We start from the raw sequence: 51,500 nt of genomic DNA, 5'->3' as shown, positions 1-51,500 counted from the left end.
CTGATGATAGACCCATTGCTCTATCCACTAAGCCTCTCCAAAAACAAAAATGAAGCAGTCTCCACTCTCAAGGAGTTTGCAGTCCTCTCCACCCATTCCAAGTCTTCTAACTCCAAATACAGTCCTTTATCTGCCAGAAACCACAAATTAATATTATTTACATTGTTTTATATTTTATTTCTTTTGTTAGACACTTTCCCATTACATTTGAATCTGTTGGAGGGCACGCAGGAGTTTCTTCAGCAGCTGACCAGTGATTTTTATGCCTCCGGCTACACAGTGATCTCTCAAAAATGAGGGGGAAATTTAACCCAGAAATGGAATTAATGAGGAAAAATGGCAACTCTTAGGAAGGGAAGGTGGTCAATAGACACTTTGGCCCTTTGAAACAAGAAAGAGAAGAAAAACTAGAAATTTATACTCAGCAATATTTATTGTCAAACTAGCTTCCACTAAAGCCCTCCAATAGTCCTTGGTTTTCAAAGATGTCTGCCAATGAAATCCAAATTCCACTGGACTTCCCAGTGGTAGAGCTTCAGAGGGTCATAGATCTGGAGTTGGAAGGAACCTCAGAAGTAACCAAGTGCAACCTTCTCCTCTTAAAGAAGAGAAAACAGACCCAGCAACATGGCGGGACCTACCTCAGGTCACACAGGTTATAAGTGGCCAAGGCAGGATTTGAACCAAGAAAGTCAGGGAGACCTTGGTGTTCCCAATAATGGCAGGTGTTCTTTCTTATTTCCTTTGCTCCTGCTGCTCCCTAAAGGCCCAACTAAAGCGCCCCTTCCACTGGACCCCATAGTCTAACATGGACTCATTCTGCATGTTTCCTTGTGTACTGCACATCTCATCTCTCCCCAACTGGATGGGGAGTGCCTTGAGAGAGAGACAGGCAGGTGTTCCCTGTTCCTCTTCCCTTGGAGAACTGAACTTGAGGTCAAGCCTAGAGTGGGCTCCGGTTAATACTTGGAGAACCGTTATGGTAAGTAGTTTGACAGAATTGAGAAGATAGATAAAACTCTTCTGGTAGAGAGAAGAGGAATGAATTCCTTATTTCTATTGATTAAAGGTCCTTCCTTCCTTCAGGATCTGGTTTAGATGCTGCCACCATGGAGCCTTCTCTGATCTCCCTGGGAGAAATGGATTTTTCCTTCCTCCAGGCTCTCCAATTTCTCGTAGCAGTTTCCCTAGACGTCGCCTTTGAACTGACTTCATTTTGCCTTGTATCATTTCTTTGGGCATTCTTGCATATTTATCCTATCCCCCTCTTCTACTTCAGACTCCCATATTAAAACGTTAGCTCCTGGAGAGCCTGTGCTGTCTCTATTCTTTATGCCTACAATTCCTAAAAGAGAACCTTGCACAGAGTACGGCCATCGCGAGAGCCAAATGGAACTGAAATGGTAGTGGTGAGATGGTAGGCAACCTCATACAGAATGAGCAATCTCGACTCTTTATCCCACAAACATTTATCAATGTATCAAATGATGGACCGTGTACAGACCAAGTCCTGGCTCCCAAAGAAGGAAACAGAGTGGTAGAGCTGGGACGAAGCATTCGTGGCTCCTAAGCAAATGGTTGTAATGCATGAAATGTGACCACATACACCCTTGTGGATTAGGGAGAGTAGGCTTTTCTAGCATTAAAAATATGTATGTCTCACATCAGAATGACTTGTATCCAATGAGATATTTAATATATAATTTTTATTATATACAAATATATAAATATAAATATATTTGATATATTTATAGTCATGTTTCTATATAAGAACAGATTCTATTTTAAGATTTGATTCATAACCTTAAAACCTTATTAAAATATTATTATTATCATCATCACTTCCTTTAGCTCATTACGCTCTAGGAAGCCTCCAACTTTTCCGTGTCCCTGATAATAGCTGTAGAGAAAAATAAACACTAGGTTTTGGAGGAAGTGAAAGCTGCTGTAGAGAGCATTCTTCTGCCTGTTGTTTAGTGTGTAACCTACATGGGTCCGTACAAGTGGTCCCATTTCCAAGATCATCCCTTTGTGTCAATAGCACCCATCCAATGTGCTAAGTACCTCCGGATTTGCTCAAGACTTGCTACGTGACTTTGAGCAAGTCACTCCCTCTGTGGCCCTCAGTTTTCCTCATCTGTTAAAAAGAAATAAGTAGAGGCTGAACTAACTAATGAGGTTCCTTCTGGCCTTAACATCCTGTGATCCAAGACCCTGTTCATCTCTAATATCCTGCATCCTAAGGTCCCTCCCACCTCTAACATGGAATATTAACTAACATTCTCAAGAGCCTTCTGAGTTCTGATATTCTGCATGGGTGGTGTTGAACTCAATGAGAAGAACCAGGGGCCACCAAACCATATATAAGGATCCTTTTGGGTAATATATTGACTTAGAGAACCACAAATTAATATTATCTATGTTTTATTGTATTTTTGTTTTGTTAAATATTCCCCATTTACCTCTTTTTGAGCAAGTCGATACAGGTATCGGCTCCAAGGCAGAAATGCCAACAGCTAGGCAATTGGGGTCAAGTGACTTGCCTAGGGTCAAACACTTAGGAAATGTCTGAGGCCAGATTTGAATCCCAACTCTTTATCCCCTGAGCCACCTAGCTGCCCTTCCCTATTGCATTTTAATCTGGGATGAGCCACATTTGAAAGTGCTGTGAGCCACCTGAGGTCTAAAGACCACACAGTTGACACCTTTTCATCCGAGACTTTCTATCAAGGTCCCTCCCAGCTTTGCCATTCTGTGACTATAGTAGAGATAATAGTGCCAGGAAAGGGCGAGATGGGTAGGGGATTTGGAGAAAGAAGCAGCAAGTGAGGTCTTTGGGGTGATAAGTTTGACAGCGATAGTTTGTATTCAAGGAGGCATTTTAGAGGAAAACTGACAATGACCTTCGTCAATGCATCTCCCTTTCTAAGAAGAGAAAGGTGTTCACTTGTCAAAATTTCTACTTTTAATGACTGCATCCAAATCAACCGCCTCGTCCTTGTTTGATTTCTCCCCTTCTGTAGCTCCTCAGCCCCTGCCTCCCATAGAGACAAACCCCCAAACACTGTCCTCTTCGACAATGCCAGCTGTCAAACCTTGAGTGGCACAGGCATTAGACCCCAGCCTCACCTTTGAGATGATGACTAGAAATCCTGCACCCACAAGCACGCGGGAACCTTTCCAACAGATGCCTGTTTTTAGTCTCTTGCATAATCACACATTTTTCTGCATGTGGGTTTGAATGGAGAGTGGGAGGCAGAGTCAGGAGACCTGGGTGCCACTTTGCCATTTAATAGCCCCATGAACTGGAATAATTCAACCCATCAGTTTCCTCATTGGCAAAATGAGGAGACTGAACTAAGTGACCTCTGTGAGTCCTTCTAGCTCTAAGTCTCTGATCCTATGACTTGACCACCTTTTCTCAGTCTTCATTCTTCTTGATTTTTCACAATGTCTTCCTCCTTCAGGGGTTCTTAACTTGGGGTCCGTGGGGTTTTTCCCAAACATTTTAGTTAATGTATTTTAAAATAATGTATCATCTGTTGTATGCATTGAAAAACAATTTGAACACATTCCATGCATTTCAAAATAATCTATGAATGGAGTACAAAGGTTTCATTAGACTCCCCATGGGCCAATGAATGCTACAGAAGAGATCAGATGCCTCTACTCCTTTGGCTTCTATGACCTTGCTTTTCCAGGTTTTCCTTTTATTCAACTGTTCTTTCTAGGTTTCATTGCTAGTCACCATCCACCCAGAGCTGTGCCCTGAATCTGCTTCTTTCTGTCTTTAGACCCTCCTTTGGTGATCTCATCCATTCCTGTTGGTTGACCCCATGCACATCAATACCAAAATTCTATAGCTTATCTCTCTCCTGAACACCAGTCCTGCATTACTATTTATTCGTATATATATATATATATATATATATGTATATTTATTTTGTATATATAGTATATATTTAATATACTATTATCTTCCTCTGAATACCTCCTCAAATCTCAAAATCACAATGCCCCAAACAGACCAAAACCACTTGAATACATCCACCTCTATTTTTGTTAAAGGCACCAGCATTTTTCAATTAACAATAATGCCTAGCATTTGTTGTGAATAAGCTTTAACAAGAAAGTCAACTGAGGCAATTATCTACTCAAGATAAAATCTATTAGCAGGGATGGGCTTCCTGCCAATAAAGGCTCTGTGATATACTATTTCTTCTAAAGTCCCAGAAGGGAGGATGCAACTCTTGTGTATTAGTGCTAAGGCAAAAGAGTGGTAAGGGCTGGGCAATGGGGGTTAAGTGACTTATCTAGGGTCACACAGTTAGGAAGTATTTGAGGCCAGATTTGAACTCAGGACCTTCCACCTCCCAAACCACTGGATAACCTCACTGCCCCCATGGCTCTTTTTATTTATTTATTTATTAAAAAAATTTTTCTAAAACATTATTTTATTTGGTCATTTTCATACATTGTTCATTGGAAACAGATCATTTTCTTTTCCTCCCCCCCAACTCTCCCCCACTCCTTCCCTAGCCAACGCACGATTCGTCTGGGTATCACATGTGTCCTTGCTCTGAACCCATTTCCTTGTTGTTGGTATTTGCATTAGGGCGCTCATTTAGCGTCTCTCCTCGATCATGTCCCCTCCACCTCTGTAGTCAAGCAGTTGCTTTTCCTGGGTGTTTTTACTCCCGCAGTTTGTCCTCTGCTTGAGGATAGGTTTTTTTTGTTTGTTTGTTTTCTCGTAGATCGCTGCAGGTTGTTCAGGGACATTGTAGAGCCATTACTGGAGAAGTCCATTACGTTCTCTTGTACCACAATGTGTCAGTCTCTGTGTACAATGTTCTCCTGGTTCTGCTCCTCTCACTCTGATCATGATTGCTACTCCTGCCTTCTTTTTATCATTTGATGCCCAATAGGTTTGGCCTCATCCTCTTACTTTCACCCTATGCGCATCTACCTTCCTCATTTGTGTTTCTTGCAGACAGCATATGGTAGGGTTTTGGATTCTAATCCACTCTGCTATTCGCTTGCGTTTTATGGGTGAGTTCATTCCATTCACATTCAGAGTTGTGATTACTAGCTGTGTATTTCCCAGCATTTTGATTTCTACTCCTGGTCCTGCCTTTTCTTCTTTCGCTATTTCCTTCTATACCAATGTTTGTTTATAGTCAGCCCCCCCCTTCCCTCCCTTATTTTACTTCCCTTTCTACCCCCCTCCCTTCTTATTCCCTCCCTTATTTTCCCCTCTAGTCTTTTAAAACTTTTCCCCACCCTCTCCCTCCCTTATACTGCTTCCCTCCCCACCAGTCCGTTTTTTACCCTTCTACTCCCCTATAGGGCGCAAATCTATTCTCTTCCCCAATGGATTGAGTTGTTCTTCCCTCTTTGGGTCAGTTTCAAAGTACGTAGGAGTTGAGTATTTCCTGTCTCCAACCTCTTTACCCTTCCAGTGTATGGATGTTCTCCCCCCTCCCGCCATGAGATTCTTTGTGACATATAAATTTACCCCCATTTGTTTCTTTTCCCATTTCTTTTAGACATAACCTCTTTTCTTTTTTAGCTCTAGTCATGTATATATATATACATACACATGTATATGTATTTATGTATGCATATATCTATATACCTATTTATGTCTTGTCCTTTCATCCTATAGAGTTTGTCACTGTTCCCTCTGAGTGTAATTCTTCTAGCTGCTCAGGTGATAGCAACAGTTTTTAAGAGTTACCAATGACCTCTTTTCTTATATGGATACATATCATTTTAACTTATTGAGTCTCTTATAAAATTTTTGTTGTTGTTTTGTTTGTTTTTTTCCCCTCTTTTTTAATTACCTTTTGATGATTCTCTTGAGTTCTGTGGTTGGACATCAAATTTTCTGTTCAGGTCTGATCTTTTCTTTATGAATGCCTGGAACTCTTCTGTTGTGTTGAATGACCATACTTTCCCCTGTAAGAATATAGACAGTTTTGATGGGTATTTTATTCTTGGTTGTAGACCTAGTTCCCTTGCTTTCCGGAATATCGTATTCCATGCCTTTCAGTCCTTCAGTGTGGATGCAGCCAGATCCTGTGTTAACCTCACTGTGTTTCCATGGTATCTGAATGGCTTCTTCTTGGCAGCTTGTAATATCTTTTCTTTCATCTAATTGTTTTTGAATTTGGCTATAACATTTCTTGGTGTTGTCAGTTGGGGATTAAATACAGGGGGTGATCTGTGGATTCTTTCAATCTCCACTTTCCCCTCTTGTTCTAGGATCTTGGGACAGTTTCCCTGGATAATTTCCTCTAGTATTATGTCCAGGCTTTTTCTTTTGTCGTGGTCTTCTGGTAGTCCAATTATTCTTAAATTGTCTCTTCTTGCACGATTTTCTAAATCGTCTGTTTTGTGAATGAGATGCTTCACATTTTCCTCAATTTTTTCATTCTTTTTGTTTTGTTTTATAGTGTCCTGCTGCCTTGTGAGGTCACTTGATTCTAGTTGTTGTATTCTGGTTCTTAAAGATTGGATTTCATCTCTGGCTTTTTGGTCATCTTTTTTCCTTCTGGTCTGATTTTCTTTGAAGATTGTCTTTCATCCTCTTTACCTCATCTTTCATCTCCTTTGCCTCATTTTCCAGCTGGTTGATTTTGGCTTTCAAGACACTATTTTCTTGTTTTAGTTCAAGTGCCTCTGTTTCCAGATGACTTATCTTAATTTTTAAGTTCTTTTCCCAATTGTCTTCAGCCTCTCTTAGTTGTGTTTTGAGTTCTTCCACAGCTTGTATCCAATTCGCTGGGATTTCTGGTTTATCGTTTGCTGATCTCTCCCCCTCTGATCCATTTGCTGAGTAGTAGCTGTCTATTGTAGTTTATTTCTTCTTTTTCTGTTGTTTGCTCAAATTCACCCCTTCTTTACTCCCCATATTTGTCTGTGTTCTTGTTTCTCTCATTTTCTTTGTTTTTTGGGGACTTCTATCAGTCTCCCCTCTTGGAGCTTTAACAGAAGATCTCTTGGTGTAATCTCTGGGGGAGGGTTGTTGGGGGTTTGAGCTTCCCTGTCCTCTGGAGGCTTTTGATTGGCTTAAAGTCCAGCAGTCAATGAGGATGGGTGGGGAGCCTGGGCTTCCCTGCATTCTGGAGACTTTTGATGGGATTAGATTCAGCTGGTTCTTTCAGAAGACTCTGCTTTCTAAGGGGGGAGGGGTCGTGGCCTCCCTGGGCTCTGAGGGCTTTTGATGGGATTAGGTTCAGCTTGTTTGTACTGAATGAGCCCTAAAGCAAAAAAACCTCCTCCTCCACAATCTGTGTTGAATGCCCGGAGACTGGCCCAGGTTGCTTTCAAGGTAAGCCTTTTGCTGGCCCTGCTTCTGTTCTTTCAGAAGCTCTGAGGGCTCCTGATGGGATTAGGATCAACTGGTGTGGGCCGAATGATCCTCGAGCCAAAAAAAAAGAAAAAAGAAAAAAAAAACAACCTCCTCCTCCACAATCTGTGTTGAATGCCTGGAGACTGGCCCAGGTTACTTTCAAGGTAAGCTCTTCGCAGCAACCCCTTTGCGGGCCCTAAGATTTCTCTCCTTTCAGTAGCTCTGAGGGCTCCTGATGGGATTGGGTTCAGCTGGTGCCCTGAAGCTGGGACCTCCCTTGAGACTCAGTTGGAAGGACCCAGCCAGGGGTCTACAGGCTTCCCCCTTCTCTCTATGTTTCCTTGCCGTCTGTGTTGGGCGTCCTGGAGACTGGCTCAGGTTGCTTTCAAAGTGAATCCTTCAAAATAGCCAGCCCTGGGGCCCTTTTGCCGACCCTGAAGTTCCTGCTGCTGCCATGGGCTGAGCACTCTGGGTTGGGGGGGATGAGTCCTGGGACCTTCCTTCTGCCTGCCCCTTAGATCTGAGTGATCTAGGGTTTTGGCTTTTGGGGGGCCGTACCTTTTGATCCAGGTCCGGGAGGAGGGTTCCCCAGGTCTGTCCTGTTGTTCAGCTTGAATTTCGGTGTCCTAGGAGTTCTCAGTTTGTGATCGGTAAGGAAGGGTTTCTGAGGTCTGAACTTTCACAGCTTCTAAGCCGCCATCTTGACTGGAAGTCCCTCAGAGCTTCTTTAAATCAGGGCCATCAATCTCTTCCCAATCTGAAGGAAAGTAGTCCGTGGGGCTTCTCCAACCCCAAGCACCAGCCTCAAACTCTCTTTTTATAAATATAGAACAGAACAGAACAGAACAGAACAGAACAGAACAGAACAGAACAGAAAACTTATAAGTGGTGATAGAATCAGCAACCTCATGAGATGGAAAGATCATGATTGGTTGAGTCAGATCTGGACCACCACTCTCTGTCTCTGAGGGATGCTTTTGTGAATCTATGACGCCCGGTGGAAAGAAAGAAGCCTCAGACTCAAAGGCAGCTGGGCAAAAGATAAGAAAGGTCACCTCAAGTTTACAAGGCTACGAGCCTTAAGATGGGGGCAAGGTCAGCTAGTTGGCTTCTCAAGGATGGTCCACTGATATCCTTCAGTTTCTTAAAGACTGAAGTTTGGTGAAATAAGACTTCTCTTGGCCAGAATAATTGGCAGGTCTTGTTGGGATAACTTCCCACAGAATTAAAGTGCTCTCTGAGAGGATTGTACTTCCAAGACCAAGCTCAAAGTTTCCCTTTTCTGAAAAATGACTCAGGGAAATCTTAACCTTTTGGCAACTGAGAGAAAGACTGAGCCTTTGGGTCCATGAATTTCTTCACTTAGAAACAGAGAAGTTTAGATTTTTGCATCAATACAAAATAGTTACAGAATTAGATATAAAATAAATAATTGAAATTTGAATCTCACACTTTACACAGTACTTTAAAGTTTAGAGTGATTTATATAAGTTCACTCAATTGGTCCTCACAATAATCCTGGGAGATAGATGTCATTACTATCCCCATTTTACAAATGAAGAAACTGAGGCACCAAGAGGTTACATGACTTGCCCAGACTCACAAATCTAATAAGTGAGGCAGAGGTCACCCCTCATGTTGTGCCATTTAGCTACTTTTAAATCAATGCTTTTTAGTCAACTTTTAATTCTTTCTTCCCTTTTCCATTTGCCAGATTGTCAATTTTATTTCCACAACTTCTTTTGCCTCCCCACCTTCTCCATTCTCACAGCTACCATCCTCAGACATTTACTAGTTGTGTGACCCTGGATAAGTCACTTAACCCCTGCCTCAGTTTCCTTATCTATAATAAGGGGGATAATAATAGCACCTATCTCATAAGATTTTTGTGAGAATCAAATGAGATCACAACTGTAAAGCACTTAAAACAATGCTTGGTGCATGGTAAGTAGTATATAAATGTTAGTTATTATTTTTAAATCACTTCATTTCTCTGGCACTCCTTCCCTATAAAATGAGGGGGCTGGACTCAACTGTTAATAAGGTTCTCTCTAATTCTAAATCTAGGATACTATGAAGTTCTCCACATTGCCGAAACTTCCCCTGGACCTATACAATGTTTCTGAGCCAGGCAACGTCCAACCCAGTGACCCTGAGATCCTCTTACTAGATATCTACTCCAAGGAAGTCTTCATATACACCAAAACTATTTACAGCATCACTTTTTATGGGGGCAAAGCACTGGAAACAAAGCACGCAGTCATCATTTGGGGGATGGCTACCAAAATTGTGGGACATCCCTATAATGAGATATTATTTGGGACTAACAAGCAACAAGTAAAATATATTCAGAGGAATCTGAAGAAACCTCCATGAATTAATACAAAGGGAATGGAGCAGAGCCAAGGAAACAATATATACAATGACCATTGTTACAATGTAGGTGAAAATAATAGCTGCCACAAATAATCAAAAGTAAATGCTATAAAATTACAAAATCCAAGAGTAGCCTCCTCCCCCTACTCCTCTGAAGAAGACGCGGAGAGTCTTTGGGCATGGAAAATTGACATTTTTGATGTATTGATTGGTTTTGCTGATTTTTTACTTCCTTTTTACTTTTTACTTTACTTTTTACTGATTACTTTTTTACTTACGCCCTCTGGGAGGGGTGAAAGAGGGATATATTGGGGAAATGTGAGTGATTTTAAAAAACAAAAGGCATCAATGGATTTGTGTATGTGTGTGTATGTCTATATATATATGTATGTATATATATATATATGTATGTATATATATCCCATATCATCTGTCTTAGAATCCATACTAAGCATTGGTTCCAAAGCAGAAGAGTAGTATGGGCTAGATAGTTGGGGTTAAGTAACTTGCCCAGAATCATACAACTAAGGAAGTGTATGAAGCCAAATTTGAACCTGGGACCTCCTGTCTCCAGGTCTGGTGCTTTATCCATTGAGCCACCTAGCTGCTCTGAATTTATATATATATGTGTGTGTGTGTGTGTGTGTGTGTGTATTTACACACACATATACACATACATATAGATGGGTGGATGGATGGATGGATAGATGGATGGATGAATAGTTAGATGGATGGATGGATGGATGGATGGATGGATGTAAAGAAAGTTAATGAGCCAGGAATGCCTGTTTCAGAAGTTACATGTGCAGGGTCTTGTCATAACTAGGAGGGGTTAGAACATCCTGCTTTGCTACGTCAGCTCTGCTCACTTTCCTTTTGTGGAAAACTGCATCACTCTACTGTTATATGTAGGCTGCCCTTTTTTTTTTTAACTGATGTAACTAAATTGTCTATTGCTGAAGAATAAACCACAACCTGTCTATATTTCAGGGTATTCCCCCCCCCCCCTTTTAAAGAAGTCCCTTACAAAGTATTCAGTGGGAGTAATTGATTTCCACTCTCCACACCGCTCTTGATCCTGCTCAACTCCTATGTATTAAAAATACAGGTGTTATTATCACTAAAATTTCACCAAAATAAATTATAGATTACAGTAAGGAGAGGAAAGGTCAGCACAGAAGAAAGGTGATCTAGTGGAACGGTTCCAGATTTAGAGTTGAAAGAGCCTCTGTTTGAGCACTTACATGCTGTGTGACACTGGACACTTCAGTGCCTCGGTTTCCTCTGCTGTAAATCAAGAATGCTTATGTTGCAATATACACCCAGCAAGGTTATTGTGAGGATGAAACAAGATTAAGTGTGTATGGTGCTTTGAAAAGTATAACCATAATAGCAGGCAGCTAGGTGGTATAGTGGGCAGAGCGCTGGGCCTGGAATCAGGAAGACCTGAGTTCAAATCCAGCCTCAGATGTTTCCTCACTATATGTCACTGGGAAAGTCACTTGACCTCTGCCTCATTTTCCTCAACTATTAAATGAAGGTAATAATGGGCCTACTTCCCAGGACTGTTGCAAGGATCAAATGAGATCATTGTGTCAAGTGTTTAGCATAGTACCTGGCTTAATAAGTCTGGCGTTTAATAAATGTTTGGCTTTTTCTTCTGACCAGGGCATAACATCACAGGCACTATGATACTTCTGGGAAAATTCAGATAAAGCAAAGAATCACAGGAGCTATGATATCCCCAAGACCATCTAGTCTGATTCTCTTATTTCATAAATGGAAGAAATCAAAGCCAGGAAAGCTTTCGCTCTTCCTGGGAGCTGTGCCTTTCCATAGTGCAGCCTAAGATTCCAAGAGCTTTGCTGGCCTGTTATTAAGAGTATCCTATTCTTGACTGGCATTGACCTTGCAGTCCACTGAAACCCCCAGATCTTCTTCAAACTGCTGTTTATCCATACCTCCTCTGGCTTGTAATTTCAAAGCTGATTTGGCATCACCCATGTCAGACTCTACTTTGCCCTGTTAAATGTCATGGTGAATGTCAGGAGGAGAAGTGGAAGGGGAGACAAGTGGCTGTGGAATCTTCAGGTTGCTGACTACAAGCAAACATTGAAGGGAGGGCTATAGCAGTCTTCAAAATAACCATGATGCTGGCTTAGAAGGGAGCTGTCAATGAGTTGGAAGGAAGGTTAGTACCTCTCAAAAGCTGGAGCAACAAGGACAATGCGAGGTACAGGCCAACCATACCTAGGATTTCCTTGACATCTATTTTTGGCTCAAATATACACAGAAAGCATTTCAAGTTAAACTGAAATCTACCAGCAGCAAAGTAAGGTTATGTCATATGATAGAAAGAATGCTACTGTGGGAAGGCAGATAATTCCTTGCTTTACCCTGAAGTTGTTGCATGATATCAGATAAGTCCATTTTCCTTACTTGTCCTCAGTTTCCTCATCTGAAAAAGAGATTGTGTGACCTTCATACTCAAAACTGCTTGTGATGAAAGAACTTTGTAAACCATCGGAAATGACCATTATTTGCTATCCACATCCAGAGAAAGAACTGTGGGAATGGAAATGCATTAGAAAAAATACATGATCAACCACATAGGGAGATAGGGACGTGATTAAGGGTTTTGATGTTAAAGAATCGCTCTACTGCAAATATGTATAACATGGAAATAGGCTTTGAACAATGATACGTGATAACTCAGTGGATCTGCTTGTCAGATTTGTGAGGGGGGAAATCATGAATCATGTAACCATTGGAAAATATTCTAAATTTAAAAAGAAATGGCCATTATAGTGACTATTTTAAATAGCACAATGTGTAGTTTGTTCCCTGGACTTAGTTCTGCCCTGCCCCCAAAGGGGATGGATGCACTTTTCCATACGATGAGGTTGATGGAGCCCCTGGTGCCTGGGCATTTGTCACCAGCAGCATTCATGGTTTCTGGGGTTTGAAGTTCCTGTCTGTAATGTGGTCTCAGTCAGATTACAAACACCCCGCCTTCTGTCTTCCTCTTCCCAGCGGCAAGCACAGACAGGGTCTTCTCAAAAGAATCATCTGAAATAAGCAGCTACTAGTCATGTCTGTCAAGAATAATGTAGTGGCCCACAGAGAGGATTACTGAAGTTGGAACTGGTGGGGAAGGGCCTGCCTGACCATGGCCTGGGTGCTGGAATTGATCCTTCTGTTGACTCCCTGTGGATACCTAGGTGAGCACCTCTCCCATAATTCCCTCTGTCTCTCTTTTTCTGTCTCTTTGCCTTGCTCTCTCTTCTTTCTCTCTCTTTATTTTCCATTCCTCCCTCTTTCTCTTCCTTTCCTCCCTCTCTCATTTCTTTCTCCCACTTTGCTTCCTTTCCTCCCTTCTTTTCTCTCCCTTGATTTCTCCTTCCCTTTTTCCTCCTCCTCCCTCCTTCCCTCCCTCCCTTTGTCTCTCTGTCTGTCTGTCTGTCTCTCTCCCTCAATAGCATTACCATTTTAATCCCCCCATATGAATATGAGAATATCTTGTCCTTAGAATTCATGGCATACCTTAAATTATACCTTAAGGGGGTAAACTCTTTTTAAACGATATTTATAGAATACTTTCTTCCTTCACAAATGCTGTGCAGTGGATATTATGGGTCCCATTTTATAGATAAAGAAAACCAAAGCTCAGAAATAAGAAAGAAGCAAGCACATATTAAACACCTACTATGTATCAAGTGCTGGCCTCAGCACCTTATGAATATGATCTCATTTGCCCTTTACAACAAGCCTGGGAGGTAGAAAGAGATCTAATAAGTCATCTAGCCCTATTCTGTCATTAAGGATAATGAAACTGAAGTCTGGAGAAGTTATGTGACTTTCCCAAGGTCACAAAGGTAATATGTGGCAAAACCAAATCTCAAAACCAGGTTTCCTAACTTCCAAATCTAGAACCCTCTTCGTTAGACCATGCTGCCTCCCTTACCTCTAGGTGCACCTAGATTCTAAATTTCTGCCTACGGTTTTATAACCATTTCTAAGTCTGCAATCTAGAGAATATATCAAAAGCCTATCCTAGGATCATAGATGCAGAAACCATCTACTCCATCTCCTTTATTTTACAGATAAGGAAACTGAGGCCCAAGAAATTTAAGTGATTTGCCCAAAGTCACACAGCCTGTCAGTGAGAGCCTTAGATTCAAATTGTATCTTGTGGCTCCCTGTCCTAGGCTCTTTCCATGATACCACGCTGCCTTCCAATGTAACACACCGGGATAGGACCTAGTAAGCTTGACTGGTGAATCTTGAATGAAGATAATCAATATCTGGAAGGTGGGCTCCTAGGATTTTTCCAGGCCTCCATTTTTCTCTTGGAAATGACCATTAAAGCATTATCCTTTAAAGACTGCTAAAAGGGTAAATATTATTGACTCCTAAAATTTAGTCAGCAAATTCTACTAAATAAAGTCCTGGAGTTTCATTTCATCTTAAGAACTGGCTCCGAGGATCAAATGTTTTGACAAGAACAATTTCGTGAGTAAAAAGAGAGGGACAAGCTACTAAAATTTGGGCAAGCATAGGAGCCAGAATCTCCTTCCTCATTTTCAAGTTTCTGTTGGACAGGCAAGAAAGGAAGGACACCGGCATCTAGTAAGTACCTACTGTTTGCCAAACCCTTTAAAAATACCATCTCATTTGATCCTCCCTACACCCCTTGGGAGATAGGTGCTATTGGTGTCTTCATTTCCAGTTGAAGAAACTGGGCTTGAATACTGGATCTGCTATCTGCTAGCTCTGCATTCTTGAACATGGCACCAGCTCTCTGGGCCACAAGTTTCGTTCGTTTGTAAAAGGAGCCTGTAAACATTTTTTTTCCCTTTTGAAATCCAAAATTGTCGGTGATCCACTCTACCTTCCTGATTTTCCAGTTGAAGAAACTAAGATGAAAAGCCTCCTGGTTTTGCCATGTACTGCTCGGTTTTCTGAGATGGTAAAAAAGGGGCTTGGGAGGTCTGATGTTCTGGGGGGTTCTCTTCCTCTGTTAATATGGTGTTCGTTCTTTTTTTTTTTTTTTGCTAAAAGCAATAGCATCCGTGAATAACTTGACAGTCAATCAAAGCCCTCCTAAGCTGTGTGGAGTGGAAGGAGGGTTTGTTGAAATAACCTGTTCCTGGATTGTGAGTCCTAATGTGACACAGCTTCGAGTAGAATGGATAAAAGTCAATGGTACCTATCAGATACCAACTGTCATTAATAGTACGGTATATAAAACGGAGACCAACCTCACCCCAGAAATCAGGAAGGAAAATCTGAAACTGGAAAAATTGAATACAAATTATTCTGGACATTATTTCTGTGAAATAACCATTGAAAAACCTACATGGGTGCAAGGAAAAGGAAATGGAACATTTCTTACTGTGAAAGGTAAGGCACGGGAGACAATTTCCTCTCCTAGTTTTTCTTAACCTTTCCCTAAGATTATAGAGCTTAGAGATCTCGTCCAATGCCTTCTTTTCACAGGAGAACACAGTGGGACCAAGGAGGTTAAGTTACTTCCCCAAGTTCATACAGAAAGCAACAGGGGTAGAATTTAAACACAGGTCCTCTGACTGCATTGTATCATTGGACCCACTCTACACACTGTCCATTTTGCTGTAAATAGCAAAAGAGATGGTGGGAAGGCTATCAGTTTGCCAGATATTTTTTCCAAGAATAAAAATGCTAGCGTTCATAAGATTTGAGAGTGGAAGAAGCTTTTGAGATCCTTTACTCCAACCTCCTTAGTTTCTAGGCCAAGAAAATGGAGATCCAGAAAAGGTGACTAATTTGCCCAATGTCACACAGCTAGTAAACAGCAGATAGCTGGGACTCAAACTCAGGACCCCGGACTTCAAATCTGCTATTCTTCCTGTTATAGACACTATTCAGAACTTCAAATATATTTCCTTCTTTTTAAAATAAGGAGTTGGACTAGATGATCTCTAAGATTCCCTTCTATATATAGCTCAATCTAATGTGATTATAATATCTAGTATTTATATAGGATTTTATTCAGAGGTATGTTGGTAGACATTTAACAACCAGATCTCGGGAGGGAAAAAATGTACCCATGACATACTTTTAAGTTTAATCAACATTATCAACATTTTCTCCACCACTTTCTTAAGTCTAGACAATCAGCAAAATAATAAATCAAGCTCTGATTTATATCTTTGCTGAATTCTGAGATATAAACAATTACCCTGAAAATTTAAGTCAGCAATGATCAAGCCCCATTTTGAGTTGGCTCTAGCATACTCCTGAAGGGTTTTACCTGCAAATATTCTCCCAATAACCATGTGGGTTTAATGTTATTTTTTACACCCATTTTACCTAAGAGGAAACTGAGTCTAAGAGAGGTTAAAGACTTATCCATGGCCACACAGCTGCGCATTAGAGACAGGATTTGAGCAGAGGGTTTCCTGATTTGAAGGCAGGTTTTCAATTCAATATGTAGTGATACCTCTTGGCAAGAGTGTATCTTAAATTTTTCTTTTGCTTGTACTCTTCCCTCAGTTCCTGTTGTGTACACACACACACACACACACACACACACACACACACACACCCCATCACCACCACCATAAAAACTATATAACACCAAATAAACTTACTAAAACTTATTTTTCATATATTATGTTAATTTCTATTTAAGGGTCTGGAATAGAGAGAATTTTCTGGGTTCTGCATTTTACATTTCCTTTGGAATCCCAATGAATAATGATTAAAATTCACAGATTCATAAATTATTGAATGAATGAAAAATCATTGGTTATATGCTTCTAGGAATCAGTAGAGTTAGCATCTCAAAGTGATATAACTAAATCATTTGATGTTTTAAGTGCTCTAAAGAAACACAAATAGATGTCCTTCACCTGTATTCTTTATAGGAAAGAATAAAGAATCAGAAAAATCAAAAGAATCAAAAGAACAATGGCCCTGGTGGGCTTTGGCCATCTTTCTTCTCCTAACAGCAAGTGTCTACTTGAGCTATACTTGCAAGAAACGAAAGAACTCAAGAAGAATTGGTAAGAGTTGTTTCAAGTGTTCTCAAAATGTAAGAGATTTGGGGGGGGGGGTTATTAATTACCTATTATGTGTCAGGTAGGCCAAGACCTTCACAACAATCCTTGGGAGTCAGGTACTAGTATTATATCAATTTTACAGCTAAGAAAACCAAGGCAGGCATTTTTGAAGTGACTTACCCAAAGTCATATAGCTTGAAAATGTCTGAAACTGAATTTGAACTCATTTTCTTGACCTCACATATAGTGTTCTGTTTTCTATGCCTCTTATCAAACACTATTGTTGTTGTTGTTGTTATTATTATTATTATTATTGCTTATCAGTAGTAATTACTACTAACAACTTGTGATAATATCAATATTAATAACTATTCCATTAAATACAATTTTCTTTATGTAACCTAATCTGCATGTAATTATATTTTATCTTCCTCTTTTTATATCATCATTAGGGATAGGACTTAACCTCTGATTTCATGGATCTAGATAATGCCTCAGTGAGGAAACTCTTAACAATGGATGTCAAGATCATCTGTGGTCTGAAAGAATTACCTAGACTTTTAATATTTTAAGTGACTTTCTTAAGGTCACACAGCCAGTGCATGTCAGTTGCTAGACTCTAAATGAGATATTCCTTCCTCCAAAATTAGTTTGATATGAGTACACCATCCTGCTTCTATCATCATTAGCTCAACACATTTTTTAAACCCTTACCTTCTGTCTTATAATTAATTGTGTATTGGTTCCAAGGCAGAAGAGTGATAAATGCTATGCAATGGGGGTTTAGTGACGTGTCCAGGGTCACATAGCTGGGAAGTGTCTAAGGTCAGATTTGAACCCAGGACCTCCTATCTCCAAGCCTGGTTCTCTATCCATTGTACCACCTAGTTGTCCCTCAAAAATGTTTATTCATCTCCTGCTAGGTGTTGTTAGAGATGCTAACCGAGGAATAAGAAAAGGAACTCCCAGTTAGGTAGTAATTTGAATAGCTTTTACTTTGATTGATGAGGATTCAAGATTTTAAAAATTATTTGGTAGTTCATCCTCCAAACAACTTTTCTTTGGACTAAATGTATAAAATCTCAATTCAATGAGACCAGTTTTCAAGACACAAATGTATACTTCCAGTCCTCTGGCTTTGTGTCCTAATCAGGAAGAGGTAGGGGTGGGAAGGTAGCAGGTGTAGACAGGAGCTCTGGGGCACAGGTTTTTTTGTCTAGTTTTGGAAGCTTTGGGGAAGCCACTTTGGACATAAGAAAGCTTTTTAGCTAGCATTTATAGCTGACTCATTCTATTGTGGAAAAGGGGAAGGGAGACAGATAAAATTTCTTCATGATAGACTGTTGTGCCTCTATAGGTATGATTTCCTAGATGGCCTTCTTTATCTGTTGTATTTATGTGGTCATATTTAATGTGTGCTCTCAGGGAAGTCTTATGTTCTGGGCCAGGCTCTAAGCTGCCCAAGGGCTTGGACACAGAGAATATCAAGGGGTTTGGGTAATTATGACAAGGCATCCCTCACAGAACCTTCTAAGTCCTTCTTTGTTTTTTAGGCGAAGCCTATCGAGGAGATCTTAAGATCCTTACACTCAGTCCTGGTCCTGTCTTTAGCACAGCATCTAGATTTGTACAAACTTAAAAAGTGGCAAATGACAAAATTATACTCATTTAATAAGGAAAGGGGAATGGATGGGAAGTCAGAAGGCTTTGGATTAAGGCTAAGCTATGTGACCTTGAGTAAGTCACTTAAGGACCACCCTGGTCCTCAGTCTCCCTATTTGTAGGTTTTGTAGGGTTCAGAGCTGTCATGTAGTTTGAGTGGAACAACCAGCTCTCCTTTTATCTGCTACTAGTTCACTTTCCTTATTTGTTCTCATTGCAGGTTCCAAGACAATCAAGAGATATGTTTTGATATTTTCTTATTAATTGCTAGAATAGCAATAACACAACTAGATTTACAGCATAGATTTTCAAAGCCCCCATTCCACTTTATTAAATTTTTCTTATTTAGTAAATTTGACAAATCTATTCTTCCAATAGCTTTGGTTTATATCTATATATATCAAGACCTAAATCTTCTTGGCTTAAATAAACATTAAGAATTCTGCTGTATACTCTCTATTTACAGGGTAATAAACATTTTTCTTTTGCAATATATTGACTTTAAGAAGATCACAGCCAAAGACGTATCCCTACAACTATTCTTCCATTCTAGAGAAGGTCTCACCATGGAGGTCTCTTCTCAAGAATTCTATGAATGTTGCTTTATTTTTTAATTTTTTAATTTAGAATATTGTTCCATGATTACATGATTCATGATTTCCAATCCCCTTCTTCCCTCTTGCCTCCTGGGGCAGACGAGCAGTTCCATAAGGTTATACATGTATCATTGTTCAAAACCCATTTCCATGTTATTCCTATTTGCAGTAGAGTGATCTTTTAACACCAAAACCACAATCACATCCCCACTGAACCATGTGATCAATCCTATGTTTTTCTTCTGCATTTCTAATTCCACAGTTCTTTCTCTGGAAAATGTTGCTTTACAAAATAAGTGCTACACTCAGTTCTTAAGAAATAATATCTCTTAGTCCTTTTTCTCTGTCCACCCATCATAGTTAAAGGTCTCTCCAAAAAGACAATTCAATTCTCCATCCCCTCACAGACTCCTCCAAGAATAACAGTTACCCCTTAAATCCACCATCTCATTGCCTTTTTTTCTTTTGATAATTTAGTTATTTATTTTGACACAAATGTTAACATTTAACATCAATATAACATTCCTAGCATTAAATGTTGAGTTGCAAATTCTCTCCCTTTCTCCTTTCTCTTTACTCATGGAGAAGGCAAGAACCATTGCTCCTCAAATATATAGTAAAAACCTACAATAGCCTCAGCTACTTCCTATTTGTGTGACCCAGGGCAAAGTCATCTAACTCCAGTTGTCTAGCTTTTACTACTCTTCTGCTTTAGAACTGATAATTGGTATCAATTCTAAAACAGAAGGTAAGAGTTACATATAAAATGTACATATAGATATAGATATAGATATAGATTTTTTCCTTTAGGAGAAGTTAAGGGTGGTATTTTATCTATAAAATGGGGAGGGGGAAGACTAAATCAGCAAGTCTTAAATGTTTTGCTCTCAAGTCCCATTTACATTCTTAAATATTATGGCTAAGCTAAAGGACATTTTGTTATGTACATTCTATCCAGGGGTATGTTGGAGCTAACTTGTACCGTCATGGAAGAGCTCATTGCTGAATTTTCAACGTGAACACTGAAAGTTCAAAAATCATCTGACACTAAAAATCAAAACTGGATTTGTTTTTGCTAATTGTTTAATCTTAAGAAAGAGATAGAGAAAATGCTTATAATCCCTATTAAACTCAAAAGGGTGCCATGCCATTGCAAAGAACCAATTGTTAAGCATTTACCAGAATACCCCTAGTTGTATCTATTAATATTTACCTTATTAGCAATTATTGAAACTAATTTTTAGTTATTTCTTACTTCATTTATAAATAACAATAATAAATGCATTGTATGTTAACAAAAATAACATATCTTTATGAAAACTAATTTCCAAAACAAAAAAAAAAGTGAGATGAGCACTGTTTTACATATTTTTGCAAGTCTCTTTAATGTCTAAGTTAATAGAAGAGAGTTGGATTCTCATATCTACTTCTGCTTTCAGATTCTTACAATGAATTATTTTGGTTGAGGTATATGAAAAAATTCTGATCTTATACACATAAATGATTGGAAGGGGGAGGAGTATTTAAATAATCAAATAAAATTCTAGCAGGGTAGCTAAGTGACTTAATGGATAGAGAGCCAAGCCTAGAGATGGGGGATCCTGATTTAAAATCTGGCCTCAGACACTTTCTAGCTGTGTGACCCTGGGTAAGTCATTTTAATTCTATTGCCTAGCCCAGTGATAGTGAACCTTTCAGAGACCTTAGAAACCAAGTGTCCAAATTGTAACCATCATACTACATGTGAGTCCTACCCCCTACCTTACCCCAGACAGCACTCCCATTGGGTGGCTGAGCAAGAGGAGCTGGTGATGTGAGAAATGTCCTCAGGCATGTGTAGAGAGGAGGAAAGGAATAGCCCTTTTCAGCACACTCTGGCAGGAGTGTCATAGGTTCACCAACATGGGAGCCCTTAATGTTCTTCTGCCTTAGAGTCAATACATAGTATTAATTCTAAGATAGAAGGTAAGAGTTTTAGCAAAAAAAAAAAAAGTTTTTGTATTATTATGGAAATTGTTTTGACCTCAGAGACCCCCTGAAAGGATCTTGGCTATCCCAAAGGGTAAAGGAAGCACTATTGGATTACAGATGGACTAGGTTAACTCAAAGGCCCATCTAACTAACCTGAACATTCTAGAGTTGAGGAGAATCTGAGTGCTTGAGGAAGGGGATATGTATGAACACTGGGGTCAGTTTCCTGAAGTCTATCAGGAAGGTGAGGCATTCATTTTTTTTCTACTAGCCCCTAGAAGTCAGAACTAGAAATAACAGGGATGACTTGTAGGGAGACAGCTTTCTCAGTTCTGCATTAGAAAGTCTTTTGTAACCATCAGAGATGTCTAAAAATGGAATGAGCCTCCTTTCCCTGACCTGGGAGGTTTTCACATTGTGTGAAACTAGTTGACTCATTTTCGGGTTGTTGGAGAAAAGATTTGGCTTTCAGATATGTAGTGGATAAACGGACTCTTGAGGCCCCTTCCAATTCTGACACTGCATGGTTTTTAGTCAAGAAATTAACCCTTAGTATTTGGAGTTCAGAATACCATCACTATAATTATCAACCAAAATGAGTCAAAGAACTTCAAGTGTTTGCTGTTGTCTTTGGTCCCTTCAGAAACAATCTGTCTGTCCCACACAAAGCTGCTTCTCTGCTAATTGGTCACTGACCAGGCCTGACCATGTTCCTCTCCTCTAGAACTGATGGAGTTGGGTGACATACACTTTTTTTTTTTAACCCACAACCACTTAACCGGATGCTGAAGAACATAATAAACCTCAAGTGTTTACTCTGGGCCAGGTTCATTACAGGATAGTAAACAGTCTAGAGAGCTTAGAAGCCTTTTTTTTTTTTTAAGAGAAGCATTTCTTAGCCGATTGGCTGGAGAAAGGCTTTAGCATTTGGGGGAGCCTCATCAAAAGGCAACTGAATTCTGTGGCTCTTTAAGCTTATTGCCCTCCAGCACCATCCACTGTTTAAGAGATGAAAATCTCCCAGAGGTACTTGGCGCCTCTACTCCCCTCTCTGGTGTGAGAGAGAGAAAAAGAGAAGAAAAAGTGAGATTTTGCATCCATTTTACTTTTAGAAGAGACTAGACCTGATAGGAAGACTAGAATTCTGCTGAGTGAAGAGCTAGCTGGGCTTGTCTGCACTGCCCAGAAAGTCAGCCTGATGGAATCTTTGGCTTAAGGGAACTCCAAGTCAAATACTTTTTCAACACCCTTAAGGGCAGTTATGAATTAATTAAGAGTTTATCTTTGCTTAATCAGCTCTAAAGCTGATTTACATTTGCCCCTGGAGAGTGGTGAGGACTAGAATGGAGGGAGTAACAGAAATGTGGGACAATTTATTTTTTAAGAGCCGGAGGACTTCAAGGCTGGGAGTCCAAAGTGCTAAATTGCCCCAAGCTTGTGTGTTTCCCCATTTGTGTGCCTCCCTACTAGGTCTTCTGTAAGTGTGTTAACTATTCTCCCCCTTGGACAAGAGTGGACATGCCTTGATGAGAGGGCACGAACCAGGGACATGGCAGACTGTGATTATTCTTACATTAGTCTTCCATTGGGTAACTTTGCTGTCAAAATTATTATTGCTCATGCATTATTTTTAATGAATATTTTGTTTGAGCCAATGGTATCATGGCGATCGATTTCATGTAACTGGCAAGTACACCACTGAGGGACCTTGAGCTACAGTGATGAGTACCAGGAATGTTTATCATCTTACAACAAGGTTACCCCTAATGCCCGGAGAAAGCATTAGTTGTAGCAATACAGTGGTGGTTCTGCTCTGGGAAATCCAGACCTGCAAGTGTGAGAGTAATGTTGGGGAAATGAGCCAGTCCAGAGTTTGGGGCCACTTCCATGTTATGGGTGCTATATGAAAAATGGGAAAAAAAACTCATCCTACTTATTGATTTGAAGAATAGCAGAGTTATGTAAATTATAAGGTGTATTATCAGTGAGAAAGGTGGTGGTAGCAGCAGCAGCAGCAATAGCAATAGTAGTAGTAGTAGTAGTAGTAGTAGTAGTATGTAGGATAATGGATTTAAAACTTGAAGGGACCTCAGAGATGATTGAGTCCAACTCCCTCATTTTTCAGAAAAAGAAACTGATGCACAAAGGCTAAATGACTTGTCCAGGGTCACAAAGACAGTAAAAGTCTAAGGCAATAATCAGCCTTGAATTTTGACTTCAGGTCTAGTACTGTGTCCACTATAAGAAATCACTTCTTCAGTTTTAACAGATACATCTTATTTCACGCTAGTCACTAATACTCTTACTCCTAATTTCTAAATTTCAATTTAGAATTATCAATTATTATCATGTAAAGGTAACTCAAGATCTAGGATGTTTTTTGACTGCTTAGATTCATCCTGTTTTCTTTCTCTACCCCACTAGGATATCAAATACTTGATACTAAAATGGCTAGTCAAATAATAATAGTTATACATTGAATTAATTACACCCCTTCCAACCCCTAGATCCAGAAAGAACTGTTCAGGAAGAAGGAGAAGAGTCTGAGTATATAGAAATGGAAAAAACACATAAGGAAGATGAAAGAGCACAATCTGATACAACAGAATGGGTAGGTTGAATCACTGCCAATGTACTAGATGTTCAGAAGGTACATCGATTCATTACAGGTTTGCTTAAGATTTCAGTTTTGAGTGACTATTCATCTCAGGGAGAGCTCAATAGAATCATAAAGCTCAAATGGGATTTGGGGATCCTTGGAAGGGATCCTGAAGATCTCAAAAGTGTTTTCTGCTGCCTCCTCAACAATTGTTCATCTAGAATTCCATCTGAAGATCTTGAAAGATGGGAAACATCCTACCTCTACCCCAAGTGGTCCATTTTATGTCTGAATAATTAATTGTTATCTGCCTCTCTGTACATACCATCCATTACTACTGCTTTAGTCCTCTGAAACCAAGCAGAGCAATGCCAGCCTTTTGAATATTTGAAAATAATGATGAAGTCCTTATCCATACTCCCAAGCCTTCTCTTCTTCAGGCTACATAATTATCACCAGTTCCTTCAACTGAAATTTATAAGGCATGGTCCCCAGTTGCCTTACTCACCTCTGGACATATTTCAGATTTCACTATCCATCCTTCCTAAAATGTAGTGCTTTGAGTTCGACATGAGGCTCCAGGAGGGGCGTGAGCAAAGCAGGGAAGAAAAGGACTGTAACTTCCCCCATTCCAGATACTCTATTACTCTTCATTCAGCCTGGGACCAAATTTGCTTGCCTGTTAAATTGAATTGAGTAGTCATTCATTTATATAAATTAAGCCAAAATCTTCTCTGAGCTTCTTCCTACTCCAAGTTTTACTTGGAAATCTAGGTTTTCTTAGGATCTCAGTCAGAAGGGCTCTCCAATGCCATCAAGTCTAACCTGTAATTGTACACAATTTCCTGCTACATCTTGTCCAAACAAATTATCTTCAAGCTTCTGCCTAAAGACAAGTTATCATCATTATCATCATCTTCAAGTTAGTGGGAGCCTACAAATTTATAAGCCAGTCCATTATACTTTTGAAGCGATCTAATTTGAAATTTTTCTTTTTATCAAGTTTAAAATTTTCCCACTGTAATTTCTACCCTTTTTTTCCCAATTTCACCCTCTAGTACCCCACAGAACAAGTCTAAGCCCTATTCTTCATGGTATCTGCTGAAATATGTCCAAGCCTCTCCACTTCCTTCACCTGTTCCTCATATGTTTTGATCTTGAGGTCCTTCACCAACCTACTTGTCTTTCTATGGATAGTGTGTGACTTATTAAAGTGTGGCACTTGGAGACCTGAATATGGTACCCCTGGATGGTCTAAGCAGGACATGATACAGCCTAGTGCAGTGATGGTGAACCTTTTAGAGACTGAGTACCCAAACTGCAACCCTTGAACCCCCCCTCCCCAGCTTTACCCTAGAAAGAGAAGGGAGGAAATGCTCCCATTGAGCTGTTGGGTGGAGGTGTGGGTGAAGTAAGAAATGTCCCCAGGTGTTCATGGAGAGGGGGAGGGAAGCAGTCCCTATAGGTTCACTAACATGGTTCTAGTGCATCTAGCATGTTGAGATCTTTTTTTTAATTTAATTAAAATTTTTTGAAATTTTTATTTAATTAGTCAATTTAGAATATTATTCCTTGGCTACAAGAATCATATTCTTTCCCTCCCCTCCCCTACCCCTTCCTATAGCCAACCTGCAATTCCACTGGGTTTTACATGTGTCCTTGATCAGAACCTATTTCCATGTTGTTGATGTTTGCACTAGTGTAATCATTTAGGGTCTACATCCCCAATTATATCCCCCTCCACCCATGTAATCAAGCAGTTGTTTTTCTTCTGTGTTTCTACTCCCACAGTTTTTCCTCTGAATGTGGATAGTGTTCTTTCTCATAGATCACTCCAGGTTGTTCAGGATCACTGCACTGCCACTAATGGAGAAGTCCATTACATTCGATGTACCACAGTGTATCAGTCTCTGTATATAATGTTCTCCTGGTTCTGCTCCTTTCGCTCTGCATCACTTCCTGGAGGTTGTTCCAGTCTCCATGGAATTCCTCCACTTTATTATTCCTTTGAGCACAATAGTATTCCATCACCAACATATATCACAATTTGTTCAGCCATTCCCCAATTAAAGGGCATCCCCTCATTTTCCAGTTTTTTGCCACCACAAATAGCATAGCTATGAATATTCTTGTACACATCTTTTTTCCTTATTATCTCTTTGGGGTACAAACCCAGCAGTGCTATGGCTGGATCAAAGGGGCAGACAGTCTTTTAGCACCTTTGAGCATAGTTCCAAATTACCCTCCAGAATGGTTGGATTAATTCACAACTCCACCAGCAATGAATTAATGTCCCTACTTTGCCACATCCCCTCCAGCATTCATTACTTTCCTTTGCTGTCATGTTAGCCAATCTGCTAGGTATGAGGTGATACCTCAGAGTTGTTTTGATTTGCATCTCTCTGTTTATAAGAGATGTAGAGCACTTTTTCATGTGCTTATTAATAGTTTTGATTTCTTTATCTGAAAACTGCCTATTCATGTCCCTTGCCCATTTATCAATTGGAGAATGGCTTGATTTTTTATACAATTGATTTAGCTCTTTGTAAATTTGAGTAATTAAACCTTTGTCAAAGGTTTTTATGAAGATTGTTTCCCAATTTGTTGCTTCCCTTCTGATTTTAGTTATGTTGGTTTTGTTTGTACAAAATTTTTTTTTAATTTGATGTAGTCAAAATTATTTAATTTACATTTTGTGATTCTTTCTAAGTCTTGCTTGGTTTTAAAGTCTTTCCCTTCCCAAAGGTCTGACATGTATACTATTCTGTGTTTGCCTAATTTACTTATAGTTTTCTTCTTTATGTTCAAGTCATTCACCCATTTTGAATTTATCTTGGTATAGGGTGTGAGGTGTTGATCCAAAGCTAATCTCTCCCACTTTGCCTTCCAATTTTCCCAGCAGTTTTTATCGAATAGTGGGTTTTTGTCCCAAAAGCTGGGATCTTTGGGTTTATCATAAACTGTCTTGCTGAAGTTACTTGCCCCCAGTCTATTCCACTAATCCTCCTTTCTGTCTCTTAGCCAGTACCAAATTGTTTTGATGACCACTGCTTTATAGTACAATTTAAGATCTGGTACTGCTCGGCCCCCTTCCTTCACATTTTTTTTTCATGATTTCCCTGGATATCCTTGATCTTTTGTTCTTCCAAATGAACTTTGTTATGGTTTTTTTTTCTAATTCAGTAAAAATGTTTTTTGGTAGTTCAATGGGTATGGCATTAAATAAGTAAATAAGTTTGGGTAGGATGGTCATTTTTATTATGCTCATTCTACCCATGAGCAGTTATGTTGAAATCTTTTGATTCTGCCATCTGTGCTAAATATTCCTCCCAGCTGTGTTTTATATAGATTTGATAACTATGCTCTTTGTTCTGTTTTCCAAGTCTTTTATAGGAGATTGGGATTGAGATAAGGACTGGACCTATGATTTAATTGATATAGGGAACTCCCTGATGCGGAAATTCTACCAGTACAGATCAGCATTTTCTCTGCAATTTATAGTCCTAGGAGCTGTCTGAGATCTAATTTCACTAAGAAATTAAAATGACTTATTCAGAGTCATACAGCCTGTCAGAGGCAGAACTTGAATCCAAGTCTTCCAGTTCTAGACCTGCCTAATGTCCCTGCTACTGGGGGTTTGGCATAGGTAACAGTAGACATGTATTAATTATAAAGAACATTCTAAGTCAAAAGCTTCATTCCCTTACACAGCTCTATATAAATGAGTTATTAAAAACAACAACAACAAAACTTTACCTTCTATCTTAGAACCAGTACTATGCATTGGTCCTAAGGCAGAAGAGTTGTAAGGGCTAGGCAATTGGGGTTAAGTGACTTGCCCGGGGTCATATAGCAAGGAAGTGTCTGAGTTCAAATTTGAACCGAAGACCTCCCATTTCTGGGCCTGGCTCTCAAGCCACCTAGCTGCTCACAAAATATGAGTTGTTTTTAGCAGATAATGGAACAAAGGCTAAATGATGTCTTCAAGATGACATAGCTAATAAATGATGGAGTATGGACCTTAAAAGATATGACTATAAGGTAATCATAATAAAGCACAAGATAAGAAAATTGGCCAACTTCAGGCAAATCATTAGTAAAAAAAAATTACCTCCTTATTGCATCTTGATTAAAATTACTTTTTTAAAAAGAAAAATTTTAGACCCTCTCATTTAGAGCAGCCATCCTTTCAGACTAATATGAAACAGTGACCACAATAAATGATTGCTTCTAATAATTCTTGAAAATGTTCTTCATTAGCAAATAGAAACAGTGAAAACTAATAGCCAGTTTTTCCCATCACCCCTCAAAGATAAATAAGTTAATTTCTCTCCTACTGCTGGCTATGGGTACTTCCTTCAAATCTAATATCTACATGCTTAAAGGGAACTTTGAGATGATCTAATTCAATCCTCCTATTTTGTAAATGGGGAAACTGAGGCTCACAGGAGTCAACTTTCCCAAGATCACAGCTCATTGGTGGCAAAGCTTAAACCTTACTCCCAGAAAATATGTCAGTCAACAAGCATCTAGTAGTGCATCCTATGTGCTAGGCACTTTGCTAAACACTATGTGACTCTACATGTCTCCAGTGCTCTTTGCAACTTTCTCACAACACAGCTTTATGAGCTGTCAGGATCTGAAACTTAGGGCAAATATTTGTTTGATAAACTGTTGGGTTGGTCTTCTGGCTCAGCATTAGGGAATGCTTTGTTCCATTGCCATTTCAGAGTTGTTGCAGTCACCAGGAGGTGAAAGGACACTAACCCAAAATTCCCAGAGCATATAGACAAATCTGAAACATGGGAGCTGGTTACCTATGATCATATAGAATCTTGAAATGTCAGAGCTGAAATAGACCTTAAAACACAGAACATAAAATGTTCCAACCCCAAGAGATCTTAAAACCCAGAAAATCAGAGCCAAAGTCAACAGCATCTGATATAGAGATTTTGATAACCAGAGCAAATATTTACCAGATAAAGGCAAGGATGGTCAGCCTTCTGACTCAGTATGACAAATGGTAAGAATCATAGGGATTTCTTTTCCCTCACCACCAGTTCAGCTTCACTGCTATTATCTGGAGACTAAAGGACACTCACTAAGAAAAAAAGTGGAGGGGAAGGGTACTCCTAGAAGTTCATGGGCAGTGTGCTCAAACTGGAGTTGACCCCTTTAGGGATCAAAGTATGTTCAGTTGCTAAAGCCATAGTAAGTTAATTTTAGTCTTACAGTCAACAGTTACATTAATGTATAAAGTTAAAAAATAAAACAACTCTATATGTGGTTCTTTCTTTCTTTCTTTCTTTCTTTCTTTCTTTCTTTCTTTCTTTCTTTCTTTCTTTCTTTCTTTCTTTCTTTCTTTCTTTCTTTCTTTCTTTCTTTCTTTCTTTCTTTCTTTCTTTCTTTCTTTCTTTCTTTCTTTCTTTCTTTCTTTCTTTCTTTCTTTCTTTCTTTCTTTCTTTCTTTCTTTCTTTCTTTCTTTCTTTCTTTTCTCCAATGCTGTATAGAAATAGAAGGGAGCCCTTAGAGGACTGTGGATTACTCCATGGTTTTCTTTGTTTCAGAAGCTGCAATACACAATCAGAGAATTCATCACCTAGGGCCAAATGATCAATAGAAATGTTCACAATGGTTGTAAGTAGGATATAGTATATTGCCAACAAATTTGTTCAGGAGAGAAAGCATAACCAATGGTTTCAATCAGAGCCAGTGTTACTGTTATCGCCTCAAACTCCTTTCCAGTTCTAAATCTATGATCCTATGATCCTAAAGGAGCCTGGAAAAGTATGTAGGACAGTCATGTATATAAAGTAAGGAATAATTGGTAGTGATACATGTGCTCTACTGAAGTCCATGCAATGTACAGAGATCCATAGCAAAGCTCCAAGCACAAGGATTTATTAGAGGACATAGAGAATTGCACAGGATGCAAGAGAATGGAAGGACTGCAATCTATACCACTGGAGAAAGTGCCAATGTCCAGATATGACTTACAGCTGATTCTGGCAGGGGCGGGGGGAGGGGGGGAGAGGTCCATATCTCTTAGAGCCTGAGAAGATGTGAGCTTCCAAAATTGCACTTAGTGCTAAATGTCTTTGTCTTTGATCATGGAGAGAGATCATTGACCAATTAACTTATTGGCTATTGCTAGCCCGACACATAAATTGAGTTCTTACCTAGAACTTAGTCTCAGAATTTTTAATAACCACAAGCCTGAGGTGATACAAGAAGGTAACAAAACAAACACATTGTTATATAATTTCCAAAAGCACAAGTAAACAAAAGTCAGAATCTTTGATCACGCTATGTTTAGCTTTATAGAGTAATCCAGTCATAGACAACAGATTGTTCCTATGGGGTTTCTCAATTAAGAGCAGGCTCTTTGCAGTTATTTTTTAAATCCAATCAGAAAGTAATAATTCAAGTGCATTATTATAAATCATTTAAGAACCTGTCATTCACAACTGAAACCATCTGTCTTTGGTGGAGAGGCCTTATCTAAACCAGATGTGAGATGAGCACAAAAAGTGCTACTCTAGAGGGAAGAAAGTAGGATATGGCAAATAAAAATATTTATTATTATGCATAATACCATAAGTAGTCAGTTCCCATGTTATACTAGATTATTGTTATTGCTAATATTTATATAACATCTACGTGCCTGGCACCATATTAAGGGTTTACAGTTATTATCCATACAATGACTCTGAAAGGTAGTTGCTATTGTTATCTTCATTTTACACTTGAAGAAACTGAGGTAGACAGAAGTTAATAGCTTACCTACCCAAGGCTCACATAGCTAGTAAGTGACTGAGGCTAGATTTGAACTCAGATCTTCTTGACTTCAGTCCTGGTGCTCTATCCACTGCGCCATCTACCCACCAAAGCACAAGAATAAGTCTGATCAAAAGAGCAGATGCCAATGAAGGAGGGCATATCAGATCAATGAAACAGACAACCTCTGTAAGAGAAACTGAATAAGCCTTTGTAATCTCGGTTACAAGTCTTTTGACTGGAACCTCTGGCCTTGGGATGCCATTTTATACTGTATTGGCTTCCATGTCTGTGACTTTTTCATGAGAAAGAGAATGATTAGACTGAGCTGAATAGTCAAAGATGCAGAAGTTTGGCTCTAACACTAGTACTGAACTTTCAGAGGATATTGACCAAGAACACCAAATACTAGGAGAGGTTCAGCGAACCTAGAAGTTTGCCCTCATAGAATTTAGAGGCCAGTAGAGGGATATGAAATATGTTCAGATATCTATAATACATAATACCACATGGAAGGACAGAAGTGGTGGGGAAGGCAAGAAGAAAGGTGGGATGTGGTCTCGATATCTAGAAAACCAAATCATCAGGCTTAGAATATCAAGCAAAGTTCTTTAACCAAGTGTAGCAGTTGTTCACCTCCATTGATATCAATCTCCATTTTGTTTCAAGATAGCAAACTAACCCATAAATTAAAATTTAGGTATTTATTGATACCATTTAGGAGAGCACCAGGGAGCCCCATAGTAGTCATTGTCTTCAAACAATGTCATAGAAAAGACAAAAATATAAGATACCAACAGAGACCTTGCTTTGTTTGAAACTCAATTCCCTTCTTCTTTTCCTTTGCTCTCAAGAGCAGGATCAGTATGAGGGGGGCAAAGAATCATGGAATCACTGTCTTAAAGCTGGATAATACTTCAGAAATCAGCTAGTTCAACCTCCTCCTTTTATAGATGGAACCTGTAGAGAAGAAGTGAGTTGTCTAAGGTTGCACAGTGGTTAAGCTAAGATTCTGACTCGGGACTTCTGACTCCAAGTCCAGCATTCCATTACACTGCAATTTATTCCGATATTTCTTCATTTTGGCCCTAACAAATTCAGAGCTTTCCCCCTGGGATAAGATAAAACAGTGCTAAATCCAGGACAAATCCCACTGGGCTAATGGCTTTATTCCCTACAAATTTATCAGGATGAAATAGGGACAAATAAGATAAAATCTGGATGAACAGGGAATTATTTTTTAAAGCCAACTATATAGTTTATTGAATATCTAAATATCTAAGCCAACTGTACCTAGACAACTTGACAGAAAAGATACAAGGATACAAAAGCCTCTTTTTTTAGGTGAAAAGATTATTTTTTACAAAAAAAATCAACTTCTGTTAAAAAATACTAAAAAACAGAAATAAAGAAGTATCTCTGAATAGGGAATTCTCAAAAAATAACAAACTACCAGAGGACTTTGGGGAGGTACTTTTGTAATGATAGAAGAGGGCAAGGTAAGAAGGTAAGCCTGATGCTGAGATATTTGGAGATTATGCCTTTAAAAAAAAAAAATAACAGTCATGATGCCACTACCTTTTCCCCAAACTAATTCAATAAGACATTCTCTAAATTCCAGACCCCATCATATTCCTGAGCCTCATCATGTCTCTAATACTTACTCAATGGGGATAAAAAAAAAGACTCTCAGTTCGGCCTTTATAATCTCACATCATTCAACTGTTATTATTACTCTGTCATGCCATTTCTTTCCATTTACATTGTACCAGAAGCTTTTCTACTCAGGTAGGATCTAAATTGGATTTCCCACAGCTGAGCTCTGTGGGAGAAACCAAGAGAAACCAAGAGAAACCTAGAGAAACCAAGAACATGAGCCTTCTGCTAGCCACAGGATTTGGGATCTGATTTGCCTCAGAATCACAAGTCTCCTGTTCTTTTTGTAGCCCTGGTGAGAAAGCCTAGCCAGCAGGTCTCTGAGGATGAATTCTCAGGAGACTGGGTAAGGATAAAATGCAGGGAAAGCTTTTCTAGGTGTATGACTCTGGCCAAGTCCCTTAATTTCTTTGAGACTCAGTTTCCTTATCTGTAAAAAGGAGAATCTAAAGCTTATCTAGTCTACCACCACCATCCATTCCATAGATGAGAAAAAACGAGGCTTAGAGAAGAGTCATTTATCTTACCTTACTTTGAGGGCAAGAAATGTGTTGTTTTTGTACCCTTAGCAGTCGCCATTATGCCTGGCACAGACTACATGCTCAAAAAGTATTCTTTCTTTCATTTATTCCCTCACTAAAGAAATGTAAACTGCTTTATTATAGCTATGCGTATTATTACCTCTTCTTCTGACTAACCAGAGGTCTGCTATCAATTGCGATAATCTTGGCCTTGGAGGAACAATTTCAAATAGTTTTAAAAGTCTCTTTTGTGAAATGAAAGGTTTTCTGGGGAGGTTTGCTTGGAGGTGGGAAGAGGAGAGTGGGATGAGATAATAAAATTCCACTAATCAGATTAGAGGGTTATTTTAAAAAAATGCACAACTCAAGAACTTATGAATCTTTGACAAGGACACAAGAAATTGTCTTGAAAATGAGAAGAGATAGGGCCTGATTTGAATAAATGAGTCAGCACGCTGGTGTTCATTGTAGAAGCTTAGACTTGACTGAGAAGGCCAGACAGCATGGTGTAGTGAAAGAGAGATGGACCAGGGTTCAAACCCCAACTCTGCCATGTATTAGCTGTATGACCTTAGGTAAATCACTTATTTCGGAGCCTTGGTTTCCTCATCTTTAAAATGAGGGGACTGGACAAAATGATCCCTAGAATCCCATCTGATTCTAAATCTAGGACCCAATAATCTGGTCTCTGGGGTATTATTTTAATTAGAAAGCTATTAGCCACAGTGGCTTATAATGAGGAAGGTGACATCCTTCTTTTCCTGTCTGCTTTTATTGGCAACTGCCTTAGGGATTTGAGGGAAGAGAGGCTGAGCTTCAGGAAGTGACTCCTATGAATTATTCATGAAACTCAATGAGCTGGTAGGCTTTTCCTATTAGGAGAGCTTCAAAACAAACCCCTCATGCCTTAGATTTGCATTTCCCTTCTAATTGTACCCAAAGGAATCCAGCCTGGTCATAGCTCCCTCATGCAATGCCCCTGCTCTTCTTAATTCTAAGAAACTGTCACAATGCTATTTAAGGGAAATTATAGAATCTTAGTGTTGGAAGGGACATGTGGCTGCAGAGTCCTGAAACTGAGTTAAATGACAGGGTCTCTGCCCCAGGGCGCCAGCATAGTTGGAACTGGGTGGGTCTTCTTCTCCCAGTCACCTGGAGATTATTCGTCCAATTTCCTGTGCCTTGTAACCATCTTCCTTTTTATTACCTTACTCCTTCACCTGACCTAGAGGTTGCCATCCCCCCCTTTGTGCCTTTCAGAAGGACTTTTGGGCCAACCTCCCCTTCCCTAGCATTGTGTGACCCCTTTCTTGGAACCTGACTTCCCTTACCCTAACTCCTGTGGGAGCACCAATTGGGTTGTCTAGAATGGGCCACTCTGTGCTGTTTCATTCATTTTTTCCCCCTTCAATAAACATTGATTTTCTTTCCTTATGACTTCCCCCAACCCACTGGAGAGGAGGGCATCTGTGGCAGTGGAGAAAACAAAAATAAGATTCATATAACAAATACACATAGTCATGCAAAACAAATTCCCACATTGGCTGAATTTAAAAATGTGTGCCTCAGTCCACATCAACATCTTGAATCCATTATCTGTGTGTCAGGAAGTAGGTGGTGCTCCTCCTCATCAGACTTCTGGAATTGTGCTTGGGAACTGTGCGGATCACAGTTCTCAAGTCTTTTGAAAGTATAAATTGTTCTCCTGTTCACTTCCCATTAGTCTTCCCAGGTTTCTGTGAAAACTTTCCCTTCATCATTTTTTTTACAATATGATAACTTTCCATTAAATCCACATTCTAAAATTTGTTCAGGCATTCCTCAATTGATTGTCCCCTCTTAGCTTCCTTTGTCAGAACAAAAAGAGCTGCTATAAAATTCTTAAAAGAACTATAAAGTTCTTTTCTTCTTTCTTTGATCTCTTTGGAGTAGATAGGTCTAATAGTGGTATTGCTTGGCATGCATGATTTAGTAGTTTGAGAGACATGGTTCCAAATGTTTTTCAGAATGGCTTGGGGTGGGGGGTTGATCACCCTACACTCCTCTGTGTGTGTGGTTTTATTTCCCATTCCCCCTTATCCCATGAAAATTGACTCTCCCTTCCTTCCTTTCAAGTTGTTTTCCATGGGAGAGCCCCCTCACTCCATCTTATTGTTGGTAGTGGGACTCCTGTCATCTTGAGGCACTATTTTAAGGTTGGTTTGAGAGAATTCTTGGAGCAGTTCCAGCTTTTGCCTCTACTAAACCACCATCTTGGCTCTGCCTCTCTCTAAAATGGCTGTTGGGCCACCCTCTCTTCCAACATGACTGCACCCATGGCCAGTCTGCATTCTCTATCACTATCCTCCATGCTCCTTGACCAGTTGGTTTGCCCCAAGTTAAAAGGAACCCCTACTTGCACTTTGGGGACCTGACATGAATCCATAGTTATCGATCATCTTATATTTGAAGGATTACCCTGTGAAAAAAGGATCTGACTTTTTCTGCTTAGCCTCAGAAGGCAGAACCAAGGAAAGGCAAGTTATAAGGAGGAAAGCTTGGTCTCAACATAAGGAAAAAATTCCTGGCTATTAAGGCTGAAAAAATGACTGCAATGCACGGGGGGAAGGAATAAGTACCCCATCTTCAAGAAAAGGCTGAGTAACCATTTACCTATGCCTGTGGAGTTCATGTTTGGGGTAATGGTTGAGTCAGGCTTTAAGACAAGGAAAAGACATCTTAAAAGTCCGTTCCAGGTATGGGAGGGGGCTGCACTTGACAGTGCAGCATAATGACTAGAGTGTTAATCTTAGAGTCAGGATGGCCTGGGTCCAAAACCTTCTTCTAACATTTATTGGTTCTTTAACCATGGGCAAAGTCACTTAATCTCTCTAAGCCTCTGACTCTTTGTGACTGCCTTTGAGGTTTCTTTGGCAAAGGTACTGGAGTGGCTTGCCATTTCCTTCTCCAACTCATTTTATAGATGAAGAAACTGAGGCAAACAGGGTTAAGTGACTTGCCTATAGTCACCCAGCTATTAAATGTCATGAAATTGAGTCTTCCTGACTCTAGCTCCAGCTCTCTATCCATTGTGCTACCTTGCTGCCTAAGTCTCAGTTTCCTCGTTTACAAAGTGGGTATAATAAAGTTTGCAGTGCCCACACCCCAAGTCATTGTATAGGAAGTGCTTTGCTAACTCTCAAACACTATGAAAGTATCAACAATTATTAGAGGGATTTTAGAGCCAGGTACAATTTGGCCAACTGTGTGCATTGTTCTAGACTCTGGAAGACACACAAAGCTTAGAAAAGATGGTATAGCCCTTAGGAAGGACAGCTATGTGGTGTAATGTTTAGAGTCTGGGACCTAGAGTCAGGATCACCTGAACTCAAATCTAGCTTCCAATACTTCCTAGCTGTGTGACCCTGGGCAAATCACTTAGCTTCTGTTTGCCTTGGGTTCCTCATCTGCAAACTGAGGATCGCAGTAACACCTATTTCTTAAAGTTATTGGGAGGATCAAATCTACTAATAGTTATTAAACTAAGCCAGTAGTTATTAAAACACTTAGCATTGTGCCTAGCACATAGTAGGCACTTTGTAAATCCTCATTTCTGTTCTTCCTCCCTTCATGGAAGAACCTACAATAATAAGGACATCTCCCCTCCCCATTAACCCATCATTAAACCCTGAGCACACCATTTTTCTAAAGTTGCCAAAGGCTGCCTTAAGAGCCTTCTTCATTCAAACATTATGGTGAGTCCTGGGTTCAAATATGACCTTAGACACTCCTAGTTTTGTGACCCTAGGTAAGTCACTTAACTTCAACTGCCTAGCCCTTATAACTATCTGCTTGGGAACTAATGCTAAGTATTGATTCTAAGACAGAAGAAGTGGGTGGGTGGAATGAAGAACAGGATGATGGTTCCAGAGTCTCTTAGCAAAGCAGGTCTGGAGAATGTGCTATGTTCTAAGTGATCACATTCCTCCACATCATTCCTTCTTCCTCACCATATCTGAAATTCCAATGATGAATATTTAGCTTGGGATAACAAAAGATACAATTACGAGGAAAAAAACAACCATTATTTGTTGAAGCAAACACCCCCATCTCATTTAGTACTCTGCATCTCAGGAGAGCTCCATGCCTTGGAGAATGGCTCAAACCTTTCAAATCAAAGAGCTATTTGTTTTCCACATATGTGTGGTGTTTTTGGATGGGGGTAATGGGGCGGAGGAGATGGGGTGACTGACTGATTGAAGTCACATTGCCTTGCCCAAGGGAGCTGTCATGAAAGCAGCCGGAAGAATAGGGCTATGGTTTCTTTTGCCTTCAGAAATCAGGTGACAAGGCTCAGCATCTCAACACTGCGAATTACCCTTCACTTCATCTTCTAGGGATGCTTTTGCAAAAATCACTTTTGTAAGTGAAAATTCTAGGGGGGAAACAAAGCCTAAGATTGAGCTTAGCAAGAAAAGGCTTGTCAGCTTTGAAAAGAGAGCCAAGAATTGGATTCCATTCATTGGTTGACCATTTGTTCTGAGCCCAGTGACCGGCTAGGCACTCTGGGATACAGGCATAAGCTACTGCTGTGTATCCATCCACCTGTAGACAAAAAGGCTGCTTCCCTCTAATAGAATGTAAGCTCCCTGAGGGCAGGGACTGTTTCATGTTTTCATCTGCTATTTAATAGGTGTTGGAAACTGCAATTTTATCCCAGAGATAGGAAATAATTACTAGATGGTGGGATTATAACAGGGATTCTTCACTTTTTCATATCATGGAACCCTTTGGCTGGGTGCTAATGCCTATAGACACCTTCTCAGAATAATGTTTTATGTTGCATAAAATCAAATATATAGGGTTACAAATGAAACTAAACCATAGTGAAATACAGTTAGCAAACTATTCATTTTTTTAAATCAAGAACACAGCACTAAGGTTAAGAACCCCTGGTCTATAAGAAAATTAGAGCGAGGATTCAAAGTCTACACCTGGAGGGGGAGTGTCAGAGATGGAAAATAAAAGAAGTCTGGATTTGGAATCAGAAGGCCCAAAGTTAAATCTCAACTTTGCCATTTACTTGCTGCGACCACGGACATTATCCCTTTAGACTTTCTTGGTCTCCGTTGTCTCATCTGTATAATGAACAGGTTGGACTCTGAAGTTCCTTCCAGCTCTTAATCTTATGATCTTATTTAAATCCCTCATTTTAAAAAATGAGTCTCTTCTCTCTCAATCCTATGAGCTAGGCTAACCTCATTATTTTTCAGATGAAAAAATGCAGGCAAATAGAGATTAAATAAGTCACCCTAAGTCATGTAGGTGGTAAGTGACAGGAACAGAATTGGAACATAGATCATCTGCTGTTCTTTTGGCCTGGATGACTTCTGACATCCTTTCACCTTGTAAGATTCTGTAACTCCAAGGAGTAAAAAAGGCATAGTCAATCCTGGATAATCGACTGGCTACATTTAGACAATAAGTGCTTTTGTTGTCCAGGGTGATCACACAGAACTTCCCAAAGGACTTAATACTTGAATCATTGAAGTCATGGATTCTTATATTTGAAAGGGATACTAGAAGTCATCTGGTCTAATCTCTCACGTATGGCAGAAATCCCTCTCCAGCATCCCTGACATCAAGGAAAGGTTATATGTAACAAAGAACGCACTATCTTATGGTATAGCCTGTTCCAGGATAGTCACTTTTATTGAAATAGCCTTCCAAAGATCCAAAAGATTTTGGATAGGGAGGAGGAAATACAGACTAAGGAGATCCAGCTTTATTTCTCTTCCCCAGTGACTTCTTAGGGAAAATGAAGCATGTGAGTATTTCCATGGAATTTCATAAACTTTCTGGAGACATAATACAATGAAATAACAAATCCAATGGTCCAAATAAGGTTTTAAAAAAATCTTATTTTGGGAGCAGCTGGGTAGCTCAGTGGATTGAGAACCAGGCCTAGAGACGGGAAGTCCTAGGTTCAAATCCGGCCTCAGCCACTTCCTAGCTGTGTGACCCTAGGCAAGTCACTTGACCCCCATTGCCTAGCCCTTACCACTCTTCTGCCTTGGAGCCAATACACAGTATTGACTCCAAGACGGAAGGTAAGGGTTTAAAAAAAAAAATCTTATTTTTCTGGGAGCTTATGTAGCTCCTAGCTAATTGTTAAGGTGAATCAGCCATGACATCAAAGTTAAAACCAGTGATGACAGCAGGTTGTTTTTATTCTATCCACTATTTGATTATTCTGTAGTTCATTAATTAATTATTTATAAAAAATATAATAATTTTCTACTAGCATCTCCCTTTAGTGCCCTGTCATGGCAGTGAGTTTACAGAGTTTATCTAGCAAAACAATCTGGAAGGGCTCCATGTGTACTTCCCATGACAGGGCATATGTCTGTCACCTGAGATCCAGCCTAGCCACATTCACACAGTGCACAGCCAGGTCAGCTGCAGGGTGATAATCTGTTTGGCCACTTCTATCCTCAGAGGTAACCCCCCCCCACAAGTCCCAGAAGGGCTATGTTATACTTCTGTCTAGGAAGTATCCATGCCTAAATCAGCACAGATTTTTGAAGGATTGACACACAGGGCTTCATTGGCTACAAAACACTTTTCATTTGCTCCACACAAGCAACTCTGTGAGGAAGACTGGGCAAATATTATTATTCCCCATTTCTCAGAAGAGGAAATTGAGGCCCATTAAGGTTAGCACAGTAAGTAATGGAAGTTCAGATCTTCCAAGGCCAATTATATTGGCTATTTCATGATGTTTTCAAGAAATATTGATTGAAACTCTTTTATGGGAGTAGGGGGATTAATTACCTCTAGAAACTCCCTAAAAATGGAATTAAATTGCAATAGGGTCATTACTTTAGATCTGAAAAGAGCCTTACTTTAGTCTTCTCAGTTTATAAAGTAACAAATGAAAGCCAGAAGAGGGGAGATGACTTGTCTAAGGTTAAATAGCAGAATCAGGATTCAAACCCCAAATTCAGTGTTTTGCTGCTGTACCACAGTTGTCTGCCTTGAAGTGTGTCATCAGATCTCAGTAAAATTTAATTATGTTTTCCAGGCTGTTTCTGTCCTTTATGAACCCATGAATTCTTTTGCTGTGAAGCCAAGTGAACAGAATGGCAATGACATCTACACATATATCTGCTCAGACACATTACCATAATTGAATCTAGAGCCATCAGCCATGGAGCCCATGACTAGTACTGCCAAGGATGTTTCATCTCCAGTGGTGCTCTAGAAACTCCTAAAACTCCCAAAAAGTTCCTCAACAGAGAAGAACCCTGGATCTCATACCCAGATGGAATAATTTCTCTTCAGCACACACCAATGTGACCCAATCCACCACTAAGACAAGATATGAGAAAACTAGTGTCAGAAGAAACGAAGAGTTGAAGTCCTAGGACATCATCTACTAAGCCTAAACCTTTCCATTTTGCATTTAGGAAAACTGAGGTTCAGAGAAAGAAAATGACTTCCTTCACTTACCATGGATTCAAGATCAGGACACAAGTCACCTTTCAAAAACCATGAATTCTGTCTTGAATATATGCTAGATTTTGGGCTTCCCCTAGTAGACTAGAACATCTGGTACCTCTCAGGAATGGTCAGAACCTACAGCTACCTCACCTTTGGCTGGGCTGGAGGTCCAGACGAAGCCATGGATAGGGACTGAACATGTGATTTCATTGGTACAGGGAAACTCCAGGTGAGAAAACTCCTAATGCAAGTGGTCATCTTCTCTGAAACCTTATCTCAGTGAGTTGCCTAAAAGGAGCACTGAGTCTCATCTAGAGTCAAATAATAAGTATGTGTCAGAGGCAGAAATCAGATTTTCTTGGTTCCAAAGTCAACTGTGCTATGGATATTCCTCATTAAATGTTGCTACCTGGACACCTGCCTCCTTGGTTGATTCTTGATTATGCTTTAGTTTAGTTGTTTGTTTGTTTTTAAACCCTACCTTCTGTCTTAAAACCAAGGCAGAAGACATTGGGGAGTTGTGTGACTTGCTCAAGGTTATACAGCTAGGAAGTGTCTAAAGCCAGCCATATTGGAACTCAGAACCTCCCATCTCTAGGGTTGGCTTTCAATCCACTGAGCCACCCAGCTGCTCCCAACCATGCTTTAGTTTTGTTCTCTCTGGCTATTGAACCATGGGTTTTAAACCCTCCCAACACATTTCTGCCTTTGGACCTTTGAGCCAGTTTTCTGATTTTGCTGTGCAGGCTCCTAGGTGCTCTCCCTCCTGGACAAGGTACCCACTTTTGGTATTTGCACTGGATCTGTCCTCCACCCTCCATTGCTCACTTGATGACTGCTGATTAGCTGGTTGTCAGATACACTCTCTAATCTCCTATGGTCTGCATCTACCTCTCATCTCCAGTTAGCACATTTCATAAGTAAAGTGGGGGTGGGGGGAGGAATTACCAGGATTGATAGAACATACATCTGACCCCAGAAAGTTCAGAACCAGAGAAATCCTTAAAGGTCAGCAAGATCCACTTGGATCTGAATAGGCAGTCCCTCTATGACATTTTGGTCATCAAGGCTTCTCTGGAGGACCTCTACTGATGATAGTGATAGCTAATTTACAAACAAGAGAATATAAAAATCCAGAGATAATTGTCCAGTACTTAATTGGAAGGGTATATAAAAGAAAGGTGCCTAACTCCATAACAGGTACTTAATTGTCCTGTTCTTATCATTAGCTAAAACTCCCCAAACTTGGATTGTATAATTGGAATCTGAACCCCAGAACTACAATTCCCAGCACCCCATTCTACTTCTCATGTTATGTGCTGATATATATAGTCAGGATATAAACTTTGTGTAGCCCTGCCTCTCACTCTCTCTTCTTGTGATCTCGGGCAGCTATTTTTTTGAGAGCCAGGAGAACTTACTCACATAGGTTTACTTTTGTTAGATAATTAGATTTCCAGACTTCTATTTCCCTCTTATTCCTTCTATTTCAAGTGATTATTGATAAATTTTACAAAATTAATACTTGGAGTGTTGGACATTCATTTAAGTCTTACAATTTTCCAATTTGTTTTATTAAATATTTCTGACCTACATGCAAAAAAATTAACATTCATTATTTAAACTTTTGAGGTTCAAATTCTCTCCCTCCTTTCCCCCACCTCTTATAAAGGCAAGATATGATATCAATTACATGTGTTAAATCATGCAAAGCATTTCCATATTAGTCATGTTTCAAAAAAACACATACATATACACATACACACAAAAGTAAAAAATATGCTTCAGTCTAGACTCAGAGTCCATCTGTTTTCCCTCTCTGGATGTGGATAGTATTTTTCATCATGGATCCTTTATAAATTTCTTGCATCATTTTGATCTGAATAGTTCTAATCAACATTATAATACTGTTGCTGCTTTAAACAATGATCTCTAGTTCTACTTGGTTCACTTTGCATCAGTTCTTACAAGTCTTCCCACGTTTTTCCAAAACCATGCCCCTTTCTTATAGCACAGTAGTGTTCCATCACAATTTTATACCACAACTTGTTCAAACCATTCCATAAATGATTTGGGGCCCCATCTTTAGCCACATTGGAGCAAAAGGTAGGAAGAATTATGTCATGAAGTCTTTTTTTTAATCCAGTAAACAAAATAATTAAACTCATAAAAGACTTCTCTCTCTTTACAGGGCCTTCTCTTGCTCATATGTTCATATCTCAGGAAGGGAACCAGAAGTGAAATTACAGTGTGTCAAGGATGGGGTGAGGGAGTGGGGGGGGGACAGGATTCCATATATAAAGAGAACAAAGAGGGCAGAGTAGAACACACAGAAAGAGTCATGGGTTGTGTGTGGGGGGGGCAGTGTCAAGGAATTCTGTTGATGAGGGAAGGAAGAGGGGTGAAAAGATAGACTGGGAGGAGTCATCAAAGAGAGACAGCAAGAGGTCTGGGCCAAAGAATGGGGAGAAAACATAACAATGGTCAGCCTGGCAGTTAGCATTTTATTAACTAAAGGCTCTCTCTATATATGCCAGGCCTAGAGTTAAGCAATGGGGAAGCAAAGAGCAAAATAGTCCCTACCAACAAGGTGGTACCATTTTAATGAGAAAGGCAATATGCAAAATCACTGCTTGTCCAAGAGATATAGAGTGTATATGGAAGGTAATCTCAGAGGGAAGGCACTGAGGAAAGAGGGAGTGAGGGCAAAGACCTCCTATAGAAACTGAGATCTGAATTGTCTCGAAGAAAGCCAGGGAAGCTGGTAGAGGGAAGACAAGAGAGAAATTTCAGGCATGGGGGACAACCAGAGCCAAGGCATGCAGTCAAAAGATGGAGGATAGTGTGTGAAGAATATATATGAAGATAATAGCACCTATTATACTATGATATTATAATATCACTGTTATATTATTAAAATATATGGGTCAGTTGGGTGGTACAGTAGTTAGAACTCAGGACCTGGAGTTAGGAAGAACTGAATTCATATTTGTCTTCAGGCACTGGAGGTGTGACCCTAAGCAAATCACATAACCCTGTTTGCCTCGTTTTCTCATCTGTAAAATGAATTGGGGAAAGAAATTAAAAACTACTCCAGTATCTCTTACAATAAAACCCCACATGGAATCATAAAGAGTTGGATATGACTGAAATGACTAAAGAACAATGAATTATAATATATATTACATAGTGTTATTTATCATATATAATACATGTGGGAATAATAGCATTTATTGTGATATTTTATATAGAGAAATATATGTGATTTAATAATAGCTCCCAGTGTTGTTATAAGGATAAAATGAGATTATATTTATAAAGTACTTAGTACATTATATAAATGTAGCTATTATTAGTAATAAAAATGACAAATTGGTAAAGGGCCTCTTGGGTTTCCTCTTCTTCTTCAATCATTTTAGTTGTGTCCAACTTTTTGGGATCCCATCTGGTGTTTCCTTGGCAAAGATGGTTTGCCATTTCCTTCTCCAGCTCATTTTATAGATTAGGAAAACAGTTAAGTGACTTGCCCAGAGTTACACAGTTAGTAAATATCAGGCCAGCTTTGAACTCAGTTTTCCTGACTTCATACCCATCACTCTATCCACTGTGCCACCTACCTGACCCCTGCATCTCTTCTAAATCTACCATTTTTGATTCCATTCCTAGTTCTGTCACCTGCCAACCATGTGTCTCTGGCCAAGTCACTTTCTTTCTCTGGTTCTCAATGATCTTCTTTGTAAAATGGATATAAATGACCTCTAAGGTCTCTTTCAGTTCTAGCTTTCTACAATTCTGTGACTCTAATACTATAGAGCTGGCCCTGGTTCCTATAGTCTGGTAGGGACAACTGTATTGGTGTTCCCATTAGAGCTTTAAATCAGGGTGGAACAAACTGGACCTTTGTCCTAGGACAGAAAATTTAGGGGACACCAAAAGCGCTTTTTTGATGTGGCTTCCTTCCCTGACTGCCCTGCCCTAGACACAGAGACTATGGTGGGTAGGTAGGCAGATAGGTAGATGGGTAGATGGGTAGATGGATAGGTGGATAGATAACTAGATAAATGCAGAAGACAGAGCATTATTAAGTTCTTACTATGAGTGAAACGTTATATTAAGCATTGGGGATACAAATAAAAACAAGTGAGACCATGCCTTCCCTCAAGAAGCTTACAATCTAATGGGGGAAGGCAGTAATAAAGGGGAGCCAAAAGTGTGGGGTGCATGGGAGCATGGTGTAAAGATAGCCAGGAAGGAGACTTTTTGTTGATTAGCTTCCACCTTTAGACTTGGGGCATTCTCCCCAAACCCTGGGAGAGTTTCCCCAATCCCACACTACCACTGCCCCCAGGGCAGAAATTATTAGCTCTGATTCCACCTTTATTCCAGGTAATTCAGTGGTTTCCTTGAGCCCACCTCTTCCTAGAGAATACAAGAAGGAGTTGTTTCATCATAGCCATCTAGCTATGCCCATATAGATGGTGGGTTAATGTGTAACTGCCCTTCTACCTGGCAATGTGGAAAGGAGTCTCCCCTAAGAAAAACATACTACAGTGGAGGGTGGGGAGCCTGCTGAGAGCAGCCAGAGATAGGTCACATTAGTAAGTCACTAGTCACACCCTGGCAAGTCAGTACATCCTACAGGGATTGATAAATCCCATGCATGAGTGATTCCTAAATTAAATGGCTCTACACCACTTACTATGTGTGCCCTGGCACCCAGAACAATATACTATAGTGGAAAGAGTGATGGTCAGAGAGGAGATCCAGATTCGAGTCCTATCTCAGCAAATCATTAGCTCCACAATCTTGGGCTAGGCTCAACCTTCCCTGCATGTCAAGTGCTTACCCAATAACACAAGGGAGTAGCTCCTTTCTTTCCTTTAACTCAGGAATTCTGAAAAGGCACCTCTAACTTTCTCAAGGGTTAGACTAACCCCTGCTCTCTTTCTAGTAAGCAAGAGATGCGTCATACATTTAGAACTGGAAGAACCTGCAAAGATCATCTCAACCATCTCCCTCATTAGACTGAGGCAGGAAATTAGGTCCCAAAATGATGAATGATTCTTCCCACGATTAAATATATAATAATAGAACCAGAATTTGAACTGGGGTTCTCTCATTTAAATGTAACACAAAAAACCCTAAATAGATTTTATTGATATCTTCTATTTTTACGTGATCTAAATTTTCCCCCTAAGCCCTGTCCCATCCCAGAGAGCAACACCTTATAACAAGGAAAAAATTTAAAATTTAAAGAAAAAGAGGAAGAAAATAAGAATTCAGGAAGATGGAATAATGGAAACCAATATACCGAAAAAATGTTCCACACCCTTAGACTACCCCACCCAACTTTAGCAAAAGGGTGAGGAACAGAGTCCTCTCACAAATATTCTCAAGTCATGATTATGTTTTTGTAATTTTACAACATTCGTTTTTTAAAGTATTTCATTGATATATAGTTTCTTACATCACCAAAATTTCTCCTAGTGTCTTTCCCATTCCCCCTCCCAGAGAGCAATCCCTAATAACAATATTTTTCTTTTTATTTATTTTTCTTTCTAAATTTTTTCCATGGTTACATGATTCACATTTTCTCCCTCCCCTCATCCCTCACCCCTCCCAGAGCTGACAAGCAATTCCAATGGATTATACATTGTTAAGAGTTTTTATAATTTATTATAAAATTACTTTTACTTTCTTCCTTCCTATCTTCTATCCGTATTTCCTAATAATAAACTAAGTGTTTTGCATTTAATAAACTGCACACTGGTTTTTGATCAAATGCCTGCCCCCCAAAATTTAGTCCTTCACAACATACATACATACATATAAAATATATATGCACATATGTATAACTCAGTGGACCCCATTTCCATATTATTCATTTTTGTAAAAGAATAATCCTTTAAAACCAAAACTCCAAATCACATACCCATATAAACAAATGCTAAATCACAAAAATAACAATATTTTTTCGAGGGGAAAAAAAGAGAAAAGAGAAAAAAGCACAACTGATTAATATTTTGAAAAAGTCTGAAAATATATGCAATGTACTCCCCTGGGAACCTCCTACTTCTTCCAAGGAATAGAGTTCAGAGATGTCTTCTTGAACATCTTTCTGGGAGCAATGTCTTTTCTTTGTAAATTTATAACATTCAATTTTTATTATTTTGAAGTTGTTCTTTCCATTTACATTGTTGTAATTATTGTATATGTCATCTTCTTGGCTATGCTTACTTCATCTGCATCAGTCCAGAGAGATCTTTCCATGCTTCTCAGTATTCATCCCACTTACCATTTCTTACAACCCAGAAATATTCCATTATATTCATGTACCATGATATTTTAGCCATTCTTCTGTGATGGGTGTCCATGTTGTTTACATTCTTTAGAAACACAAAAAGTGCTGCTTTGAACATTTTATTGTATATGGAGCCCTTCTCTGCATAACAGAGATGTCTGGAAGGTAAAAACAAGACTTGGCTAGAGACTCCTCCAAGTTCTTGAAATTCTGAAATTTAGAAATTGTTCAGGAAAGTCTCCTTGGGACATTTGAGTACTAGTTAAATCAGTGAATGGAGAGAGAGAGAGGAGAAGAGAGAGAGAGAGAGAGAGAGAGAGAGAGAGAGAGAGAGAGAGAGAGAGAGAGAGAGAGAGAGAGAGAGAGACAGAGACAGAGACAGAGACAGAGACAGAGACAGAGATAAGGTAATGAAATGAAAAAGTTAGCAGAAGGCCTCTTGGGTCTTTTCCAGTTCTATCATTTCATACCCTCTTGGTGTCTCTTCCCTCTCTCCTGCACAACACTGTCTCTAAATAGAGAGGAATCATAGGATCTAAAGCTTTCCAGCTCCCATTCCACATAGAATGTTGAAGCTCAAAAGGAACTTAAAGATAATATAGTCCAACACTTTCATTTTATGGAGAAGAAAATCAGTACCAGAAAAGAGAAGCAATTTCTCCAAGATCACCAGGAAATTAATGACACAATAGGCACTAGACCTGAAGTCTCATTACTCCATCATTCTTTCCACTACAGCACACAAACTAGATCATAGTATATTAGAACTGGAAGGACCCTTAGAATTGACCAGTTCCTTAGGATAGATCCTTCCTTCTCATTTTACAGATAAGCATATTGAATTGAACTCAGAAAAGGAAAGTGACTTTCCTAAGGTCACACAGATACATAAATTAATAACAAAACCTCAATTCAAAAACAAATCCTCTGACTCCAATTCAAAGTGATTTTTCCATTGCATCCTGGTTATTAACCATTTGAATAAAAAGAACTTGAGAAGAAAAGCCCAAGTCTGGAGAACATTTGCTTTCCAAACATTTCCTTCAAACTTCTGAGGTGATTGAATATGAACCCTAGATTAGAATAGGGTTTTTTAAGGTGCTTAGGAAACCCAGGGTGGCATTATTTGTAGACTGAAATGACAGAGTAGGTGCTTAATAAATACCTGTTAACTGAGTCAGTCTCTCTGGTTCAAGGGTTTTTTTCTTTTTTTTAGTTAAAGAATACATTTTCCTAATGCTTTTCATTTTTTATGTTCACTGTCTTTTAAAGATATGGAAGCTAACACAAACATGCAGGCAATATTAAGCCCTCTTTTTAACAAAGAAAAAACAGTGAGACAACACCCAGCCTATCCTAGTCTAATAGTATATGCAATATCCTTCCTCCACCCCACCTTTGTGTTGAGAGGCTGGGGTTCTTTTTCCTTATCTGTTTGCCCGGATGTTTGGTCAATATAATTACTCAGAGTTCAACTTCCCTTAGAATTCAATGCTGTTCTCCTAGTTTTACTTGCTTTACTCTACATTAGTCTTCTCACGTTTCCCCGAGTTCTTCATAAGCATCATTTCTTGCTGCATAAAAATATTCCAGTGGAGAGGCAGCATGACCTAGTTGATAGAAAGTTGGTTTCAGAGCCAAGAAAAGTTGAATCTTGACTGACACATACATATTGTATAACTCTCATTCAGTGACTTAATTTCTCAGTATTCCAGGCAATTTTCTAAGACCTTAAGATGCAAAACTATTGTCTATTTGGATTGATAAAGGGAATTTGCTCACCAGGATTTCTCGGCCCTGAAAAAATCTAGGCCAAATAATAAAAATATGTTCCATTTCATTATTAGACTATGATTTGTTTAGCCATTTTACAATCAATGAACACCCCCTTTATCTCAAATTCTTTGCTACCACAAAAAGGTCTGCTTTTTTTCTTTTTCTCTCATAAGCATTGAATGTCTCTTTTGACGAATTCTTTCTTTAGGGGCAGCTAGGTAGCACAAAGGATAGATCACCAATCTAGAGTCTAGAGGTCCAGGATTCAAATCTTACCTCAGATACTTCTTAGTTGCATGATGCCTGGCAAGTCACTTAACCCCATTTTGCCTAGCTTTTCTCCTTTTAGCTTAGAGTTGTAATTAGGATGGAAAGTGAGAATTTTCTTAAAGTCTTTCTTTACTTGCATAACATCATTTTGAAGTTGTATTTACCTAAGTAAAGTGTGTCTTGGTAGACTAATTTCTAGATATCATACATATTTTGTAGTTATTTTTGAATTGAATTTCTTTTTCTATCACTTCCTTCTAGTCTTTGTTAATTGTAAATAAAATAATAAGGATGCTTGTACATTTATTTAATATCCTAATGATACCAAAATTATATGAATTCATTTTTTTGTTGATTTCCTGGTATAAAAGGCTTATTTGTGTTTGCAAAGACGATACTGAGATAGACTGAAGAAATTTGTAAAAATGACTACAGTAGAAATCAACTGATTGAGTATCTGGAATAGAATTTCATTCTACAATTTAGGTTGGAATAATAAATGGGAAAAGAAATGGATTTTTCTGAAATTTCTAAGCTAACTGTGGAAATATGTTCTGCATGACTTCATATGTATAATGGATGTCATATTTTTTGCCTTTTCAATAGGTATGAGAGGAGGGAAAAGGAGAGAGACCTTATAGAACTGAAAATTACAAAAAAAGAAATTATAAGAAATTACTAAGCTATATCATCTCCAAGTTGGGGGGAGGTTATGGAGGAAGAGAGATGGTTTGGATCTTATAATTTTGGAAAATTCATGTTGAAAATTATTATTACATGGATATTGGGAAAATAAAATATCTTTGAATTAAAAAAAAAAAGAAATTACTAAGCTAACTGATAACCACCCACTTTGTCAATATTGAGTCTTGGCCTATAAAAGACAACATGAGTCTCCCAGCTCCAACACATCATCAACCAAACCTCTTTCTAGAAGGAAGGGAGTTCAAGGGCATAGACAAGATGTCGGAACTGGAAATGGCCATGGGAATGCTCATTGATGTCTTTGATCGGTACTCATCGACTGAAGGCAATAAGGACACTCTGACTAAAGCAGAACTAAAGACACTAATTGAAAAAGAGTTCCCAAACTTTGTTAAGGTAAGTGCTTATTACTGAGTTCCATGGAGCAAATGCACTTTAAGTCAGGAGAGCTGGTTCCTAATCTCAGATTTGCCATTATTTGTATAACATATCAGTTTCTGGGTCTCAGAATCTTTATCTGTAAAATGAGATGGGAGGCAGTGAGGAATGGAGTACTGGATGTTGAGAAATGAGTTTCTAATTTCCCTTCCATCTCTATGTCTATGATTCTATGAAATTGACAATTCCTGACCTAGGGAAGGTTGTACATCTAGAATTGTATTGCTCGTGCTCTCTCTCTCTCTCTCTCTCTCTCTCTCTCTCTCTCTCTCTCTCTCTCTCTATCTATCTATCTATCTATCTATCTACAAAGCCTCTGCCCTATAACAATAAAATCGTAGATTCACTCTGAGTAAGTTTGAAAGTTCTTTATAAATGTAGGGATCTTATAGTTACTGCTAGAATTATTCCTATTATTATCCTCATTTTACAGATGAGGATTAACTGAAATTCAATAAAGTTGAAATTTTTCTGACATCCCAATGCTAATAAATGGCAAGGCCAAAATTAGAATCCATGTCTTTCTGGCTACAAGATCTGAGGCCAGAAAGAGGACTGTTCCTGACTGCAGTCCCAGCACTTTATCCATTATACCATCTAGCTGTTCCTCAACTTACAGATGAAGAAACTGAGGCACCTCAAATGGGAAATGACTTTTACTCAAGGAGTGATGAGATTTGAACATTGATCTCCTGGCTTTTTTGAGCCTTCTACAGTATTCCATTTTTAATACTTTTTCATTTTAAATACTTTAATACTTTTAAATACATTAAATAATACATTTTAAATACTTTAATACTTTTTCATTTTAAATACCATCCATTTTAACTTCATCTTTCCTAGATAAAAATACTATGCAAGAAAAGGATGTCCCAATATACCCTTCTTCTACTTCCCAAGGAAAGGTTGCTCTGATCTTTAACCCCTTGGAAAACCCTTTGTCTCTGGCTACATATCTAAGCCTCCTAACAGCATTCTTTCTTTCTTTCTTTCCTGTTTTCATCTCAGGCTGCTTTAGCCTGGGAGCTCTCAGTCACCCTGGCTGGTCTGTTCAATTTGATTACTGCCCTGGCTCCAACTGTCTTTGCTTTTTCATATGTCTCTGGGGTTACGACAGAATACAATATCATTTCCATTCTCTGGGAGACATGCATATGTATTTCCATCCACATCATGTTAAGTACCTTACACCACCACTCTGCCCCAGTCTCCACCTGCATTTGCCCTCTTGTTTCCAGGCTCCTGACTTTGGGGTGATTTTCCTCTAGTCTGGAATTTTAATTCTATTTTATGGATATTCCTTACCATAGTCTCATGGGGGGGGGGGCAATATCATCTGATCGTAGATTTGGAGGCAGAAGGTCACCTAATGAATTTTCCGAAATAGGGAGAAAAAACAGGGCACTAAGAACATGAGGGTATTTCTTAGCTGTTATGACCCTAAACAAGTCACTTAACCCTAACTGTGCTTCTACCTTGGAACTAATACTCAGTATTGATTCTAAAACAGAAGGATAATTCAGAATTTAGAAAAGCTTCATAAAGGAGATGGGGAATGGGCTTTGAAGAGATTTAGGGATTCCAAGAGGTGATGAGGAAGGGGTGCATTCTAGACATGAGGAGCTACCTATGCCAAGGCAGGGAAACAGAAGATGGAATACCATTCACAGAGAACCACTAGCAGGCCAATTGGACTAGAATGTCAAGAGTGTAAAGGGAAGAAATATGAAAGAGTAGACAGGCAGATGGGAGGATTCTGAGTGCCAGTTTTGGGGTTTAGATACCAGGCTTTAAGGTTTACTAAGAGATTTATACCTAATATATCATTTGAGTATCACAACAGTCCTGGGAGGTAGGTATTTCTATCTTACAGATTAGTAGAGTGAGATGCAAAAAGCCAAAGCAAGTTGCCCAGTTAATAAATGACACAGGCAAGGTTCAAATGCAAAATTAATGCACCTCTACTCAGCTGA

At 39.2% G+C, this 51,500-nt stretch overlaps 2 protein-coding genes across 2 annotated transcripts in view; both read left to right on the top strand.

Annotated features, from left to right (window-relative positions):
• Nucleotides 1-12,195: 12,195 nt before the first annotated feature.
• Nucleotides 12,196-40,446, top strand: LOC103098741 (uncharacterized). Its single transcript, XM_007496763.3, has 5 exons — nt 12,196-12,951; nt 14,792-15,133; nt 16,639-16,776; nt 23,510-23,613; nt 39,619-40,446. The coding sequence occupies exons 1-5, from the start codon at nt 12,900-12,902 to the stop codon at nt 39,721-39,723; spliced, it is 741 nt and encodes a 246-aa protein (XP_007496825.1). The 5' UTR covers nt 12,196-12,899; the 3' UTR covers nt 39,724-40,446.
• Nucleotides 40,447-49,280: 8,834 nt separating this feature from the next.
• The window catches only part of S100P (S100 calcium binding protein P), a 5,640-nt gene continuing 3,420 nt past the window's right edge, over nt 49,281-51,500 (top strand). The window contains exon 1 of the mRNA XM_001372106.4: nt 49,281-49,485. Coding sequence (XP_001372143.3) covers nt 49,348-49,485 — 138 coding nt within the window. The 5' untranslated portion in view covers nt 49,281-49,347. The remainder of the gene's footprint in view (nt 49,486-51,500) is intronic.

Source organism: Monodelphis domestica, chromosome 6 (genome assembly GCF_027887165.1).
Source record: "Monodelphis domestica isolate mMonDom1 chromosome 6, mMonDom1.pri, whole genome shotgun sequence".
NCBI lineage: Eukaryota > Metazoa > Chordata > Mammalia > Didelphimorphia > Didelphidae > Monodelphis > Monodelphis domestica.
The sequence above is the reverse complement of the archived record's forward strand: the minus strand, read 5'-3'. Positions and strand labels throughout refer to the sequence as shown.

What these genes read in the sequence shown, in the direction of transcription:
- LOC103098741 (XM_007496763.3), top strand. Translation starts at nt 12,900, where the DNA reads ATGGCCTGGGTGCTGGAATTGATCCTTCTGTTGACTCCCTGTGGATAC. An exon ending in GACTCCCTGTGGATACCTAG is followed by an intron (nt 12,952 to 14,791) that starts GTGAGCACCTCT and finishes TTTTGCTAAAAG; the next exon opens with CAATAGCATCCGTGAATAAC. An exon ending in AACATTTCTTACTGTGAAAG is followed by an intron (nt 15,134 to 16,638) that starts GTAAGGCACGGG and finishes TATTCTTTATAG; the next exon opens with GAAAGAATAAAGAATCAGAA.